The following is a 71,128-nucleotide window of genomic DNA, read 5'->3' as shown; positions in this document are numbered from 1 at the left end:
ATATGATTTTTCCCTCACACATACTTTTTCCCTCATCCGCCTGAGTATTACATTTTTTTTTTTTTTTTTGGTTCCGATCTTATTTTCAATTTTGAACTATTTCTTTCTGAATTATTGTGAACTTTCAATAATATTCGAACTGTCAGACTGATAAAATCATTACACCTACACATAAAAGGTCAAATTACACTGATTTCTTTATACAAAAATGCTTTTATTAATATTCTTGTTCTGTTATAATAATATTTCGCGAAGAAAAGAAAAATTTCAGTGTAATTTTGCAAGAAAGGCAGGGAGAATCTCTGATCGAGTTTGGATGAAATAAACTACCCCAAGGTATTGGACACGTGTGAGGATTTTTCAAAATGTTACTTATGACGAATGGAAGTCAGCCATGAATGTAAATAGTTAACACGTCGATGACTGTCATTACTTTGTACTGTGAATTCGTCGCATGATAACTCAATAAGATCACAACAGTATAAGACAGGTATAAGACAAGGCATTGAATTTTGAAGTATCGTACTCAACAATCGGCTGGGCACTTGTAATATCAGTTACCTACAGAAAATACTGGTTATTGCATCAAGACACCAACCCACAGAAATATGCGACGTGTAGATTGTATATCCATTTTGATTATTCAAAGGATTTTATTCAACTCAAGAATGACTCAACTTAGTTATCATACGTAAATCGGTGTCGGAGAAATGGATTATACTCAAATTTCTGCGTTAAAGTGGAAACCGTGATAAAGCATTATAGACATAAGGTTATAAGTTGAATGGGTTTTTCCAAACGCACAACCATAGCAGATTTCCCTAAACGCTATCGGAATCAGATGTGGATGGCATAAGTAAATTGTATGTAGTATATGTTTCAGTTTACTCTAAGGGCAAGGTATATAGTACCTGATCGATTATGACAATGACAGATATAATCATATTGACCGCAACATATATCTACCACAATAGTTAATGCGGAACATCAACGGCACGAGTAAAGCATATAATTACTCTGTACGGTTCAGCAGGTCAACAAAGCTAGGAAAACGAAGGCTAGTCGAGATTAAATGGAGTGGGGTTGACCGTGTCAACCTTCCGAGTTTACCCCTTTAAGGTTAAACGGTGTTCGCCAAGTATTTTTTTTTTTTTTTTTTGTATTTTTTTTACAAAAACCGTGATATGCGAATGATTTGAAAAGAATCGGATAAAGAAAATATCTTAGTTCCTACGTGATAGCGCGAAAATTTGTATGAATCACCTCACACCTGTATATTCCTTGTATTCCAAGACCTGCATCAGTACCTCGTATTACACAAACGTATGGGAATCGCCCACCCATCTCGGTAGTTTTATTTACAATTAGACGCGATTCGAGACTTTGCTTCGTATGTGCATAGAAATTTAAGTGAGATTACAAAAGCTACCTATCAACTTGGCTGTATAAGTGAAATGAAAGCAAATGATTATAGAAGTTGATCGACGGGGCATGAAAAGTCAGAATAATTCGTGTTGAACTGATACGACAGATTTTCCTTAGTGTCCTGGAAGTGGATTGAGGCGTGAAAACGGAGCGAGGACGTTTGCCGTCTTTTCATGCATTTGGCCCAATAATTGTTATTGTATACATTGTAATCTACGTACTTATCACAAGTATTGCTATACGATAAGGATGAAACTTGAAATAATATATCCGTAAATAAGGTATGTTTTGCGAATGAATCAGTTCTGCAAAGCTGAAACGTATCAGAATAACGCGATACTGTAAATATTTGGTGAAACGGATTTCAAGGACGCATTCGCCCATGCGGCCATCCAAGAACGATCAGTGCTATCATCAAGTAGACAGCTTATACAGAGCGGCTAGGAGGGGTCCGCCTCACCAATATCTACGTGTTTGGTACATACATATATGACATGTATATTATATACATATACCTGGTATACATATAATACATATGTATAGCATAATACAGGGTGTTTCGAGGTAAACGCCTGCGTGGTGCTATGCCGCTTCACTTAATATCGATAATACCTGCTCAATGACAATGCTGCTCAATGTTGATAGTACCCTGTCAGAGCAGATCGCTATAGGTATAAACAATCGGTGATAAAAGTTGGAAGAGTGTCAGTTTGTCTTGCACGATAGGTAGAATTACTGCAGACCTTTCCTGCCGATGCAACAAACCACTTTCGCACTGCTAGTTAAACGGAAACAAGAAACACTATAGGCGTTTTTCTTTTTGCGCTATCGTCCGCCCAGAATCACCCTGTATGTATTTATATTGTACAGTTACAACTATTACCGCTATGCAAGTATAATTATTGTTAATACGAGAAAAAAAAGGAAAAAAAAAAAATTGAATTATCTATTATACAGACAATACGAGGTTAAGAATTTTTACCAATATCGACAGATACCTAAGTAGCGAGTGTTTACCTAGGTATTAAATGAGAGACCCTCAAGTCAGAGTCCGGCGGGGTGAGCTATACAAATATTAATTTTCACTAATTATTGATCATAGAGTTGTAGCGAAATATGACTGCCACCAATGGATTTTAACTCGATTGTCACGGATGAATGTATTATAATGTAGGTATGTAGATACGTTAATTGTACCTCACACACGTACGTACAAGGAGTAATCCCAATAGGTCCTGGCGATGCACACTTACGTCTAAATGAATAGTAATTTTTTTGAACTTGAAAAAATCGATAATGCCTATATGAACGTCGAAGGATTGACGGATAAGGTCATTTATTGGTTACCGAATCCAAGTGCAACTAATGCAGCCGACTTTATTCGAAACCTACGTTATAACAGCTCCCTATTGCTCAAAGGTCACTTTTTTCAGTAACCGGCGAATACAGCTGTATACGTAATAGCTTATCGGAATTTCATGAGACTACAAGTCTTTTTCTCCGAGCTGATTCTGCCAAACTTGGTTATTCCATGAGGACAGAAATTAAAAATATATTTTTCCCCAGGCTAGAAGCACAAGAGAGTATTTTTCAAGACGCATAGAAAATTCAGATCAGCGACTTTTTAAACAAGCGAAACTCACGATCTTAGAAATACATCTTGAGACCGAATTTGCATCGTTCTTGAAACATTGCATTGAATTTTTTTTTATACTTAATTTTCTTCACACGCATTCGTTCCCGAGAGAAGAATTCTTCAACGGCCTGTTTTATAGATACTAATTCCAAGTTGTGTAAAAAATTTTGTTCGTAATGTTCATTAGATATGTTGTAGACGATAAATTACGTAATTGCAAAGAAATTCCAATTGTATGCGGAATAGTGGCATGTTACATACACCTGTAGGTATGTACGTACCTATAACAGAAGACGTGCCAGTTAGTTTGGCCTGATGAAAAACTTGGTTCAAGTTACGTGACTGGTAAAGTCGGAGGTGTACATAGTTTTCAAATTATAACAAGTTGTAGTTCGACCATTCTGCTTTGACTTATGTCGTTGGTTCGAAAAATTTGTATAACCGGACAAAATCTATGCCGAAGCTGAGCGGTTATCGAGCGACTTCCCACCCTCGGCTTTCTGGTTCCGAAGACTTGGGCTTGGTCATGGGCATACCAGTATAGGTATAGGGAACACGCGTGTATTTTACACAAGCGCACATTGTAGATTATGTTTGTGCAAATCTATACATATACTAAATTAGTAGTGCCTCTTTGAACAGTTTTGGCCCTACTGAATTAGCACTGTAAGAAGCTGCTCGTCCCGCGTACAGATCCGTTGGGTCCCCAGAGTGAAGGAACATGAGAAAATATTATCCAGAAAATGTTTCCAGGTTGTTTTATGTCTCGTTATAGTACGATGTCTAAAAGACGTGGCACGCCGTCTTTATATCATAAAATGTTTCTCAACCCTTAGCGGCCACACGGGGTAACTGGTTGGCCCAGGCTCGGAACAAGTGAAATTAGAGGTCTAAAACCTTTGGAATTGATACATGTAACGACATCTGCCGGTAGTGGACAAGTGCGATATAAATAATCAGAATTGTTGACTCTTCGACAAACTTGAAACAATCGGTTAGAAGTCTTAAAACACCCACATGTCTTGTACAACTAGGTTTTTCAACGTGGAGTAATCAGTTAACCCACGTGGCCGCTAAGGGTTAAACATCGTAAAACGGGACGTACGATCATCCGGAGACGACGTCTCGAATTTTTCACATGTTTTTTTGCTATCTGCAGGGTTGGCTCAGTTTGTCGTGAGGTACGTACGAATGAAATGATACGTATCTATAATATATGCAATTGACTGTTGATTTGTTTCTACCATATTATTAATTATAATGACTATTGTTGTTATTACTACGCAGCTATTGCTATACTAATACTACTAAGAATATGAAATACCAACTTATCTTCAAGACTTTTGACGCCTCACACTAAATCTTGCAATACTATACATACATATGGTCTGAGAAGTTGAGCTGAAAGAACGAATGTGAGTGAAAATAAGATAAATTGAATGCGCTGAGAGTGTAGGGCTAATACACCTGATACATTTATGAACTGAAATGTGGAAGAAGCTAAAAAGTATCGAGCGTGTTGGGTAAATACTTTTAAAGCATCCGAAGGATGCTGTCAAGTCTTCCATTATCTATATAACTCTATCATATTACCAAATTATATTATCAAAAGTAACTATGTATGATATACATATAATATGAATATAGTGAATTAAGCATAACATGGTTATGAGTATATTAAATAGATATGTATAATTGAAATTGTTTGAGGGATGCGAACAATTATATATTAAAACAAATCATTTCATGTAATTGATTACATCATTATACTAAATTTGTATTTAGTGAATTTGAAGACGTGCACTTTTGTTCAACGATTCGCAATCTTTGAACATGTGTGATTATACGCATGTACAATACAAGCCTTATTAAGTCTTCTAGATTGGAAATAATTGTCACTTGATTATCAATATTTCGTTCTCTAAAATAATTCACCTTTTTATCAAGTTAATCTTCCGTTCGTGTTCACATTCAATAATCGCTTCGTTATCGCGTCTGCCTCATATATTGCAACAATATGCCTCTGTAATAACTCATTCGCGTTTCTCTTCTCAATTACAAATGAGTCTCATCCACTGATATGTGACTACACGTCTCATCTTACTAGGCGTTTTCTTCGAAACTCGCTGCTCAGTGCCTATAGATCGGCAAACGAATTGAGTTACATTCACGGTCCATAGTACCTTTTCTAAAAGGATCTCAGATGAGAATATCTTTTCAGAAATAGCAATACAGATACCTGAAATGTAGCTTCGGCTGCTGACGAGTTTTACAGAAAACTACAATTCAGACATTTGTCCATACATATAGTTCACAAAATAAAATAGGTATGTGTAAGCGCACATAATTGCTCTATTCTACCGCACGTGCTTGAAACCCCGTGTTTTCCAACGTCTGAAACGGTATGGAAGTCACAGTATCCTGTCCGGGAGAATAAACAGGGAAAAAACTCGCCACGGGGTAACTCTGGCAACAGGTAAGAAAAACTCTGGCGACATAGGTAGAAAAAAACTCTCGTAGCAATAAAATAAATCTCAAAAGTACTGCCCCTAGCGAAGAACTCAATTGAGTACGATGTTTCCATGACGGGTAGTTTAAGAATCGAAGCAGCCCTTTTGATTGTCCTAGCCTCGCTTTCATCGGCGTCAGTGGAAAATGAAAGGAACACTCATTTTTGGGTCAATTTTTTGTTTTTTTTCGATCTGAGATCTTCGCCCCCTGGACCCCTTTGAATGATTTTTCCAACTTTCCTCTCTATCGAATCCTCCATGTTATACTATTCGTATCCGAGTAAGCCGCCTGGCGTAACCTAACAATAAGTAATTTGTAATTTCAAACATGCCTTTTTACTCGTTTTCAATGCATGTACGGTAGAAAATATCTTATGCACCACGGGAAGGAAGCATTTCTCCCGTAGATGCATAATATAATATTTGTATTAACGGGGAATGTGTGTACCTTTTCAAATAATATTTGTATATTTCATTTTTTTGCGGTCAAATCTGAAATCAGCTGTCGTTTTTAAATTAGCTTCATTCAATTATACCGCATTTCTAGAAATTATTCGGATCCGCAGTAACCGGCGACCACGATAGTTTGAATAGTGCGTTGCAACTTGCATTTCGAGAAAACATTCACCGGGTAAATGTGGCCGGAACACGTGTATTATAAATGGGGAAATCCACCCTCTTCGGAGCACGGGTTAGAGGTGAGATAAATATCTGGAAAAAATTAGGGAATTGTTTTTGAATTATTTGCAGTAGATTTGAGGGGCGGCCTGGGATAAATTCGTCAACACGCTAAGGAAGAACCACGCCAGTGCACACTATAGAAAATTGAGCGACTTACTCATATAACGCCAAGGTTTATTGACAAACATGTCGACTCCAAAGGTTCGAGTAAACGAATAAATGCCTTTCATATTTCTATTCAACTATATCATTTTGACTCTCGGGTCCCAGAGACGCGATCCAATTGGAAGTCGTTGGAATTTTAGGGAAAAAAGAAAAATAAATCCATTTTTTGTGCTCTCCAAACATTTTTCAATGTTTTTTTGTAATTTAAATATTCTGTTAAAACCTGAACAATTTAAAAGCCTGCAATCAGGTCGCATGTAAAAAGAGGTTAGAAGAAAACATGACAGACAATTAAGGCCGCGGGGTCTGCTGCTGCAGATTCCTGTGTGTGATTTTACAATGGATTTTGAAGTGTTAGGAATGAGAGTTAAAAACGAAGAACGAGCATTTCTTATTTGCCGGTGTATTTAATAACACCGACTGGCTTGCTTACGTACTTATCTAATCAACAGTTAAATTTATCGCTATTGCCATATTAAAATCATATTTTCACCGAATATGTTGTAGAATGAATTCGGCGGCTGAGAGCAACATCCTATCTTAGAATTTGGTACAATAAAACCTAATCTCAAAGTTTGGTTGATCAACAAAATCCCATCTCAGAATTTTGTTCAACAGCATTGTATGATTCGTATGTCCGAAGTGATCTCAAAGGACATACGACGTTTTTAAATGAAATTTTGAGATGGGGTTTTTTTACTCTCGACGGACGAATTATGCTAACTCCTCGTAGATATAGATTTTTTTTACAGATAATTAATCCGGCGATGGAGTGTGGTAGAAAATCTTATAAAATAATATTGGATTTTGAATGTAGAAACCAAATTTCATTTTCTTCATAACTTTCGGAGTGTACGATATTCAACCCCCGCCGAGTCACATATCACATGCGTCAGTATTCGTTGTAAGTCAGAACACTATGCGATTCCTTGAAGCTACATAGCAATGTCGGTAAGGATGTAACGAGTACACCTGGATTGACTAACAATCTAATAAAGACGTCCTGACTTAAAGACCTTGATACAACGTGTGCGGTTTACAAATAGCGCAATATGGCAGCAAAATATTTGTGCAGATTATTGTGGGGTTAAACGAGCCTTATAGTTACAAAATATGAAGTTCTCTATTGTTTATCTGTGAGAACGACTTGGAGAACGCGTCAAACAAAATGAAGGATTTCAAATTGATGATTCATTTGGTTCAAGCAGCATTGTTATTCTGCCACAAAAGTGAAGTAAACTGTCATTGTGACAAGTGTAATAATTTCGTTTTCTAATCATTAAAATGTTTGTGGTGCCCATCTTGTTTTTGGTTATATGAAGTGTAATGTACTATGCAAAATAATTATAATATGTTAGTATAAGCTTACGATGAAAAATAAATTCTGGGATTTCCAACTTGTGATGCTGGTATTTGAATAATTTACACCTCAAGAATATTTTGTAGTGGCCGAGAGCTTGATCCGAAGGGTCTATACTTCAGTATTGTTCGGGCTGAGGTTTTTTTAGGCTCTATAACTGTCCCAGTTGAGATACGAATGTGTCAAGATCACGGATAGGGCGATACCATTCACGCATATTTCATACCGTTAATATGCATTCTTTCATGGGTACGTTATGGTTACTAATTTATTATAAAAGAAAAACGATTGCGCGTGTTCTTAAGCCACTAAGAATCAGGATGAACAAGAAGTTAAAATTGGAAAACGAAAGAAAGTTGTTGTATTTTAGCTACTGTTGAACACGCGATGTTCCGGTTATTTTTTTCACATTCAAGTCTTAACGGACGTTGAAAAATCCTAGAATGAATTTATTCAGACCTTATATCATCGTGACTTGATGAGCGAAAACTATTGCGCACAGTCTAAAGTTGCTGCACGCACGTCAGGTAAACAGTCTCACGGTCAACGGCTCAAGTCGCCTAATCGCTAGCAACTCAAGCAACTACCCCAAGCACCTAATCGTAGGCAACCTTAACGACTTACTCTTCAGTTTCGCTCAGTTCTCACCTCGCTCTTGTAGAACCTGCTACTCATCGGAAAAGGCTGCAATTAATTATTCGATAGACGCGGAAAATGATTGGAAAATGTTCCAAGGCATGCTGAAAATATAATCAAAAATCGTAGGAATTTTATTGTATTCGCAAGACACGGGGCCTACGACGTTTTGGGTGTATTATACGATCATTTACGAATACAGTGTTGAATTCGAACAATCTTTATTATACAAGATGTAGTAATGTACATGCAGATAATTGTTTTTCGCTTCTGTTTGTAAGTTATACAGGTTTGCATTTATAAAATGTGACTAATTTTATTATTATTAAAAATTAGTACTAATCAGTAACTGTTACATGAGCGTACCATATAATACGTATAGATGTATAACAATGTTATAAGCAATGTATCCAATTCTGAAATAACTGCACTCAATCGAACTTAGAGAAAAAGATCACCTAACAGCTAAATGGCCCCTAGCATGTCAGAGTACATAACAATGAAAAATTGAAATTTCACTACACGTATTTGCACACTAAACTCTGCTTTTGTTCGATGATATGCATATACATGAAAGGAATATTGTAAAATTTGAAATTTCTATGTAAAAACTTTAAACATTTACGTAATATTTCAGCTTAATCAGTCAAGGCAACGGATGCAAAAATTTAAAAAATTTTGGCAAATTGCATACCTTGGAGACCGTTCATTCAGTCAACTTTGTGTGACAATAATGTAAGTTTGCTTTTAGAAGCACACCAAAATAGTAGAAGAGTGAACAGATCCAATAGCCAATCAAGTATAGCTACTGATACCTAAATACAATTATTATTACAGATTATTGGTGCTCCAATAGCCCTCGTTATTTTGCAGCTATAAAAAATTCCAAGCTCTCTCCACTCAGTTGCACAGATTCGTAATTCATATTTTGGACTTTCATTTGGCAGTAGTCGCACAAGTTACGTATTGGTAAGCATGGATTTTTAAATAAACGTGAGTTTTATTTCGGATACACATCACTAGACAAAGTAATAAAGGTATATGTCAACTTGACGTGGCACGACTCACGACGAGGAACGTATATTATTCACTGATTTCTTAATTGAAACTTTCCTCAAGCTTTCAGCAATTGGAATGAGATTAGGAATCTAGGCAAATGACTGGACGTACTCTCGTGATGAAATTTTAAAGAAAGCACATCGCTGTAGCTGAAAGCTTGTCGATAGTTGGTACAAAAGTATTTTTCTTCGCTTATATAAGACTACCAACGACAGATATTTTTATACATAGTATATAATGTATGTGCAGTAAAAATAATGAATATGATTCTCTGAAAATAATATTATGACATTGGAATTACAAATACCGCAATTTTTCTGTCGTCCATTTAGTATTAAATACTTGTGTTGTCTGGTTTCATGTTACTTCCTCTTACCAGATTCCCCTAGCCATACTAAAACTTTAGTCCTGACGGATCATTGCCTCTTACAAGTAGAAAGCAAAATACGTGGCTTGATTTAAATTTTCATATTCTGCAGTTGCAAGTGTGACCACGATCGCCTTTGATTGTTATAGTCTCTTTCAACAATTTACCTCTCAATTTCATATTCCACAGTAATAATATATAGAAGGTCATTTTGGTTGAGGAATTATATTCACTTAACCGACATATCATTTTATAAATAACGATTTCACCGTGATAAAAGAAAATAACATAAAATTTTAAATGAATACATTACGTTATGTGAAGGTTTGAGCCTAATTGCAGTGCTGTATTTATAAAATACAGCAAGTACTCAATTTTTTTTTATGACTGTGGATAGAATGTTTTTCATTGACAAACTCTTTTGGTACTATTTCATATTTATTACTCTTGAATTGCAACATCTTATTACGTAGACCTTAAAAACTAGAAAGTGAACAAATTTTTACATCTGACGGGGAAAGAAAGAAGGTAGCGGAAAACAACACGCTCGTCGAGATGATATCTCGAGATGACTGATGGCTTTATTATAAATACTTGACAATTCGGCTCAATTTCCGAAATGGATTTATCTGGGGCTGCAGGTTGATTAAGTGAAAAGAAAATTTCTTGCCGTCGTTGCGGATCAGAAAATATGCATGCGATTGATATAACTTGTATCGAAAATATTTGTCAATCGCAAACTAATTTTCCTATCAGATCATAGTGTGACGGTATTCTGAGAAGAATAATACCTATCAAGTAAAGATGTGATCACTTATTATTATTTGGAATTTGTACAACTGAGCTTTTCTTGAAGTACTTGAGCTACCAGCCGGCAACATGTAGTCAGTGTCAGAGTTGAAATTGAAAATGACATAGGAACGCTCGTAATTTTGTGATTTCAATTATTTATAAGCTCTAAAATAAAAGAGATGTAGAAAATTGAACTGTTCGTCAAGTATTTGTAAAGTTGGTAACTTGGTCGGATACAATATGATCAGGAGCGTGTGTGGCGGCCCGGTGTTGGATCAAAGGGGCGCGTTAAACTATTTGTTCATAACTTATGATTACTAGTGAGCCACGTAAGCCCCTCAAACAGGCCATCGCCGGTTGTTGCGCACGAAGGTTGGACATACCAGTTTCTATCACGTATCCTGGTCAGCCCAAGTTTTTCCTGGATCTCGTGTGGCTTCATTGCTAAAGGAAGTATTTCCGTTTTCATGATATACCATCAAATTATCAAGGTTCAATAATTGCATGAAAATCGCTCGTCACTTGGCCCCTACGCTTTCAAAATTTGTATCAAGGAATGACGGGTGCAAAATAACTCTACAAAAAATATCAACAACCGAAAATTTCGCTGTTGATAATGCTCTAAATAATTATAATAAGTACTTACCATCAGGAAGATCTTGTTTGTTGGCAAAAATTAGAATAATAGCATCGTGCATCTCTCGATCATTTATTATGCGATGTAGTTCTTGTCGTGCTTCGTCTATTCGATCCCTGTCTGCGCAATCGACCACAAATATAAGTCCTTGCGTTCCTGTATAGTAGTGGCGCCACAGTGGTCTTATTTTATCTTGCCCCCCTACATCCTGAACGTACCAAAAAAAAAATTAATGAACGGTTTGTTTAATGCGAGAAGTACTTATGCGTCAACAAGTATCTAATGACTGTACTTATAAAAATCATGTATATTTAATATTAGGTCACAGAAAAAATGTTTCAGAAACTTGTATCTAATCCCTAAATTGTTTGTTTTAGTCATATGCACTGTACAGCCACTAAAAGTACAACACTTTAAATTAGGTACTACACATAAAAAAGAGTCCAATGTGTGTAACTCATACTTGTGCTTACCCAAACGTTAAATTTAACATTTTTATACGTGACAGTTTCTACATTGAATCCTACGGTGGGTATCGTTGTCACAGATTGACCTAGTTTGAGTTTATAGAGTATAGCTGATGTATGAGGTAAGGATTGTATGAAAATGCTTAGAAACAGACAGATTAATACAATACTCAAGGAAGACAAGATCTTGTGAAAGGTGTTGCATGTATTTTTGGTTCTTTTTAGTTTGGCAACACTATCCCAAGAACTTTGTTTTGGAATATTTAACAATCATTGAAGTGAAAGGATACTGGTTTTCCCAGCAGCATCCAGCCCCAGCATTAGAATGCGCATCTCTTTGTTGCCGAAGATCTTCGACAGGAGCTTGCCCATCTTGGCGGCTCACTCGCTATATGTTCTGCACCTAAATATGAAAGATATTGAAAATTTGCGGAAAATTATGAAAGTAATAACAATACGAAGTTAAAATATTACGGTATTCCATAATTAGCTGTTATTAACAAGTCAAGCTGGATTGTAAAATTCAGAGTAGCCTTGGCTGTGCTTCAAAAACACTTGTTATTTCTTAAGTGATTTAAACTTTACAGTTGGTTACATGGAAATTTACCATGGAAAAAAATAAGAACCAATGTCGGAAATCTGTTAACTAAGCTAGGATATCAAAAGCAATTAATTTTGTACTACAAATAATCTTCTTCAACAAAATTTTTTAATTCTACTCAATCAAGAACACGTTATCAATGCTTGAAACATGTTTCTACTTGGAAACCTGACTACTGCTAGCAGGAAACATCTGAATTATCCCCTACATCGACCCTAATTGCATTAATTAAATAGGTAATTCTAATCGTTGGAATGACAGTGTTTTAAAAATGAGACACACTATACGACACTCTTAAACATTCTACTTGACTCATTGCGTCGTTGCCACGAATTTTTTATGGTGAATTCATGTATTTCAACCTAACATCAAGTAACGTACATCTGTTACAAACGGCATACCAGAAATTGAACAAATCAGGCATTCTCTACTGTCCATCGTTCTTCACAATTAGCCAATGAGATTGTATATAGCACTTATAATGGGACGTCGACAGACTAACAGACTTTGAAAGCATATAGAACTTACTGTGTAACGAAATCGGTCAACATTTACAATGATTATTGTTGAACTTGTGTCAAAATTGGGAAGCTCGTCGATTAACCGAACGATTGACATATCATCAGAATATTTAACTGCTTTGTAACAATGTTTGTGCAAAATCACATAAGCATAAAGTAATTTTTAGCAAACCAGCGAAATTGGTTACGGCTGATAAGGGCGAGGCAAGGCTAGGTGATGTCCCCCCTCTGCCCACCCCCGAAGTATGCTGACAGATCTTGAATCGTCAGAATATAAGTGGGGATAGCGGGAATGGGTGTCACTTCCTGGAAACTTGAAGTTAACACTTTTCTTATGGACGAGTTTGGAGTTGGAAGGAAAATGAAGAATTTAAATACATTCGATGATATGCCAAGGGCGGGTGTTGGGCGTGCGTCAAGCTTGATTACTAGATTTAATAACAGGCGTGTATTCTCGGTTTAGAAGGCTAATAAAAACGAAATAATATCAGAGTTCAGAGATAATAGAAAGGTTAGGTATCTTCGATAACGAATGTTTCATCGCGGCTGTGATATCTACTGTCTAACTTTCGGCACGTGAAATTCGAAGGAATTCATTCACGTGGCAATTGATGGACAGATCGTAAGCTGGACGTGAGCTCTGTGAGAGGAGAATCGGTAAATCGGTGGTAGAACTAAAAGGCGAGTGAAGTTTCAGACCGGAGTATGGCGACTCGGAGCTAAGAGTAACAACTCACATATTACACGATATCTTAACCACCGTGCGCTCGAGTGCTCGGAAAATTCGTGTCGCATACAAAAACGCGCCTATCAGCGATGATATAACCACTTACCAAGAAACATCTACACAATAGCCGAAATTTATCGTCAACAAACGGGCACATCGCAACACAACACCATTTTCTCTAACGTCCGGCTGGCGCTGGCGGTTGCCTGTCTCTTGTCAGGACTGTCTATTTGCTGTCCGAATTCCATGCCGCAATTCAGGCCCCAGGGCCGTACGAATCTTGCACGCATCGCATCCTGTAACCAAAACTATGTTTGTATTGGGATTGTCACTTGCAATCGTGACGCGTCATATGGTGGAAAAAATTCAAACTAATGCAACTAGGCTGACAGCTGACCGGTGACCGTGTTTTTTGGCATGTGAATGGTAAAACAGGTATATTATTGATTACCTTTCATTAATTTATCTGACATGAGTAATTTGAAACCTCAATAATCACGATTTGACTCCATTAGAATTAAAGACTTAGGTTATGTGGTGAGAAAATGGCGCCGACAACCAGGCTCTGACGTCATGAGGACATTTTCGAATACATTTTGCACGCAGACTAGATATAAGGAAAACGATCGGCATAGGCGTTTTGGCCTTCTTTGCGGCCAGAAAAGAGGAGAATGAACATTTTCTTACAATGTCCACTAGGGTGGCGCTGGTGACGTTAATATTGGGTTGATGACGTCTGTTCGTCATTGTATTACAGCATTCCCCCGCTTTCTCAGAGCTTGTTATTATATATAATATAGATATATTAGAAATGGACCGGTCGGTCCGTGTACCGAGCTGTCAAAAATACTTATCTGTAGTTTAGTATCCTTGCCGAGCTGTAGCCCTGATTAGAAAGAGAAAGCAACAGCGGGCGCCCGACCGCTCACTCTAAGCGGTAACTTGGCGGGGGAAATACCTAGCTTGTATTCCCCGCTTGCCTTATTGCTTTCCCCGCCTGGCAGCTACTCCCCACTCTTTCAACCGTACAACAGAGAGGTCGGACTCCCGCTGGTGCTTCATCTTTTTAATTAGAGCTTCAGCTCGGTGCACGGACGCTGCAGTCTATCTCTATAAGTCTATGCTCTGTCCCCGGCATTCTCCCACTTTCGGATGCTTAAATTTCAAAAAACCTGACATTAGCAACTTTCGCGTCGCTAGTGTAGAAGGATCTTTCTGCAAAGTTTCGGCCGTTTCTTCCACATTAGGATCGTTCTTCATATATCCTAGCGCCCTGAGGTATCGTCATACACAGTAGGTATGTATGTAGGTACACAAAATGCTAACGTGCAACGCATACGTCAAACTCATAGTGTTACGTTGCTGTCGTTACGGATCATCGCTATAGCGTCAATATAATATGAATGAGTAATGACAGATTATTGTCTCATAAGAAAAGCGATTGGTATTGGAAATGAATGTTAATTTCAGGTTTCGTAAGTTTTAAGCAATCTAAACATTTAGGTAATCGTAATGTTATAAAAAAATCACTCGTTGCAATATAGGACAGGTTCCCGGATTTCAGAAATCCTTCATACGAACTAAGGTCTTTGTTTAAAATATATCTCTCACTGAAACTCCAATTATGTACTCAAAGCTGATTGGCTTCTTCGAAAGTCGAGATAGCGAAGTTCGAGCGCAATCATTCGAGAATTTATTGTTCGATCAATTTCGAAATCCTTTAATTCGATCAAGATTAAAAATCTTTTGTCAAGATATTACATTGTGACGTATATCGGTAATTTATCTCAATCCTGCAGAAAAAAAGGTCCAAGTCGGACTCTATAACGTAATATATGCTTATAACGAATCCCAAGAACAAGTCCATGGAACGAATCCTACTTCTTGTATATCACGTCTGTAGAGTGACGTTAGTGCTGGGACAATTTGATTTTTTACCACAGTGAAAATTGGAAAAGCTTAACTGATCATGGGTTATATAGTCAGAATCTTGCATACGTCGTGCGCGGAGGGAATCTGGTGTACGGAACCTGCTCTTGGTGATAAATTAACTGACACATTTATCCCCAACACTAGTGCTGCAATGAGATCTCTGTACTAACGATCGTGATCTAGTACATTTACATTCAAGTGAAACTACGTTTCCCGACCAAGATATCATTGAATGAAATCGGCCCTTGATAAGCTCGACCTGCCTATGGGGGCGTTATTCACAATCAGTGTCAAATTTCATGGGCGTGATACATGTACCCATTTCACACTTCTCTGTGGCTCATCGTCAGATTTATTAAACTCTTGTTACGCCTTCAATCCACGTTGTGTTGGCCGACTCTTGAGCCATGACGAGGTTGCTGGTGTTGGGGTTCATCTTGTTAGCAATTAATAATACAATACAATTCTCAGGTGAGTGTTGAGAATCAATTCGAACTCTGATTTTACTGATTTTGTCATCGCGCCTGAAAGCAATTTATTGAATCATCACATTCGAAAATCTCTCCTTACTACCTCGATCCATGACTTTAATTCAAACTTGTGATATAGTTGACAAATACTCGCAGTGTCCCGAGGATCGAGTGAAGAATCGTTCGATGACTTTACTACTAAGAAAACATTTATTTTGCGACTACGATAATTACGTCCGTCCATCCCTTCACCAAGATAATGCTACGAAGGTGTACTTGGAACTCATCCCAAAGTTCATCGAATTCGTAAGATATTCTAGAGTTTAAGATTACACATCATCTTTAGAAGAGAACGGGGCTAAGTGAACTCCTCTTTTATTCTTTGGAAATAAGCATGGGACTCCGTAAACCCTTTGAAAAAAAATGAAAAATTGATAATTGATAGTGTAAATAGGGTATATTGAGGATTGTAATCTAACTTATAACATTATCTCAAATTAACGTCAATAATTTTTCAACTCAATAAGTTTATAACTTAATGCTCGATTAATTACACTCGCACAAGAATCATGTGCTCAATATTCGGCATTGGAAAATTGAATCTGAAATTCAGTTGATTCTGAGTACAATTCACTAGAATAAATACATGACGCATCGTCTGCGTTGGACTGATTAACACGTGGCGTTGGTTTTGATGATTTTCGCGGTCGTTTTGCAATCATAGTTTTGCTTTTACAGTTTTCACTTTTCACCGCTTGTGGTGTTACAAGAAAAGTATTGGTTTAACTGAAAAATGACCTTTTTAATTTCAACGAATCTTCAAGTTTTCGGGCTTTTGATATCCGGGAAACAGGTTTTCATAGAAAAGTTGGTCTTTTTGTCAGTCTGGGCGTCTAGCTCAACAAGCTTTCGCAATGATTTTCGAAGCGGTTAGGTCGAAAAAATTTGTAATCTGTCGGACCTCAGATTCGAATGATGTGCGTGAAAAATTAAATAGGATTGTAAACTGGTGAGAAGTACTTGTTTCTACAAGTTGTTTTTACTAATCTTAAAACGGTTCGTTTTACTCAGCATTGATTGACTTTTTTTCATTGAATATAACCGAATTCAAGCTACGGTGTGTATTCGAAAAATTAACAAATATATAAAATGACCTCGAAATTATATTTTGTCTTGATTTTTTTTTCAGTATGGCTATTTAGCTCCGTTCTCTTCTGCACATATAATGTTTGATAAATAATCATTCTAATTATTGCAATGATATTTTCTCACATCATTCAAAATACTTTGAACTATGCGGGACCGTTATAACTAGAGGAATTAAGGAATTCATTGATCATGCATGCAGGTATTGGATTCGCGGGAAAATTTTCTGGTTTCTTTCGAAATTCAGCACTCCGGCTAATTTTGTCTGTCAAATACTGCACAGAAGCTGTTGACGCCTCCACAGACGTATCCTACACTACATGGATGCATGATTTGTATGGTTTAATTAATTAATTAATTTTAATATCCCGATCTGCGAAGTGTACAGGTAATTCATCAAAAGGCAGGTATGGCGAGACCATGAGAGTATAAAGCAAGAGCTCACTAAATCAGTTTGATCGGATATCAGCACAGATGAAATGACGGGATGTGAATTGAGGGTAACAAACCCGTTGCATAAATACGGACATTGTTAAACTTATAAGGAACATTAGTTTGGTATCGCTCTCCGATGTCGTTTCAACTCATGTATGCTGTAGAACATTGAAAACTGAAAGACACCTGTTGGCTTACGAGGTTTCATGCAAATCCATTAATTAAAGCGCATCAAGAAATCGCCCCGTTGGGTGCCCATTTTTGGGGGTCACGTCCAACATCTTCAAACCCTTTTCCTACCATTAAAAAAAGTACGTGTTTTTTATTATACAACGTTCTACAACATACATAAATTGCTGCAATTCGAAGGGGGTACCAAATTGGTGTTCCTTGTCAGCGATAAGGATCTTTTATACGTCTTGTGATGAATGACACTGTACGTTAAACCTGATGTACAGTTTCACACTGACGCAATCTAAATAGCTGTCATAATTTTGACTGTTGTAGGACGATCATGCAAATACCCTCGTACTCCACGCTTGGATGGCATTGGTACGTTGTCAAAGAAGTTCTTTATGATAGGCACATTTATACGTATTCTGAAACAGGGTGTTCATTCTTATAAAAACCAGCGCGTAAATTACTTACATACTTGGAAGTAGTATACCAATAACCACTAGTTAAAATGTAAATTAATGTTAAATTAAATTAAGAATAGTAAATTAAATAACTTATTTCAGATCGTTCTGAGTGTCAAACTAAATGAAAATATTAAATAGCTCGAGACATGACTTTTGAAACGTTGAAAGTTGGAGTCATGTCACTTTTACAGACAACGGCAAATTAAAAATTTGGATCTAACTTTCAGATTTGGACGGACGAGCATCTCAGTTGGAATATATCAAAATTTGGCAATCTCAACTCACTTCAGGTGTCCAGTGACGAACTTTGGATACCTCATTTATATGTTTACAACTCGTAAGACACTGTTAAAAATTAGGTTTCGATTAATTGAATTCGTGCTTTTCAACTTGTGTTATAATTTAGGATTCCAAAATAGATCGGTTAATGAAGATTTAAATGTTTCTGTTACTCGCAGCGGGAACTTAGACCGTGAACAGTATGGGATACCAAAAACTGATTGTATACTACATAGCAGTGGACGTGTAGCTTGTGTCCCGGCACTGAAATACACGTCACACTGCATAGCAAATTATCAGCACTGGCCCTTTGACAGTCATAACTGTACCCTTTATCTTGGCTCCTGGTCTCACACAGGGGAAGAGATAGATTATAGCTTTATCCATCGCGGGGTAACGTAGCACAATTTCAATTCCATTCATTTCTCGTTTACCACTAGGTAACAATTAGACAAATCATCAACAGATAGTATGAGCCTGGAATGAAACCTGCCACCTCAATTCCGTGATATTGAGTCACCAAGTTTGCAACTACATACCTGTTACATTTATATGTTTAAGATAGCGAAGTGTCCGTTATCTAAACAACAACGGGCTCTCCATAAATTCACTTAATTTCTAGGTGATTCAAATGCCCGATTTTACCCCTAATCCACAATGGAAACTATTGTCAATAAGCGCTCAGAAAAAAGTTGAAAGGTTTGAGGCAATGAATTACACATTCCCCAGATTGGTTTTTAATGTCGTTGTTGAACGGCATTCAACTTTCATGCAGACTACCATCCTTGCTCCTGCAATTGGTGAGCGATTATGCATGCGTGCAGTACACACTTATTAGCAAGTTTCGATGCAAGTTCATAAGACCTTAAAATCTCACGCGTGTCGAACGTTATTTTCTATAACAGTACGCGTGAAGTAAACTTTTTTTTAGATCGCGATTCCCGTGCGTAAAATGCTTCTTTCTGGCATACCGTGCATAAAGTAAGGTCATTTCGATACAACGTTTCGAAGTAGATATTCACGTTTCACACGGTATGCCCAGAAGGTAGCACTTTACGCACGGAAATGAGGATAAAAAAATCTCACATTACGCAATTGGTTGGAAAAATGTATTTATGCAACGCAAGCGTGGCTTGCTGATCTTTTACGCCTGTCTTCCGTACTTATAGTAGTCTCTTTCGCGACGGTACAAAAAGAGGATCTTTACGTCCTCGTACTTGAAAGTCTACGTTTTTGTACTCCGAACAGTACAAAAAAAAAAAAAAATTGTAAACTATACTTTTGTTTCATAAACTTACGCTCGGCGTATCTACTATTCTAGTACTAATCGTCTTGACCATGATGGTACTGTGGCTAAATCCAATGACCAGTGAACGAATGGTACTGGCTGCCCTCAATTTGATCTGTCATTTACTCTGCATCATCGATGTTAACTGGCAGGTTCCTTTCAACGGTGACACTTTACCCTCGATATGTAAGACATACTATGTGCAATTACTTCCAGATAATTGTTCGTACCAACCAATGGTCGGGGAATTAGGTGACATGTATTAACAGTATGATAACGATAATTTTCAGTGGCCTTCCATCAAAATTCCTTGGTCATTGCCAGCGTGGTGCTTTTCTTAACCGCACTGCTCCGACAACTGAAACAAATATCGATACCCGCGCCGGTTTGGCTTACATCGATAACTTCCTTTATATTGGAAAGAAAGGCTGGCCAGTTCATTCTGCTCGCAACTTTGGACCCAAAAAACTCTACGACACTGGGAACTACAGACGACAATGTTGGGTTGATCCAATCGAGTGCTACATCGTCTCGAATTAATCCAGAGAGTTTCAACGCGTGGCATCATTTCGCCACTTTACTGAACCGATTGTCTTTCATTGCCGTGCTTTTAACATACGTTATCATGATATCAGTACTCCTTCCTAAGTAAAACAACGAGGGTGTGCCTGACTTATCATCTCTGAGAAAATATTGTGCACAAGAGCATCCTGTCGTCAATATTATCATTCATTATAAATTCATGTACTATGTACCAGTTGGGACTGGTTCGCGTCAGATAGAAAGCTGGAATGTCTGGCAGTTTCACGTTATGGCATAGCATGTATTCGCATCTCGAATCACGTCTTGCGACTGTCAGTATACTTATATGTTGGTGACATAATATTTTGACGATACATTTAATAAAACTACATCTATCCGCGCTACTGTGTCTTATACCTATAATATACCCATGTGAGATTACTAGGTCAAGTGTAAGCTCAAATTGCAGAGTATAAATGTCTATGAGTTGCAGGACAACGATATACATCGTATTCCAACTTTTGTCGTACATGACAGGGCAATTACGCATTTAATACCATTGACCATCACAAAACCCACCGTGTGGCTGCACAATGTAAAATTATTAAATTGTATAGTGTACTTTATTTTGGCACATTCTGAAGTGTTTTTGCGAGGTACGGAATTTGCTTACATTATTCAATGAAGCTATTATTATGGCGTTGTTGTACGAGCACAAATGTATGAGGGCTCTGATTGATTTCTGAAGTGATACTCGAACAAGTTCTTCTAAGGTTTACGGCCTTCAGTTTCAGATCTGAAATTGTATGAAAACGTTTGTTTTTGAATTACTACACATCGATGGATCAACCGTGTAAGTTCGAGGACGTGACCCCTCCTTATGATAATTGATTAAAAATATGGAAACATACACTTTCACTTCCAAAATTATATTGGACACTTTCAACTACATAGTTTTATCTGATTATTCATTGAAATCGTCGCAGAAGGCAGGGAAATAATCAGCCTACCAATCACCTATTATATATGTGGAACATAACTTCGAAAGTTGACAATCATGTAGCACTAAAGATAAGTCAGTGGCATTAAATATAACCCCGATGCTTGTTGGGCGCCGTGCACTATAGCCGTTCATACGCTATAAAATATTCAAGTTGCCGAGTCGTTTGTGACGTCGCCAGTCAGTCGCCGCTGCTTGGCCCGACAAAAGGTCCGATAACCTCGTAATGTATTTTGTACGTAACACTCGTCGGTCGAGTAAGTCAAGTATTTTAATTCAATCGTTTACAAAACTTGTTATTCAAGTAAATGACCAAATGTAATCAGTACCTTCTAATTGTTACAACCAACAAATTAATTTAAAACCAGACTGTAATTGAACTGGAATAAGAACACTGAACGGTATTAGATAGCTTGGCCGTAATTAAAATCTATAGGTAAGTAATGTACCATTGATACGTCTGAAGTTTTGGAATTCATTAGTTTTTGTCGTATAAGTGTTGGGCAGTCATATAAATATGGCCAAACCACAAGCACTGTCTGTCACTATCACTGCTACTCCATAACGCAAATGATTGGTGCTAGGTATAACATTCGTTGTGCGTGAGAGACATAGAATTACGACTACAATTATTCATGTAATTCGCGCATTAAATGCACAGCCATACGTGACGAACCAATCATAGTAAAATTGGTCAGTTTTACTTGTTTTACGATAGGCTACAGAGTTGAAGAAATACTATGAAGTATCATGCAGTAAGTAACGCGTATATTTGTCAAAATTGGAGGTTTCTGTTTATACTGACCTATGCGATGACATGCGACGTTCCAGGGCTCTGGATACCAAGAATTGATTTAGCATTATATTTTATTCTTGGAATACGTAACCAATTTTACACTTATTGTTAGGACCAACGTGTAATTTTCGAACAGAGTGTTTTCTTTCTCTTGTATGTATATTAATATCTTCATATCATTTCTATTTATCCTACAGTGTTTTTTTATTTTCCAGCATATTCGATCGAAGGACAAATTAACGAGCCTTATTGTTTCATTTACGTAAAAAGTTCTTCGTGTTAGCATTCCTTGCTTCGGATGCATTAACGCTTGGAGCTCAATACATGTGTACTGATCGGTTGGTTTAGAGGTCATCTGGAAAATAACCCTAAAGATAAATAATGATGTTTTGGACATTACTGGGAATCTTGTGCGCATCCACGTCGGTGGTAATTTCAAACCCATATCGTGTTAATCCCGGGCCATTGGTGACCGCTACTCGAGGTGAGCCATGGCCTCAACCTTATCAAACCATAAAACACGACGGATTCCTCATTCTTCGGCCATCGGTATTCCAGATCCTGGTGAGTTGGTAACTTAAGAAATACCCTACATCATCGAAAAAATTATATTATATTGGGTCGTTTTCCTTGAGGAGACACAGCACAATCTCAGGGCAGAGAGATCCGATATGCTTTTTTTCCGCAATCGCATCGATTCATCAGATACCTCGGAGTTTTAACTACACATGCACCAACCTACTTTATAGCTAGTGTACACGCTCCGCGTCATAATTAAACTTCAACTTACAGTACTAAATGTCATCGTATGTTTTGGCAGAGATTCAGTGTAATTGTACCGGATTTCGAAGCTCCTTCTAATCGTAAGCCGTAACAATTAATTTTATTCACTTGCTCACTGGTCTCTTGTAGATAACTGGAGAGACTTGTGATATTCTCGAAGACGCGATTCAACGTTACACAGCCATCGTAACTTTGGAAGCTAGTGTGGCTTCCAGGGAACTCCGATCGGCACCACGGGCACACGCAAGGCAGTACTCTTCTTTTGCCGGAAACCTTGCCTCCTTGAACGTCCGTCTAATAAACCCGTGCGAGGATATGCCTCATCTGAACATGAACGAATCCTGTAAGACGATTTTTCTTCTGACGGCGTATAATTTCAGCCTGACTTCTGACAATGCGGTGAAAACTTTTTGATCATAAGGTATACTTGCAATGGTGCTTTCTACAAAGGTGAAACAGACCAACACGCTACTACACAAAATGGTACCATTGGTTATGTGTGTGATCAACGACACCAGTCATATTCTTTTTGTTGAGTTATGTCATTAGATGAAAAGCACCCGAACTTCTGCTTGTGCTGACAACCGTGATAATTTATACATAGATATACGAATGTACTTCAATTTGCATATTCTTGAGAATTCGCGAACCGAATTAGGTTCATCTAGCAATAATCGGATCAATTATAATTTATTCTATTTTTCTATGCATAGATATTTTCAATATAAATATCTTATATTATGTATTTTTCTGGCCCGATTATGATCGTGTATCGGACTGAATTTGAATGTGGTGATGCTATTCATGAACGAACGAAAATATTTCCATCAACCACAAGACGGGATGATTAGGCGTGTAAATATTTTTCAATGCCCTGCATGTTTCCGAATTAAATTTCGAGGAATTGTACTGTGATAACTCTGTTATTAGACCCCTCGATATCTTGTTTTGCTTTTGCAGCGTATCTAACAACACTATCACAGTATTGCCAAGAACTAAAAAAAAAAAGATTGGCAAAGAACTTCTTTAATTTGGAAATTCTGAACACTCAACGATAGACGTTACATAGTCGATAGATAGATTCAGAAAAAAAAACAACACATTTCGTGTAAAAATAATTTTTCGACGATATTGAGGAGCAATACGAGTTTCTATTCACTAAAAATGATGTTGCTTTTTTTACAATTGAAGATTATTGGCAAAAGGGACGACCCTATACTGATAGGTTGGCAAAATCGACACGAAGTGATTTTTTGAAACGTGTTTCGACTTCACTTTTGTATTAATCATGGTTCATGTACTTTCATATCACGTCTACCTCTTCTCCGTCTACCGGTGTAGGTAATCGTTTTATTTCATCTGTCAATTTCTGTCTCAACACACGGTAAAAATATGACCCAACAAATTATTTTGCCTCAAACAGATGTCTTGGATGTACGCAATACAACAGAAGCAGGAAGCCTCATGGCCAAGAGTATATGGGGCATTCTTCGAGGTCTTGAAACGTTTACCCACCTCCTATCACGTTCCGGGGACGGGCCGAATGTAAGAATAACAAAAAACAATAATAGAACGCTATAATACGTAACGTATTATGTATACCTATGTGCATTTTTTTTAGTATTAGAGTTATTTTTTCTTAACATTCTTATAATTTAATCCGTAACATGACTTTCGAAAAAAAAAATTCCGTTCTTGTTTGAAGGCGAACGAGACTGATGGTTAATATCTTGTAGAGGTTTTCAACGAATAATTAACTTACAGCTTGCATTGAAGTGTCAGACCATCATTGACAAGCCACTATTACAACATCGTGGTCTCCTTCTGGATACTTCACGTCACTATCTTCCAATATCCGACATACTGCGAACCCTGGATGCAATGTCATACAACAAGATGAACGTATTTCATTGGCATATTACTGATGACCAAAGTTTCCCGTATCAGAGTACCCGATTTCCAGAGCTCTCCGCCAAGGGTGCCTTCCATCCCACGCTAACATATACGCGGGAAAACGTACAGAAGATTATTGAATATGCGAGGTACCGGGGTATCCGTGTCATACCCGAATTCGACACCCCAGGTCATACCAGGTCTTGGGGAGAATCTCACCCTGACCTACTCACACCATGCTACAACGGTTGGTGTTGCTTTACTCTTGTTATATTATTCGATAAGTATCTTAATGCAGTTTCCATTTTTACATTTTTCCTTTCAAATGAAGTAAAATCTCCGTGTTCAAAAATGTTTCTGTCAAATCAAACTTTCCAATTATTGTTCACAAGTAGTAAACAACCCTACGGCAGTATCAATTTCCTGGCGATTCAAAATTTTACAAAGAAATGTTTATCTCTATAGCGCATACTGCCATGCGTATCATTTACATCGATTCCTTAAATAATACATGTAAGGTAAATGCGGGGTTTCAATGTTCAGATAGCACAGGAGCTCCGGATGGCACCTTGGGTCCACTTGACCCAACGGAGTCTAAACTCTATCCATTCATTCGTGAATTATTTGCCGAGATCGGCGTCACCTTTCCCGAACGGTACATTCACCTTGGTGGCGATGAAGTGCCGTTTGATTGCTGGGCCAGTAATCCACGCATTCGTCAGTACATGCACGAGCATCACATGAACGATAGCTATGAACAACTAGAGGCAGAGTACATTCAGAATCTTCTGAATATCACTCGGGATCTCAATACGACCTCTATTGTTTGGCAGGAGGTATGTTACAGAGTGACAAATATATTTATGTTCGAGTATCCACTGATATTTAACTATAGGATTTTTCGAACAAGGCGACCACGCCGACCAGAGTAAACTCAACTCTATAGGGATTCTGAGTGTATTGCAATAATATTAGACAAGAATGTTGTATTGTCAAAAAACAATTGACCTCAGATTTATAGGTACACTAAAAGTGTGAAAAACTATTCACTATAGAAATAATTGTTCGATACAAATGACACTTTAGGGTAATGCAGTATACGAAACGGTTTGAATATTAATCTGCAATTTGTACTATTGAGATGTTTTTGGCGTTTTAACCCTAGAACGGTACACTGGTTGTGGCATACCCAGCTCGTCAATTCCATCGTCCCCTTGGCCACCAAGCTCTACCGACTATGATTTATCTATAAATAATTGTAGTAAAATTCGACTTTATGCTACTTCCCCACATTCCGAATCGTTCAACGTACAATTCTGTGTTGGATTCATGAAGAAATCTTGAGTGCAGACGAAACCACAGTTGCTCCAAGTTCGCGGGGTGGCAAACACTGTTTGCAACCAGGTGCACTGTTACCACACAGTGATCAGTTGCGGAAGTGTACCATTCTTGGGTTAAATACGTTGTCGCCAGTGATACAATTACTGTAATCACTCTAATTTTAAATAATTATATAATTTGAATACGGAAGATGTCACCTTTGACGTACTACAGCAGACCCTTTGTGAATGTTTAAGGTTTTCGATAACGGTGTTCATCTCTCACCGGAAACGGTGGTCCATGTATGGACGGGAAATCAAAAGAGCAAACTAGCGGCTGTAACGAAGGCAGGATTTCATGTGTTGCTATCAGCATGCTGGTACCTTGACCATCTTCAGAATGGTGGGGATTGGCGCAAATTTTACGCTTGTGATCCTCTTGCATTTCCAAGTACCGTTCAACAGCGAGAGTTGGTGTTGGGAGGCGAAGCCTGCATGTGGGGAGAAGTTGTCGACAGGTACTCACAATAAATATAACGCAAAGAATTAGTATTAGTGCCCCGTCCATCGAATAACGATACGGATACGGATACGGATCTTGATCAGATTCCGAACGTGAAACACGATTGATTGTACATAATTTTTATTCTAGTACGAACGTCCATCCAAGAATATGGCCAAGAGCAAGTGCTGCGGCCGAGAGACTGTGGAGCCACGAACGAAACCCTTCTGTGACTTATGCTGCTCAACGCCTCGAAGAGCACGCGTGTCGTATGAATAGACGCGGCATACCCGCGCAGCCGCCGAATGGCCCTGGATTCTGTATCCAATGATGCATGAATTCGTTTTCCTTCCAAGTATGTTTTATTTACACGGATAATTGCAACAGGAAATAAAATTCCATAAGCATACTGATTGAAAAACTGCTGATTGTATCTTCAAACAGCATTGTTAATTTGGAAAATGCATCGATTTCCGGAAAAACATTTCAGTTGACTTGAAATCAATCGAAATGTTGAAAATACACAAACAGAATTTAAATATTATTAGCGACGTTTCGTTGACAGTTTCTGGAATATTAAGTAACGATTCACGAGAAATACTCTGTTTGAAAAATAATAAAAATACCTTATTTCACGGAGAGAAATTTTATCTCAATCGAATTATTAGAGGATGACTGTAAAAGGAATATCATTGCCGTATAATGTTCAAGTATTGTTGCGATTACAAGAAAATGTCGTACAAGTAACTGTTTGGTGCGATCGGAGTGTTCGATACTACATTTTTTGATGTACAGTATAGGACCTCGATATCCGAACCTCAGTTAATCGACCCCTCAATTACCCAATCCGTGACTTGATTTGACCGAACTCTTTAGCAGTATATGCTCTAAGGACCGTTTTTAACAGCCTTCAACGCTATCTGAGTCCTAATAGTCGCTGTCTTTATCGGCATGCTCCGCTCTTTTAAAATAACGTCGATATAGTGCATCAAGCAGTTGATTCCAGCATCATCCAGAATTGTCAAAATTTTCACTGAATATCCAAAGGGGTTTGCCTTAATTTTTTCAATAAGATATTTTCAATTTCAGAATCGATTTGTATGATCCTTTCTAGGCTAATTAGACCCTCAGAGACGCAGGAAAAGCACCAAGAAGAGCGTAGGACCAACAGCGGAGAAAATATGAGGAAACGACTAGCAGCAGCGAAATTTTAAAAAGGAAATCTGTCATTTTTTGGTTATAGGTAATTCTTGATACGTTGCTCTAAGCGTGTTTGAACCGCGCGCAGTCGATTTCTCGTCCAAAATTACGTCGATATAGCGGATCAAAGAATTAACTCCAGCATTACCCAAAATCGTCAAACTGCAGGTAGCGTACCTACTCCGCAGAGACCACGAAGCGCTTGTCCTGGAAGTCAAGTTTCATCAGGTAGTGGACCTTAAGCGCAGAAACTACGGAGTGCTTTTCCCGAAATTTGAATTTCACCATGTTTCGGACCTGGAGTTCAGGAACCACGGAGCGCTTGTCTTAGAAGTCGAGTTCCTGCAGGTAGTGGACCTTGAGTTGAGAACCGACCGAGCGCTTGTCCTGGAAGTCGAGTTTCACCAGGTGCCGGACCTGGAGCGCAGTAACTACGGAGCGCTTGTCCTGGAAGTCGAGGTTCACCAGGTAGCGGACCTGGAGTGCAGGAACCAGGAGGTAGAGAACCCAGTACTCGGAGCGCGATTCTCATACGTCCTCTCTACTGCGCGGTTGTTTCCAGACTGAGGAATTCGGCCAGCTGATTTCCGTCGTCGACGATTACTATAGATCGATGATGTCAAGAGAAGAAAAAAATTTTGGGTCACGTCACTTTCTGAACATCCGAACATCCAAACTTTGGTTTCAAACTTTAATACTATCTGTGATGCATGATGATATGATATGATGTATAATGATTTCAGTTTTTACATTTCACAATCAGACAAGAAATACGCACTTTATCTTTTCTGCCGATTGCAGACTCAAGCGGCTAGGCCCTTCGATGGTCAGCCGCTGACTAAAGGGTATATTCTTCAGTTAACGGGTCAGCTAATAACGCTGCCGTTCTGCGACAGTTGGATGATAACAATTTTTTCTGGTACCTTTCAAATGTCTGTTAAAATACACTCCAAGTTTTAAGAAGCTCCGTTCTATCTCTCCCTATTAAAAAAAAATATCACCGACAATCACCTTTTTAGGTCTTTAAATCAGGACACTGCGTTAAATACTGTCTCATATACGGAGCATCCATTTCATCTCGATCAAAATTAGCGCACCCGTGACGCATTACACTTACTCTGAATTTTTTTCCATACGAACACTTTTTGAAAAACAATTCTCCTTCTTTACCCAACGTATATAATTCACTTGCGACTAGCTGAAACAGCCTCTCGATTCTATGCCTACGAAAATTAAAGATCGAGAGAGCAAATCAAAAGTCGTTGGAATAATTATGAATATTAATGTTATCGAATACATTGAGCGCGTGACGAATAGAATCCGATTTCGGAATGAATAATTCGTCTATTTTCACATTATAGCCGTATTATTGTAGATAATCTAGTTTGTTGGAAAATATAAAACTTATAGTATGCATCACGTATTAATCGTAAATGGATCATACATATTAATGAGTAAATGTATATTATAAACATATATATTAAACATATATATTAATATTGTACATGGATCGCATATATGTACATATATACTATTTTGGTCTCTGCATCATTATTACATCTGATCTATTATTATTTATGATCTATGTATACGTTCTTCTCTCGGGTACCTATACTTTAACTAAATCACTGTTTTGCTAGGAATTTTGGAAGAAATTTAATCTCATTATTAATTTCTTATATCGCCGACAAGTCGGTAAGTACACACAGGCTACGTTAATGGCTTGGGCTTACCGGGCTGGGCTTACCATTGCGAAGACTGTGTTACTCGGAAGGTGAATGTAGCCGGCATTATGTCGAAATCGGTAACTCTGATGTTCTGCAATAAGTTCTCAACTCTACCGTCGGATCATCTCAGGGGACGCGAGTACACGATGATTTTCGGTTGTCACACCAAAGCCCATTAGGGACAACTGTCTTTACATTCTTCAGTCAACGCTTCAGTCAACCATGTGTATAAATATGTATTAACGTATTGTGCTTGGACCACTAGTATAGTGAAATATACCATATAACCTCTACAAGCTGTGTAAACTGTTGAAAATGCCAAAAATCCGCGTTGATAAAAAGTCTCGCGTCCACCAAGAGGTTTCCAAACAAGGTTTGTATTCGATACAGCTATCGGTATTCGACACAGCTATAGGTTTATGCGGATCTCGTCGTGTGGCTCTTTCCACTCTTACCGTACGGTTATTTCCATCAAGGAATATACCAAATTTTTTCTATTTACTGTAATAATTGCGAACAGGAGCACAGTTTCTCTAGCATACAACCATTCGTGATGGACGAAATATAAGGGAACTGCACTTGGTGCGTACCAAGTGTAAAAAGTAGAAAACTCTTTCAAACATCGTAAACAATAACTGCTTGAATTCGAAAGAGGATAGTAATGTTTTCCTCTATTTTCAGGCATTGTGTTTAACAAGGACTTTGGTCAGCACATTTTGAAAAATCCATTGATCATACAAGGAATGTTGGAGAAATCTGCTCTGCGACCGACCGATGTGGTCCTTGAAATAGGTCCAGGTACCGGAAACATGACTGTCAAGGTGTTAGAAAAAGTTAAAAAAGTTATCGCGTGCGAAGTAGATCCCAGGATGGTCGCTGAATTACAGAAACGTGTCCAAGGTACTCCGTTTCAAGCCAAGCTTAAGATTATGGTTGGGGATGCCCTCAAGACGGATCTGCCATTCTTTGACATATGCGTTGCAAATGTGCCTTATCAAATATCCTCACCATTAGTGTTCAAATTGCTTTTGCACCGACCTTTCTTCAGGTAAACCAAAATCATACTCAAAGTATCTTGTTACTTGAAAATACGTTGGCATGCGTAAATAGAATTTTGGCAGAGACAACTAATACTGCCTGCCATGATTTCGATAGTCAGTATTCTGTATTGTGATATTTTTAATTTTTCAGATGCGCAGTTCTCATGTTTCAACGAGAATTCGCGCAAAGGCTAGTGGCAAAGCCAGGAGATAAATTGTACTGTAGACTGAGTATCAATACACAGTTATTGGCAAGGGTCGATATGCTGATGAAAGTCGGCAAAAATAATTTCAGACCCCCACCAAAAGTTGAATCTAGTGTAGTTCGAATCGAACCAAGAAATCCTCCTCCTCCAATAAATTATAAAGAATGGGATGGTCTGACTAGAATAGCATTTGTCAGGAAAAATAAGACATTGGCTGCTGCGTTCAAACAGACCGCAGTTACGACTCTCTTAGAAAAAAATTACAGACTTCACTGCAGTTTAAAAAATACTGTGAGTTGACACACATTACCTGTAAAACTCAATAGAGCTGTCAATGTAAAATTTTTGCAGAGCGTACCGGATGATTTTGATTTGAAAACCAAGATCAATGATATTTTGACCGAAGCAGGAGCCACAGAGAAACGAGCAAGGTCCATGGACATCGACGACTTCATGAGGTAATTCGTATTTATTTATGTTTTTATTTCTATTCATAACATCCTTTTTTGAATAATGCTTGTACCTATAAGTAACGTGGCGCTACTTGAAATAAACATTATAGTACAATGTCAGTAAACTAAAAATTAACTATCATATTTCGGGTGAAATTATATATAAAAAAAGAAAAACAATATCTTGCAATTTATTGCCATATTTATATGGACCTAATCCCGTATCCATGAAAGACATAACCCTCTTTATAAATGTCCAATTCAGAAATGTACTGTTTATCTGAATACCACCACTTTCTCAATTAATATTTCAAAAGCATTGAACTGACCATTCAAGTCAACAACGTTGAGTGGTAGATCGCACCTTACGTCAAATTGATTGCAATTTGAGTTTCGATGTGTGATGTTCACACATTTTTATTGATATTTGTTGGAATTGAGACTAAACAGGTAAAACGTATAATAGCTCAACTATATTTCCAATATTGAATATTGATTTGAAGTCAAATTTACAGAGCTCACGAATTTTCGGAATAGGCAAAATTTGTAAAGACATGCATATTATTTCCATGTAAATATGGCATTTTCAGTGCATTTTATTGTTCCTGCAAATATCAAACTGAATCGTTCAGTACCAATTGCATAGAATCCGTTTGCATGGTATAAATAGGTAACAAAAGATGTCAACTCTTTAATTTTCGGGGACAATAAATATGTATGATCACAATTTTATTTGTTTCAGCCTTCTGCATGCGTTCAACACGGAAGGCATTCATTTTTCCTAACCGAATCTGTGCAGATCAATGCAAGTAAGGCGGTTGTATTGTGTGTAGACTTAAAAAAAAACCTATGTACAATATGAAAGTAAATATAAAATTAAACAAAATTTTGAAGGCTTTTGATTTTATCCTTCAAGAGAATGCGTTTCTGTTTGTATAATTCTGTCTCGTCGCTGCACGTCATCGATTAATAAAGCAGGGAGCTTATCACTTTTGTATCACTTAGAAAAATAGAAGTATTGAATATTGCCATTACTTATACTCAATATTACTAACGTACGTTTACGAAATTACGACAGTTTAAACGCATGGTTTAGTACTGAACTTTAAGGCCACGGATCACTAACAGGCCAAAACTGACAATGAATTCGGGAAGGTTCGAAAAAACAGGAATAAAATTAATTAGAACAGTTGCTCCGACGTACTAAAAGTGTGCTCAAACATATTTCAAATAGGACTTTGAAATAGTGTGAGAAATTTTTTTGACGTATCGAAAATTTAACGTACATTTTTTTATGATTCACGGTATTCTTTCATTCAATTCTGAGCAAAAAAATGATTCAATTCGAAAACGTGTTATCGTTGTATTTTTTTTTTTTTTTTTCGTCCGTATTTACTGCATAAAAAAGAAGAGGGTGGGGGTGGGGGGGGCTTAAAAAAAAATAGAACATAGGTGTAAGAAACGTTCAATTACTCTCGTGAATTGTGTATTCTATGATCACCCTTCAATCAATTATTTCCATAACGTATATCTATGAATTATGCAGGTCCTATTTTTGCTAGCGCACGCTAGCGTTGGGAATTATTATCAACAAGATATTTCATCTAGACATGATTTGTGAGAGTTAAATCTTGCTGCGCACGAACAGAGAACTGAACGTTAATGAACAAATTTGTTAATACATGTTTTATTCCGAGTCAGAACTGGAGGATGATCTAATACGGCGTTTCTTTTTCTTGGACCTTGATTTCGATTCGCTCTTAGATCGTTTATGAGACTTTCTGGATTCCTTGTATTTTTTGTGGGATCTACGTCTCTCCTTAGAACTCGAACGTTTTTTAGAACTGGCATATCTAGATGAAAGAAGTGTGTCACTTCTAATGGATGAAGTTACAGATGCCGTTGAAACACTTGGTGTGCAATTGTCATCGGCCTGGAATGAATCTGTGACAGTAGCAGCAACAGTCTTGCTGTCGGATTTGCGACTTCCCTTTTCTTTTCGTCTATCCTTGTGTTTTGATTTTTTCTTACCAACATATGCTTTACTCGATCGTGCGCTGCAATAGCTACTTGAGCGACCATTCAACACATTCCTCTCGGAATCTGTCGTGCTGTAGTCGACTTTAAAATTAGCTTCTGTTAGTTTTTTACTTGACATCCCATTGTCTTCAAAAGAATTATATTCGTCACTCTCACGCTTCTTTACTTCTCGCTCGGAATCTGAATCCTTGATCGAACGATATTTCTTCGATCCACATTTCTTGTTTCTACAAGATCTATGTTTGGGAATACTGGTGCTTCGTTGAGAGGTATCGCTTTCTGCACAATTTTCACTGCACCATTCTTCCTTTTTAACTAAGTCTTTACGAACTGTTATCATATTGGATATTGCCGATTTCATTAATTTGGATTTACCTTTTGTTTCCTGACGTTTTTTGTGCCGGTCTGGACTAGAATCATTCCAACTTGAAGAATATTCTCTCTTGTCACTTTCTGGTGATATTGACACGGGTTTGAACATTCCATCTATGATCCGGCCTTCAGATTCGCTGCTACTTGAAATCAATGCTTTAACACGACGCTTTATTCGAACAAACATATTCGTACCCCGCTTGTACTTTTGACCATGCACAGGACTTGTGGCAATGATTGACTTCTTTGTTTTGTTCTTTGATCCGTTACCGCTGTAGGGAGTATAATCCCGATTAGAATCGATATCATCACTCTCCGACGTCGTTGTGTCAGAAAATCGTTTTAAGGATGCCAGAGTATTTTGGGTTGAGCTTCTTTTCCTATCCGTAGAAGTCGTAGCCTCGTTAACTTCGCTTAAGGTTGATACACTCGGCGAATCAAAAGGAGACCGATCTATACAATCTTCAAATGGTGGACATTGTTTTGTCACAATTTGACAGTTATGTCTAGTATGCTCGCTAAAAAATTGTATCAATGATCAGCGAGGCAGATATTCAGCATGTATTAAGAAAACGGAAATTTCATATAAAATTCTAAGCAATAGGCGTAAGAGACACAAGACTCACCCATAGTCTAAATTGGGAGCATCAGGCACATTCACTGTGTCAGCATCCGATGATAATAGATCGATAACTTCTGGTGTTCTTTCATGCCGAGGCTTCACATACCCCACAACTTCACATTCATTATCTGATATTCCTGATGAGCTTGACGAAATTGTCAATACAATATTAGAAGTTTGTGCAGTTTCTCGGAGTGCTTCGGCTACTGTACTTGGACCTTGAGAGAGAGGAAATGCAAGATTAGAGTAACGTATTACATGAAATCACAAAATATATGCAAGCATGGGCAAGGAAAAAATGTATTATTATTGAGTTTCCCAAAGACTGTGTTAGTCAAGGGTAGATACTTATGTATGTACTTAGTATTAGACTACATACCAGGCATCTCGACTGTATGCGGACCTATTCCGAGCATCTCAATATTCATCCGACTTGCATCGATAGTTTCTTCAACAACTTGAACATCTGAATCAGTAGATATGCTGCTGCTACTAGAACTGGGTGATGATACGACAGGGACATATTCATTGGACAAACCTGCGACACATATGACATATGAAGATGTCCAAAATCAATTCAGGTATTTCCACAACTATTCTCCGACGAAAATTGTATACAATTTGACGTCATCGGTTATTCTGTTCGCCAAGTTAAATTCTGATACGGAAGTCCAAATGACCATTATTATTCAAAATAATTTTACACCTTGATATTCACCAAAAGACGTGAAAGACTATAATCCAGTGACCAAAGAGATGTTTTCCATAGCTACAGATATGTAGCGGATTTTAAAGTCCAACAAAAAGCTACATCAATTGGGTAAGAATGCGAGAGTAAAATTGTTCAGTTGAAAATCTTTTCAGTTATGTGACTATAGAATGTATAAATTTTGTTGGAAGAAGAGATGGAATTTGAATGGTACGAACCGGTGACATTAATTGGCGGACAATTTTGCAACATGCAACCTTAATCAAATATACTAACCACGATTTGAAACATAGGTAACGTATTGATCATAACCAATCAAGTCAAAACTGGTCTGCGCGTAGTTAAGTAGCTCATGGACAAAGTGCTCGGTGTGCATGGCAAAGTAGGGACGAACTGTGTCTCGAAAGTCGGAACTTCTCAAGTCATGCCGTGTGATAGATTCCATGATAACACGCATCACGTAACTTATTTGTGGAGCATTGTTGTTAAGCAATACTTGCAGTTCGCGATTCAGCCAAGGAATCAATCGATTCAATTGGTTTGGGTTTCGCCTGTAAAATAGATCAATACAACACATGTCTTAGTATCCTGGTAAACATTGAAATTTAATAAAATTCTAAAACTAAGTATTTTGGACTTTGTATCTTAATAATTAAAATAATCTTCAGATTTGAAGTCATGGAAATAAATGATAGGAAAAAGTAGAAATTCAAAATTGAAACTGTAATAATTCATTTTAAATAATACAAGTAAAATGCGAAACATAAGCAGTGTAACTTACCGATAGTATTCAGCACTGCATTCCCTGAAGTTTCCAAATATGTCTGGTAGAGATGTCGCCCAATGTCCAAAACGATACACATTGCGCCGATAGTCAATAGGATTAGTACGTCGCAGTCTTCGTTCCTCTCTAGTAACTAGTGACGTAACAGCAGGTAGTTGTTCATTCCTCATAACTTGTTCGGGATTTAAGATATTTCGGTATCTATGATTAGGTGTCATTGTTGTACTAAAACAGAAGGTTGTCAATAAAAACGATTTCTAGCATTCAAATAAATACGTTCTTGAACGACATGTAAATATTTTTCTAGCGGGAACCAGGCCTTATTGTTTTGACAGCATATCATATCCATATCAAATATATTGTAGGAACATGAAGTTTTTTCTGTGCAGAACGCTTGATTGTGATTTCAAAATTATTAGCTGCCATTGCCAGTAACTGACAACCAAGAATGAAGAATCTCTGTTTAGCTAACTTACCGGTAACTAAATCCATGTGTTTCCCTCGGCAGGTTTATACTGCTGACCAGATCAAAATGAACATCCACTGTTGCAGCCATTTGTGACGCAGACAGTGAGACAAACTGACGGGGAACATGATATTGATCATAGTCGCCCTCGGATCTAACATTATGTATGATGGATTTGAAAGTTTGTTTACACAGAGGGCATTCTGTTTTTATTTTCGACCACTCTAACAAGCAGCTGAAACAAAACTGATGCAAACAGCTGTCGGTGAAAGATTTGTTGACGAGCTTGCCCAAGCAAATGCTGCAATTAGGTGGAGGAGACGTGGTGCCGTCACTTCGCTCGCTTGGTTCATTGTCTGGGCTACTTGGAGATATTTCTTCCGTCTTTAGCGGACCCTTTGGAATAGCAGCGGCGGCCGCACGTATGCTTTCTATTTCTTCATCCATTTTGCGTCAATTCTTTTCGTGGTCCATTGGTCCTTGCATTACGTTTTCCTGTATTATGCACACAATTAAAGATATTATGACCCAAGTGTGGATAGGTCCTGCAATAAATTATTTGATTTGAAAAATACGCAGTACTGGATGATGGAAATGCAAATATCTACAGATATTGTTTACGATTACTCTCTCTTTATACTGTAATGTACAAAGGGTATTGTATACAGCACAGTTGATACTATACGCGTAACTGCCTACTTATATCAATACAGGCAGAATCTTTTGGATTCCGAGGCAGAGAATATAAATATTCAAAGCCGTAATTAAATCTAGGAAAATTTCAACTCCCAATCAAGCTGCCCTTGAGTAGTAGCTTTGACTGAGGAAAAGTTAACTGATTAAAACTGTGGAATAGCCGAAAGGTAACGCATCACATGACATCCGCTCACCGTTAAAATGTTGCCTACCACCGAAGGAAATGCGACAAGTTACGTTGACAATTAAAACTACAATCAGTAGCAGAGATATGAAAGTGCTCAACGCAGGCACCGACTGCCATCATCGGCTAATTTGATCATAAAGCTCGCAGCTGTACCAAGGGCGTTAACTGGTTATTACTAACCGGCCAACCATCCGTGCTCCAGCTGCATTGCCAGTCGTGGTCACATGATTCGTGTGGAATTGAACTCGTATTTTGTTTCAGACCGAAACAAGATAGCCGAAAGATTAAGGCATTTATGCATTTCACTGTATTCATATTTACTTACATGCATGCCGATAAAGCAATATGTCAACCGTTTCATTAAAAACAATGCAAACAATGGACTTTTAAGAATTCCCATGATTTAAGGAGTTCCTTAAATCTAGTGGATTCTTCATACTTCAGTCCTCACATTATGATAGTCAACCGATTTGAAGTTCGATGGAAACGCAGTATTAACATTCGATCGTGAGCACCGTGAGTACAGTCAGCCCCACAGTCTTACATACAGGTCTGGAAACTCCATTGGAGAGGGTATGTCGCTTATTGAAGCAATTTTTGTGTTCACTAGTCGCCACTAGGTTCGTTGCGATCTTATCAACAGCGTTGGCGGGGCCGGGGGTCCAGACAAGACCGTGGTATTCGCATATATGTATATGAGTATTCGCTCACTCACACTCACTCATCGTATTTATTGAGATTATTGTTATCCTGGTAACTAGACCGCAGCGACAACTGGTGGTGCCGCTAGAATCGAAATTTGCACTCGTTAAGCGACACGAATAATCGTGGCTCCCAGCATAGGAGTTTCCAGACCTGTATATAAAACCGTGGTCAGCCCCCTGACACTCACTGCTGCTCGTATACTAAAAAATTGTACGCGTTTTTTCCCTATTTTTTAGTTCCTCTACGTGGCGCTAGTAGATTTCTGACACGCTCACTGCCCTCGCTGACCGCTGAGCAAGAGACAACTACTAGCGCCACTAGTGATGGAAATTGGCGGCAGAATCGAGGGACATTTTGCGAACCACTTTTAACAGCGTGTGTCAGGGGGCTGAGCACGGTCTTACACCCGTATTCATAGTCTCTCCTTATCTCAAGGATAAAGGACGCCTCGATGAAGGCTTCCTTGAATCTCAGAGGCGTCCTCGTTTCATAGTCACAACTTGGCTGTCCCTTCCAGAAGGAAGACATATTTAAGTATATGTGATTGCTTATGGTGGTAAAACTGCTGATCGAAGCGCCACTCGGCTATATTTAAATCTAACTTGAACCGCTTAGCTCTCATTGTCAAGTTGCGTCGGTTGATGAGAGTGTATAACCTCAAAGTAGTTAACCTGTAGACTGGCGTAGATCCGCGTCATACGAGTCATAAGTGCATAGACGCCAAGCGCAAGCGCAAGCGTCGACTACATGAAACGAAACAGCAAATCGCAGTGCCGAAGGTTTCCTCAAGGATGCTCGAGACCTACCTTGAAAGAAGGAGGCCGATAAGGCTCCTTGTTCTGTTGAGGAAGGTCTGTGAAACGTGAAATGATGTACAAGGAATTCTTGTTCCTCAAGGAAGGATTATGAATACGGGTGTGTAGACAGGTCTGGGCACTCCAAGCCCCTTCCCGTATAACGCAGCGTGATCGTCTTGAAGCCTGTGTTTCTCAATTTGTGCACCAAAGATCGGAGCGCTGCAATCTCCGAGGCCGCTGTATGCGTACTAAAGTAGGCCTCTCCCTCACTAGCGGTAGCGGCGAAAATTTACAACATCGGCTTCATTTTCGAGCACGGTTTTACAGCCGGAGTGCCCAGACCTGTCTATAAAACCGTGGTCATGTGTCTCCTTGGCTCACGTCACGCATATACAACACGTAAAAACTGTGCTTTACTTACACCCGTATTCATAGTCCTTCCTTGAGGAACAAGGATTCCTTGTTCCTCATGTCACGTTTCATAGACCCTCCTCGATAGAATAAGGAGCCTTATTGGCCTCTTTCTTTCAAGGCAGGTGGCTTATTACGGTTCTCGAATCGAGTGAAAATGACGAAAGTGAGTGGCTCACCCTATTACGGTGAATCTCTGGAGGTGAAAAAACGAGATTGTCCGCGTGAATAAACTCAACACGAAATTCGGTATCGAGAATCGTTTTGCGTATGCTCGTGAGCGTAATTTGCTTGGATTTGCGTGACAGTTCCATCAATTTCATCAAAGAACGAAGATTACTCCATATTTGTTGGTTAAAGAGTAAAAGTTATTGATACGTGGGAATTTGTACAATGAATAATTTAGTGATCGTGATTATGCAAAATCAGGAAAATCAAATGCTCAAAATACGACGAACACTACGCGATGCCTCAGACCCATTCAATATAACTTATATATATTTATGTTATTTATTATATATTTTATATATTGTACTTCTGTCACGTTCATTTTCTTCAACAATTCTTTCTGACGTTCACAACAACTTTTATAGGTTATCTGACAAAATGGCGTCAACTTTCGTGAAAATGTGAGATCCCTATACCGGACGTGCCTAGTTACTTAACATTTTCACTCGAGAGATCCGTAATAGAGTGACCAAACTCACGTGAGATGAAAATGTGAGAAGTGAGTAAACTCGCTCGAGAACCGTAATAAGCCCCCTGGTCTCGAGCTTCCTTGAGGAAACCTTCGGCACTGCGATGGGCTGTTTCGTTTCATGTAGCCAACGTTTGCGCTTGCGCTTGGCGTCTATGCACTTATGACTCGTATGACGCGGATCTACGCCAGTCTACAGGTTAACTACTTTGAGGTTATACACTCTCATCAACCGACGCAACTTGACAATGAGAGCTGAGCGGTTCAAGTTAGATTTAAATATAGCCGAGTGGCGCTTCGATCAGCAGTTTTACCACCATAAGCAATCACATATACTTAAATATGTCTTCCTTCTGGAAGGGACAGCCAAGTTGTGACTATGAAACGAGGACGCCTCTGAGATTCAAGGAAGCCTTCATCGAGGCGTCCTTTATCCTTGAGATAAGGAGGGACTATGAATACGGGTGTTAGGCTGTATTCCGAAACCATGACGTCACGCAGTCAACTGCGAATTGCGTTCCGTTTTTACTCCGAGTTGCCACACGTCCCAGACCGTAGTAGTCACAGTCAACAACGTCACAAACTTCATGACGTCACTGACTGGCGGCAGTAAGCCACGGTCTTACAACAGGTTTGGTAACTTCAGCACTTTTGAGTGGTAGGGGGTGTCACCGTTAGTGAGGCACACGGTCTTGTTTCTTATCTATCCGCTAGGGGCGCTAGTGGCCCGGGGTATGATAGATATAGATATATACCGATAAGATAACCTGCTCATCGAAGGTTTTGACAGTTCATAACTCAGTGTAAAGTGTGTAAACGGTGGATCATCACCACAAGATCTTAAACTGTCTCAAAAGTTGTGAGCCCTCGCTTGATGTTTATGGATTTTATTGACTTAAACATTTGAGGATTTCGTTAAAATAAAACAATTATCACGCCCGCCATGGAATGCTAGTAAACATCTCAATCATTTTTTATTCGCATCTTTTTTCATTTTTGAGTGTTATTCAGGATTGTTGATTCCGAAAAAATTGGCTCACCCCGAGGGGGCAGCGCTGCAGACGGCGAAGACGAGAACCACGGTTTTGCCTCATTATCTGAGTCATTCCCCACCCTACTAGTTACCAGACCTGTATGTAAGACCGTGCAGTAAGCTGTCGCGCGATTTCGGAACGCGGTTGCCAGTACTTGCAGTACTGCGAGTATATTTCGGAATACACCCTAAAGGGGGTCTCCGAGTGCCCATTTCCATTAGCGTGACACCCCCTAGGCCAAGGTATCATGGCGGCACTTATAGGTTGGAAAAGTTATCGAAAATGACATTTATGTCATGAATTAGTAGTAAATACTGTTTGAATTATATTTGTTTCTACAGAGTCCCACTCGTAAATGTAAGTTGATTTAGATAATACTTATTGTTTATTCCGTAGTGAGTTTATTATCAAAGAACACGTTGTTATGCGATACGTTTGACAGTTCCCATAAGTTTATTATAATTATTCACAGTATTCACAATCTATAATAATTATTGTTTTTAAATAAGTTAACGAAATATTTACAGGAAATGAGACAATGATGCCGATAAAGGATAATCAAGATGTGGCTTGTTTTCTTGTCACTAAACACTCGTGGAAGGGAAAGTAAGCAGTTTCGTATTTTTTCCTTTTTTTTTTTTTTTTTTGTTCGCTGGTCAATACACTTTCATCAGATGTTTTTCTTATCCCCTGCAATGGCTCGTACTATGCTTCTGCCTTCCTGTATTTGTTTTTTACCGGTGGATGATTTCTGTATTAGTAAAACTTGCACATACATTTTCACTCTAAAGATAAACACTTGTGTTTACTTACACAAATGAATATGCTTATCAGTAAGTGTATCCGTAACTGGATATCTGACTGTGGTCCATTACAAAGGACTCTGAAAATGACATCGTGTGAAGGTGAATAAAAACATCTTTAGGGCTTTATAACCACTTGAGAAGAACATTGCAGTCACTATCGACGAAAACAAAATGTGTCATATATAAAGTTCCTCTTAATGTTTTAGGTACAAACGTGTTTTCTCTATCGGATCCATGGGTATTACAACATATAATCCCGGCAATCTCGAGGTTACTAATAAGTGGGCATATTCAGATTTTATCAGCCTACAGCCGACAAATAAAAGTCAGACTGGCCTGTATGAGTTTAGTATCACGATGCGCAAGGAACGAAAAGTAGATACTATGAGATTCAGCTCTGAGTACAGGTTACAACTTTTGACTGAGGCTTTGAAATTCAGAAATCAATTTGCAGAAAAACCAAAGGAGATTTTGGTGGGTTTCCCATTACGATTATGTAATTAAAGTTACTTTCTACTAATGCTGCAGTTTTATGCTTTAAAATACAATGCGACAGGTACGATAGAAGTATACAGGGTGTCCCAGTGTAAATCACGCATTATAATATCTGAACAAAAGATGCAATATCCAAGCAGAAGGCTATGGATTTTTTATTTTCCATAGCGATAATTTGCGAAGCGCGATCACTGGGCACTTTTACCACCTATCTTCGAATTTGTCTTAATGTAGGGTAAATTTTTTGTATTGGTAAAAAAATCGTTAGCCATTTAAGAAAATCTAGTTTGGGTCAGTATCTCGGAAGCAGTGATACGACAGAACTGATATCAGCAGATTGTGTCCCCCTAGTAACCACACAATTACTGTTTCAAACAGTTTCCAATAGCAATATTATAATGTGTGATTTACATTTGGACGCCCTGTATATCGCGTTATCAACTATATGGTCATTTAATACTGCAGGCTACATGGATCAAAGCTCCATATTTACTAAAACACAATTTTAGGCATGAGTGAATGGTGCGAGAGAATTTCGTCAATACTCTAGTTGATTATTGTTCATAAATTCAAATTTGCTGTCAAAAATGCTGTTATCTTACCATTAATGAAGCTGAAGTTGGCAGCCAAAAGTGTTAACATTTTTGCAAACAGTGAAAAGCATTTCAGCTTTATACTCGTAATTGTATAAAAGTATCGGGTGTTCCTCGTATTTTAAAAAAATTTCATTTTCGGAGTTCACTACCTTATTCGAATCAAGATTAGAACGTTTGGCTGCTAATTCTGGCTACTAGCTTCAGCCCTGTTCACCATTAATCATTTTGCCTTACACAAGTTCTCCAGTGTTTTGATTATTTCAACAATTGTGGGTTCAAGATTATACATTTTTTTTCTCAGAGATACCAAGCTTATAAGCATCATTGGTCGGATACGAGATTGCCCGTGGTCCTTGAGGTGACACCATTTAGTCTTGATCAGTTGGATCCTGCCACAAACATGTTATTGGCTAGCTATTGTTACAAGGATTTTGAAGGCCTTGCTACAATGAAAGACTACCCAGGTGGCTTTGTGATAGTATGTGGGGGCTTTGGACGTCTGCACCTATTTGCCTCGCATCAAATTGAAGAGATAAAGAAAAAAATGCTGGAATCGGCACTAAATAACTTGGGAATCAATATAAAAGTATTGAAAGAACAAATAATCCTCGACGATTTTCTCACTCAAAGACTGGGAAAGTTCAGTGGCGATGAGCACATAACCAGTGTATCAGAGTTCACTGTTCACAAGCTGTCATCCAGGCACCCGGATCCTCAACGAAGAACATTATGCCTTTCAGATACTTGCCTTGTTGAAAGAGACCCTCAGACGTATAGCATTTGCACCCTCAGACCATTGTCTGATATTTTTACTCTGGTTCGAGATAATTCAAATCCGCAATTGTTCACGATACAGTACCTGAATGGTCAAATGCGGAGTTACACAACCACTGACAGGGATTCTTTACTCGCTTCTTTACTAGATGGTGTTAGGGCATCTGGGAACAGAGATGTTCATGTTAAAATGTATCCTATATCTCGTGGCAAGAGACTCGGTCCATTGAACCTGCCTGTCGATGAAGAAGTCGAGACTTCTCATGTAAAATTTTTGCAACAACCACCCGGGAATAAATCATTCTCCGAGATGTTGGAAAGATTCAATGCAAACGCTCCATACAACGGGCTACACTATTCCACCTCCCAAGATGTGAGTAATCTTCAATAAGTGTTACTTGTTTTTGTATTTACAAAGTGGAGACATGGTCTTTCACCTCAAATTTCCTGTAATAATGTCAGTAACTGACGAATGACAAATTGTTGTGTTACCCGTCGAGCATGCTTTGTAATTGTGTCGTTCACTCGATTGGTTCGATAACTTGCTCTTTGAGGAGATACCTTGTTTAGAACCAACCTGTGATATTTCTTGTTCAGGATAATAAACCGCTTGATTGGACTGTAACTACGTTACAACTTCAAGTCCACAGGGTTACAAATGACTATTTACAGGGCCTATTTACCGAGAACAAAGACAAGGTAATTCTCGGCGCCCTGAATGCTTTAGTGAGCAAGGAACTGGAAACTAATAGCGAAGTCGAGGCGCAGTTTCATGCCCTAAGAAGGCTAGTTGCAAGCAAAGTTGGTTTCACAGCGTTCACAACGTTGCCAGGCTTTAGAGAAGCCATTGGGAATAAGGTTGTCAAAGCATTGAAGCGACAAGATTGTGGAGTGACGCAAGCAGCAATGGATTGTATTTGTGCTCTCATGCAGCCCATGCACGAAGACTGTGACTTAAGACAAGAACAATTGAACAAAAGCAGTCTACTCAGTAGTACCAAGTTCCTTGACAGTCTTCTAGATATGTGGATCAGCCACGTTGTGAGTATTTGACAAAAGAATTACGACGTACATGTTTTCTGTTGTCATTCGGAACATTTTGAGTCACTCATCAAACCCTAAGTCATTTTCGCATTCCCAAATCAACCACAATTAGTTTCACAGTCTTAATTTATGAAGTCCAGTGTAGGGTGGTAATAAACTATATTTCTTCAAAATGAAATTAATTGATTGGATGAAAAACACTGGGGATAAAATTCTCATTTTATGTGATTTTCCATTATTTATAAATATTTTAGAATCATGGCACAGGAGCTCTTGTGGTTTCTGCCATGTTGGATTTCCTAACATTCGCGCTCTGTGTACCATACAGCGAAACAACAGATGGCAAACACTTTGATAATTTACTGGAAATGGTCGCTGCTAGGGGTAGATCGTTGTTTCGACTGTTTCAACATCCTTCGTTAGCAGTTGTCAAAGGAGCAGGGCTTGTGATGCGGGCTATAATTGAGGAAGGAGCACCAGAAATTGCAGCAAAAATGCAAGAATTGGCACTAGCCGAGGGTGCTTTGCCGAGACATCTGTTGAATAGCTTATTCACTCTGGGCAGTGATGGCAGACTTTTGACACATCGACAATTGTGCCGACATTTGGTGGGCTTGTGGGTCACCGGACACCCTACTGCGATGGGGTTACTAAAGAGAATAATGGTACATGCTTGACAATAGTTATCTGCTTGCGTACTGCCGTCACTGACACTGTTTAAATTTCTGAGTGACTTATTTTGAATTTGTAATTACAGCCAGTTGGTTTGCTGAATTATCTGGATTCAGAGGAGAAAGTGCCGGATTCGTTTCTGGAAGAAGAACGATTGAATAATCGTGATAATTTAAAAATTGCGATCGATCATGCCTCGAAAAACAGAAAAAGTCCACAATGGATAGCCATTGAGCGTCAAATGCGAGTACTTGAAAGACATGTGGAAAACGCCCTTCAACACTGGGGAGCTAGAGTGGGTATCGAGCGCCGTGAAAAAATTAAAGAACGACCAATTGTGCTGAGAAAGCGTAGAGAACGGATTAAGTCCGAAGCAAATTGGAAGCTATTTTATTACAAATTTAATCAAGATCATGCGCTGCCGAATTTAATCTGGAACCACAAAACACGAGAGGAGTTGAGAACCGCTTTGGAAAACGAAATAAGAGCTTTTAGCTCTGACAAGGATTTGTCGGGTGGCACTTTGATAGCCTGGAATCACAGAGAATTCGAAGTACAGTATCATTCTTTGTCCGACGAAGTGAAAATTGGTGATTATTATCTCCGACTGCTATTAGAGAAGGAAGACAGTCCTGATAGCCCTATAAGGAAGTCGTAAGTCGATGTGATATTCATTGTTCAAAATGTATCTAGTTTCGGTACATTAAAAGAAATATGAGATTAACGCCCTATTTCATTGTAGGTATGAATTTTTCAACGACTTGTATCATAGATTCCTGTTGACTACAAAAATTGAAATGAAGTGCCTTTGCCTGCAAGCAATGACTATCGTGTACGGTCGATATTTTGAAGACATTGGCCCTTTTTCCGACACTAAGTACATAGTTGGTATGCTTGAACGGTGTTCAGATAGGATGGAGCGTGATCGGTTAGTTATGTTTATAAATAAGCTGATACTACATCGGAGAAATGTTAAAGATATTATGGACCAAAATGGCGTTAGGACTCTGGTCGATCTCTTGACATTGGCTCACTTGCACACGTCGCGTGCTGTTGTTCCGACTCAGACGAATGTCATAGAGGCAGGACCAGATCAAGAAAGGGCCATGGAGAAAGAATGGTACTACAATGACGGAGACCAGCGAAAAGGTCCAATTTGCATCACTGAATTGAAGAAATTATATGCAGCTGGTAAAATTAACAACAAAACTAAGGTCTGGGCACAGGGGTTAGATGGTTGGCGAATGGTGATGCAAGTTCCTCAGTTGAAGTGGACTTTAGTTGCCAAAGGCAGTCCAGTAATAAATGAAAGCGAATTGGCAACCCTAGTTTTGAACATTCTCATCAAAATGTGCGAATACTTTCCAAGTCGAGATGCTGATGATGCTATAATTCGGCCACTGCCTCGCGTTAAAAGGCTACTTTCCGATCCTCAGTGTATGCCACATGTAGTTCAGTTACTCTTGACTTTCGATCCAGTCTTAGTAGAGAGAGTATCGACTTTGCTATGCGAAGTGATGAAGGATAATCCAGACGTGTCAAAAATCTATCTAACGGGAATCTTTTTCTTCATATTGATGTATACTGGGTCCAACGTTCTACCGGTTGCAAGATTTTTGCAGCTGACGCACACCAAACAGGCGTTTAGGGGTGATGAAGTAAGTGCAGCTTAAATTGTCTTACCGTTTTTAGATCATCTGTACATTGATGTGTTTGTTTACATTTTGTCAACTCAGAACACAGCATCTGACATAATGCAGAGGAGTATATTGGGCCAGCTTTTGCCAGATGCTATGGTTAGCTACCTTGAGAATCACGGAGCAGAAAAGTTTGCACAGATATTTTTGGGTGACTTTGACACACCAGAAGCCATCTGGAATGCTGAAATGCGCAGGATGTTAATAGAAAAAGTGGCTGCGCATATAGCAGACTTCTCGCCTAGACTACGAAGCCACACACTGGCTCGCTACCAATACATCCCTATACCAGCTATAAGATATCCTCAGCTTGAGAATGAACTGTTCTGTCAAATATTTTACCTCAGGCATCTTTGTGATACAAACAAATTTCCCCAGTGGCCGATACCTGACCCTGTAAGTATATTTTGTTTTACATAGGTGTAACATTTTTTTAAACTGAAAGTTCTTGATAAATAAGGTGTATCTTTCGTTACAATTCAATCAAGCATTATTTATTATCAGGTAAGGTTGCTGAAAGATGTGTTGGATGCATGGAAAAAGGAGGTGGAAAAAAAGCCACCGGTGATGACAGTGGACGATGCCTACAGAGTTTTGGGATTAGCCGGTGGGAAACAGCACAATGAAGCTACTGTGCGAAAGTCTTATTATAAACTTGCACAAATGTATCATCCAGATAAAAATCCTGATGGCAGGGTAAGGAGCCAATGACTTGTTCTTTGAGCGAGCGTGGACTACTACAGATCTGTTGAAAACTTACGAACATACTTGTCTTGACGTTTAATATTTTCTAGGATAAATTCGAAGCTGTTAATCAAGCATACGAATTCCTGTGTAGCCGTAGCTGTTGGACCGCGGATGGTCCAAACCCGGATAACATTGTTCTCATCCTTCGAACGCAGAGTATTCTGTTCCATCGATACGCTGATGAGCTTCAGCCGTACAAATACGCGGGTTACCCACAACTGATTAAGACAATAAAGTTTGAGACCAATGATGATCAATTGTTCTCAAAGTCTGCACCTCTCCTGGCCGCAGCAAGCGAACTTGCCTATCATACCGTTCACTGTTCTGCTTTAAATGCCGAAGAATTGAGGAGAGAAGGTGGCCTGGAAGTTATGTTAGAAGCATATTCAAGATGCGTTTCAGTCTTAAATAACTCAAGTAAACCCAATGACGTCGCTGTTCAAGTTTGTACACATATCACAAGATGCTTTGCTGTTGCCGGGTTGTTCAGAGGGTGTAGAGAAAAGATGGTCGAGTTGCCTCAATTGGTCAGGGATCTCTGCAGGCTCTTATATTTCAAGGTACGGCTGGCGTATTTACGATGACAATCTGCTCGGAATTATGAGCAAAGCTCTTTTCTTCAATGTACTTTCAAATAACTTGCGGACCGGATAACTTGTTTCAGCATTTAACGAAACTCTGCTCTGTGGCAACGGAGTGTGTATCATCCTTAGCAACCGATAGCGTGCTCCAGATGCAGTTGCTGCAGTCGGGAGCACTGTGGCATTTGCTCCTCTTCATGTTCAACTACGATTACACGTTGGAGGAAGGTGGCGTGAAAAGAAGTCAGGATGAAAATCGGCAAGAAGTTTCAAACAACTTGGCTAAGCTTGCGGTGAGGGCATGTGCTAGGCTGGGTGGCTATATGACTGGCGATAATGAAACACCAGTTAATCCCGTTACCGTGGCTGCACTGGAAAGCACCCTCACCCTGTATCTGGCCCGTCAGCTTGGCAAGGAAAAACCTGAAGAAATCCTGAAAATTCTCAATTCAAATTGCTCAAATCCGTATTTGATATGGGACAACGGTACCAGGGCAGAACTAAATGAGTACTTAGAATCAAAGCGGCAAGAAAGACTGAGTGGCAATGGAGACTTTGAACATGATTTCACTGAGTTTAAATATACGGCGCATAGCAATGAACTTATAATTGGGGAAATCTTTGTTAAAATTTATAATGAACAGCCAACGTTCCCAATTGAGGTAAGCGGCTTGTTCAGGAAAGGCCAATGCCTCTGTAACATAATTGATGATTCGGAAAACTTTATCTAGAAAATTTTCAGAATCCGAAGGGCTTTACAATAGACCTCCTCGACTTTCTCTCCAAGTCTGCTGCTTATTTAGCTTCTGTCGGAAGTGTTGCATTGTTAAAGAAGGATCAGGAAAAATTGAGGCATATCGTAATATCCCTTGACGCTCTAAAAAATGTGATAAAAAATAATCCCGGTGTAGAAATGCAGTGCATTGGTCACTTCAAGTTACTTTTTGGACTGTTGAGTTGCAACAGCTTCAAGCCAATCCAAAAGGGAGCTCTGGAAGTTATTAATAATGTCACTAAAAATCAAGAGTGCGTCAACGATATTGCCGCTAATGAGGTAGTGGTGCATTTACTTTTGTGCCTGCACAGTTTGACCGAGTGCCAGCTTCTGACCTTGGAAACATTGTATGCCTTGATGAGTACTACGAAAATAGTAAAAGATGCTTTGACCAAAGGTACCCCGACGTTAGTTTTGGTGTTGCTAAATTTATTTGAAGGTAACTTACAGGCTTTGCGGTGTTGTTTCAGGTGCTGTTGTGTACATTCTTGATTTATTTTGCAACTCCAACAATACCCAAATACGGGAAGCCGCTGCCGATTTACTGGCTAAAATGTCTTCCGACAAGTTAGCTGGGCCAAAAGTAAAGCTCGATTTGTCGAAATTCTTGCCACGGTTGTTCAGCGAGGCAATCCGAGATGCGCCTAAGCAATGTGTACATATGTTCGAATCTAGACATGAAAATCCAGAGTTAATTTGGGATGACGACTCAAAGAACAGAGTTTCCAGAATTGTTTCCGAGATGAAAGAAGAGTAATTATAACTTACTATCCGGTATCTCTATATATTTCAAGATAGAATACGACCAATCTTGATATTTCAGACACTATGCAGCCCAGAGACTGAATCCAAATACAAATCTGAAGTTGCCTGAAATGCAGACTAACATAGATATCGGAAGTAATGAACCTGTGGTAGCTGGAGTTTACCTCAGATTATTTATAGCCAGTCCTACATGGGCCCTCAGAAAACCTAAAGAGTTTTTGAGCGAGCTGATGGATACGACATTGATTCTAATGTCAAAGGAAAAAACTGACGTGAGTGGTTGTCGATTTATTTCCACGATTTCCATTAATTTAGTGTGGAAGTTACATACGCTCCGATGCAAAATTTTGTTTCCATTTTGACGTGTAGTGATTTTTGGGAAACTTGGTTCTCTAAAATGCTCTGTAACTCTACCCATTTTTTTCTTGCTAGACCGATTTGCTAGAGTTAGCTGCGCAAGCTTTGGTGTGCTTGTTGCAAGCTCAGCCAGCGTTGGCTGATCAGGTACCATCTCTAGGCCATATACCAAAGTTATGTCGACAAATGTCTGTTCCCAATAGTCAACCGGCCGTCTACAAAGCTGCCATATTAATATTGCACCAATTAGCCGCTAGTGAGGTAGGAAATGGAAGTTTTTAATCACGTTTTCAAACTAAAACAGTTTGATTCTAACAGAGAGCTCTTACTATCTGCCTTCACGGGCTCAGAAGCTGATACAATGATTTTTTATTTTATTGTCACTACACCGAGATAGCACCTACATGAATTTCAATTTCAGATATGTATAACATCAATATGTCAGACAGAGTGTATAAGTCCTCTAAAGTATGCAATGCAATCGAGGAAAGACATGATAGCCATAGCTTGCGAGGCATTAAACAGATTATTCTCAACGAACGAGGACAGGCTTGTGAAGCAGGTGCTCTATTGCTATTCATAATCGCGATATCATAACATTTTCTAACTTAGTTTTGACTTTTGTCTATCTGTAAGCGATAAATTTTTGCATCATGCTTGCAGGCATTAGAAGCACAGATGGTCCCGTACCTTTTGACACTTTTGGAGGGTAGATTAGACACCATTGATAATCCTGGCACGACAAAGGCTCAAATAGTGAAGGCCTTGAAAGCAATGACACGGAGTCTGTTGCTGGGTGAAAAAATCACAGCGATATTAGACAAATCCTCTGTTTGGGCAGAGTACAAAGACCAGATGCACGATTTGTTTATATCCAACACACCCACTGCGGGTTATTTGACTGGTAACTGAAATCACAATTACATTGGTGTAACGTTATCGTGTCATTTTCATTGTTCGACCTTTCTTATCTTTTTTTCATCAATTTTATTGAAGCTGGTGTACCGGTGTCTGCGGGTTATCTAACTGCAGGACCAAGTGCCACACTTCCCACAGGTCCCCCACCAGTCGACAAAGAAGACAATGTGATTAATAGGAACGATAACATTTGATGAAATTCTGATGGCTAAATATTTGAAACAGTGATAAAAAAAAAGAAAAAAAAAACAGTAGCTGGTATATTGTTGGAAAATTGGAAGGTACCGTTATTAATGCTTATCGGCCACATTTCAATACGACTTAATTCGTAAAATATCATCGTTCGAAGATCAAGACGTCTTTCTATCTATAATAAGTGACAATTTTGATATGCACATACATATTTGCTGTAATGATTGGCGCATATTTAGGGTTGATTTTTTGCTTAACTAATTACTCTTTTCTATTCTTTGATCATTCTATTTGAAATCCGTTCTTTACTATCACAGTTTAGATCTTACATGCTCAGATACGTGTACATAAATACATATACATTACTCGGGATCACCCTATATTAATCAGGAAACACCTGATTACCTGTAGAAAAAAGAAGTTACATGTCGCCGTACTTACCAATATAATTTCAGTGTCCACAAACGTAAGACATGCAGAGTCAGACCTTTTACACATGGAATGACGGGTAAATTGCTGTTGTAGTTGGCGAGTGAAGAGTTCCTACACGTATTGCATGCGTATTTCCTTTATCGCGTCAGTCGCACTAGTGAAAAACAAAGTCCGTGTACACATTTTGTTTTGCCGAAATGAAACGAGACTTTAGTTGACCATAATAAAAAAAAAATATTCGAAATAATACATTCCGATTGAATAAAATGTTTGGTAGAATTGCAGAAACAAAGAGAGAGAAAAATAAACTTGTTGTATGCATTACTCTTGTTATAAATAGAACGACTTTTTTTCATTGCTGTAATTCTGATATACATGATAAGACGTTATTGTATAATTTACTTATGCCGTCTACGCTTATCAATTTATGAATTAATATTGGGATGGAAATTTGTTAGATTTTATAATTTGTAATATTCGTTGTGTCCTTGGTTAGGAAACAATTCTCTGATTACTTGAATCGCAAATTTTTCAATCATCAATTCTATGAGAGCGCGTGGATGCTTATATGAGTATAAATGAAAAAAGATACACTCACATGTCGTACGATGTTTTCATTCGCTTTACAATAGTGGCCTATCTAGAATTAGTCCAGGCATTACTGTACTGTTTGTAATATTATTATAAATAAGTGATTAACTGATTAATATGATAATTATCAACGCCTTATGCAATGTATTATTTTCTCCGAGTCTATATCTCAGTTTTTTCTTTCTTTTTTTATTTTTGCTTTATAGATTTAATGCAAAAAAATGAATGTATATACAGGTATATATGTATATATATATATTATATATTAAATCACGGAAAATTTTTGTCCTTGTATAGTAATAAAAAAAAAAAAAAAAAAAAAAGAAAAAAAACAATATTCAAAATATACAATTTTGCACATGTTTGAAAGTGACGCTACAATTGTTTTATTGTGCAACAGCGATAATATGTTGCATCATTTTTCTGAGTTCGACAGCAGCCTTGGGTAATGTTTTGCGCCGTGTAGAGGGGCAAACCTGGTTGGTAATTTTATAATCAATGGTGTTTATCGGTGAACGAAAAGATTGCCGATTTCTTACTTTGTCCTATTGTGCCGGACACTACAGATCGCTTACAGATCTGCTGTATCGCGTTGAACTGATGGATCCATGAGAGAGGGAGGTATCCGACTTATTTTTTTTATAGAATTTAGTACTGTTATTTGCTTCAATTATTTATTTGAGCTCGCTTTTCTCTGTATTCATGTGATTTCCGGGGCCGAAAGAAAATGAGGTATGTAAGTGCGAGGCTGGGATCGGGGTTTAGAGCCGCATACGCACGTGCGTGCATCCTACCCGCAACCTCAGCCATCTATAACGAACGTATGTAGAGCGATGATATGTATGAATATATCATCTCAGTCTCGAGTTTATGACTACGTGTATGTAACGTATACCCATGTATACTTACACACGCGTGTGGTACGCGTCATCGAAGATGGGACCAGTAAAAGCAGTTTAACATTGAAATCGTTTAATTTACATACGGCTGATTTATCGCTGGGATTACGAAGAGACGGTGTTACCCGAGGAGCGTAGGACGTCCCAGAAGCCGCGGACATCCGCCGTTCGCGTTCTGGATCTCTCTTCAAGATTATTACGCGCGCACATACTAGCAGCCTGCCTGGCTCTATCTTCGTTTGCGCGTATAACGTATGGGTACAAACATATAATACGTGTACGTACACTTCGTGTATTATCCGTTCCTCTATCAGGGATGCATGTGCCGTACATGCTGCAGCGTCGTGAATCTTGTACCGCAGCTTACCGCACGTCAATACACTACTTCGGGTCACCTCGTTTTCTCCAAGTTTTCTCCTTTGGCTGCCATGCACCAGCCTGTCAACGGTTGTCACTAAACACGTAAGGCGTATACCTACATACGGCCTTTGCGGTTTTCCACGTGAAATCAGACAAGATTTTATAGTCGAATTTTTGCGTCGCTTCGTTCTTTTTTTTTTTTTTTTTACTTCAACCTGCCCCATAGAAAGAAGCGTTCTTGATTTTTCAAAAAATTTATGCTCAAAATCTGTTCTTCAGTTACGAAATATCTAAAAGTTTCTTGTTTTCTCAGATCTCAAGTGGATATTACTGTGAAACGAGAGGAAATGTTTAAAAATTCAATAACACGTTTCATTTGCCCTGAATCGTAAATTCATAACAAGTGGAAAGAAATTATATCTGATTAAAGTCACCAAGAAATTTAGTCTTCGACACGATGATGAAAAATATCACCATGGACCGATCCATCCTTACGTTACGTATCACCTTTTTAAATTTCAATTTAATTAAATAAAATTTGAATTATTAACCTTTTTAAAAATGAAAATTCAATAGAAATGTAACGAGTGATCGGCCCGTAATGATAATTGGTTTAAAAATTTACGAAAAAAATCAACACTTTCCAGTATATGTATTGTTCGCATGAGAATAAAACTTGACCATCTTAAACTTTAAATAATTTGGTGATTTCAAGGAGATGTAAATGCGTCAAATTGTTTCGGCATTCTGTGATAGATGTAAGATGGAAAAAATGTGTGCCGAATTTTCTCAATATCTTATTTCGTTCTCGAGTTACATTTGTTTGAAGTTAAGATTACGAGGAAATCAGGAATGCTTCTTCCGATAGGCCGATCGGAAAAAAAGAGAATGATATAAATGAAAAATTCGACTTTAAAACCTCTTCCGATTTCACGTGGAAAACCACATAGGTATATAACTTAGTTTCTTAAAGTCTGCAGTCTGGTTTTCACGAGGCGCCAATATCGGTTGCCGATTTGTACTTTGTAAGTCGTTCATTAACGTCGGCAGATATATAACTGATATATCCCTTCGTGCGATATTTATTCGGACGTGTGGTGGAATAAATTTGCGAAATATATACACGCTGAATATTCGTTCTATCGCGAATAAGCGATGATTGCAATAACTCTCTTACCCCTACCCGAGACTCATCGGCTAGTTTACATATGTCGTTGGGGAAAAGAGTTCGGGACTGGTTTTACAAAAGTCTGAGATACCGCTGGGTAGATTTTTTAGCTCTCTCATTGCTGCCGTATTCTTTTATTTCCTTCATTCGTTTCGTGATGACGATACGATTTCTGCTCAGGTATTATTGTACACCCCCAGCCTGTACAATTAACACATATCGCGTCTCAGGATGCAGTTCTATTATAGTTCAAGATCTTCCGGGCAAACTAAGTTGTTTACCTGTCCAAATCGGGCATTCGTTTAACGTAAATATGTACATATACTGCACAGGTATAACAAACCTCGTTTCGAGAGGCTCTCGCGTCGCTCTGACGACGTTCTCACATTATACCTACATTATACATATACACATACATGCATAATGCGTATACATAGGTATAGGTATGCTCACACGTTACAATATTTGGCTAAGGTGCGGACTGCAAAGAGTACTGCAAGGATGAGGTGTAGACGGCCGAAGGGAGAAAAAATGTCGATTTACCATTTACAAATACCAGCGCACACTTTGTACTTGAGTATTTTTCAAGCAGCGTCGGTTAGTTTGAGTTTCCAAGCAAACGTAGGAGGTATACCCGCCGCCGACCTTTGCAGGAGTCGAAAGAGGCGCTTCATTGAGAACGTCGAGTAAAGCTCGACTTTCCTTCTGCGGCGCGGCGCGGCGCAACGAAGCGGTTTTAGTTAGCCGTTCGTATAAGCGACGATTTTTCATTTCAAAATTATATCCAGTAGCAAAATATGTATACATACCAACACGTCACTTGTGTGAACAAATTATGTATGGCATAGTTATCGCTGGCGCCTTGGTGCCAGAAGGTACTTAACAAATTAACAAGTACCTTACCCAGGTTATAATAATCGGTAAACATATAACGCGCGGTACGGTGCAAGTCCACTAAATACAGAGTTATACGGGCGTAGAATAAAAGGAAGAAAAATGGACTCGGTGAGGGAAAGACGTATGGTAGGTAGAAGGTGCGCGGCACATACCGACGGATAAATTGCCTTGTCACAAACCCCGAGAAACTTTTTCACCGCTGAAATTGATTGATGCGATCTACGCCCAAGGGTATTTAATTATATACTTTGCGGTATTGTACAGAGTGCAGTTGCGAATATTGATATGCAATATCAGGAGCGAGAAGGTGTATTCTGCACGCAGTTTTATCTCATACTTCCGAGTGTTGCTTTAAGCGATCATCCTAGTGTAACGGGTTGAAAAATAACTCATTTTCCCGATTTTTCTATTGATAGTTAAAATGCGCTGATCTGTCCGATTTTTTATGTGAATAACAGAAAATAAATTTCTGGACGCCCGTTTTTATGTTTTTAACATTTCTTTCAACAGTTTTCGCGAAACGTGGTTTCTCAAAACGGTGGACACTCTCAAAGGAAGAGTTTTCAAGCTATTCGTGTCTAATTTTGACACGACATTCTTTGCGCTATTCTTTATCTTGTTACCGAAGCTTTTTTTTCTTCGTAATCTTGATATTTTTTTTAGCGAAAAACTGTTGAAAAAGCAGGCTAAATTCGATCATTTTTTTTCAAGCCCTCGCCTTTTTATCATTTATAATAATAAATGGAAAAAAAAAACTAGCAAGATAATGGCTGTCATACAGATTAATAATCTTTTTACAAATTTTGTTTCAGATAATATTCGCGGCCAACACCGTGTCCACCGTGGGGACTCTTTTTTTTATGTCATTTTCAACCTTATAAAATAAGTGTAAAAAAAAAAAAAACGTTTGAAAATTTATTTCCTGTTCTTCGTGAATGCCTTTATTAGACATAAAAAAAAAAAATAATCAGATCAATCAGCGTATTCTGACCATCGAGAAAAAATCGCGAAAATCAACCATTTTTCGAACCGTTACACTAGGATGTTCCCTTAAGCTTGAAGGATGTAACCTAAGCAGGCAAGTGTAGCTTGCGGCTAAGAACCCCATAGAATGTCTAAACAGTCAAGCTGGCAGTGTTTATTGCCTTGATCTCAAGAGCCTTGCAATCTTCTCCCGTAGAACCGTACTCGTTGTCCCCCGTGCATCGAGGGACCCACGGCGGCACCTCTCTTCCCGTATTCGTTTACGACTTGGTCAAGTGATTCCTCGAAGCTAACGACCCGCTTGCGTACGCTCGGACCTGCACATTACACGCAAGTGCGTATCTTTTACGTCGCGGAGGTCTTGGCTAATGGGAGAGACTCGGTGAGTCTGCATAGACTCCTGAAATTGAATTCGAAAAATCCAATTAAGTGACGTGCGACGCCTTCGTCGAGCTCTCGAGGCTCGGCAGTGCGTAAAGTGCGATTTCACGACTCCACTGTCGAGACATGAATTTGCATTTACATGTACAATTACGATATAATGCATAAATTCACGTGACAGTTGTCCGCCAGCCGTACGGAAAAGCAAACAATTACCTATACACCCCGTAAATGTAAATTACATTTCGTAATTTGTGCCCTTCTCATAAATTCGAAGTCATTTTTATCCGCGTTTCGTAACATTATACGGTTATTACACGACAAGTGCTCGCGTTAAACGCACACCGTTTCTGGCTAAAGAATTCTCGATTATTGCACCCCGCGTCTCACCTCGCGTTATAAAGTGGTATACGACAACTTGCCGCTTGACTTATGCGAACATGACTACTGACAAGGAGTAGCAAGTCGTAAGAGCTGACAGTATATAAAGAACGAGAGGGAATAGGTGTATAGGTAGGGGACGGGGAGAGAAGGAAAAGCAGAGGCTGCATATCCTGCATCTTCCATCTTCCATCTTTCATCTTCCATCTCTACCCGCAGTCCGGATGGTGTATTCGAGGGAGCAACACCTTGGCCGTGTACGATCATACTTTGGCCCCAGCGGTGCAGTCCTTCAGCAGCACGCGTTCCCCGCAGCATCGGCAAGTCCGCAGGGTCCACGTGCTGTTCCCGCGTAAAAGCTCGCCGTGTCCCGACGAGTTTAGAGTGCTTGACAAACAACCGCGATCCTATATTCCATTTGTTTGGCCGTAGACGTTTTGAAAAAAAAACAAGGTAACGACAAATTTGAAGAATTAAACTTGGAAAAAAAAAAACGCACGAATGCCTTATTCTTCTCAATCGAATCACCTTTAAAGACGCCACTTTGGTACACACCTGCGGTGTTTAGGTATACGTATGTGTTTGCCCACGTTACATACTCTCACCACAACTACAGTTACGCACGAAGCACTTTGACGTCTAAGGCTTATCAAGCCCTCAAAGAATAAGTTATTTTTATACTTGAATTCCGAGGTGACGGATGAACCTTATGAAAACAATTAACGGGAAGAATCATGGGATTGTAATTTTTTTCGTGCAATCCCTCATTAAAATAATGGTATCTGTGTTTAATTGTATTTGAAAATATCGATAAAAAATATTGCCTACCAGCGTTTAGTGGTCTTATTGTTAATCGGTATCCCGTGACTGTTTATTTAATAAATGTGCCTACCGTTCTATCACCAGTGCAGCAGAGTGCGTGATCGGTATGTCTACATATAATTTGTAGATCCAACGTGTACGCACGTACGAATATCATCAGCGGTATCTGATTGCAAGAAAATCGTTAGCGACCTACTTCGTACCGGCGGTAAGTCTTACGCGTTTTCTCATTTTAAATTATCAATTTTACTCTCGACTCTATTCTTACATCGCTGCAGTTGCTATTTATCGACGTCGCAATTTGCGCACGGAGTATAGGTACGTCCTTTCGAAGGTGTCGTATCGTCAACGATCGACGCGATCGAGGCCTCATCGATATTCGTCATTCCGACCCGACCTGTCCGCTCTTACGAGCGATCGATTTGTATTACCGGTCCGGTTACGAGTCTTTTGCTTGCGCAGAGTGTGCGCGTTGCGAATGAAACGCGGAGGCTTGCACGATTTATTAGCGATCGTGTTCCATCGAGCGTTTTAATTGCACGCGCCGGATTGTCCGATGCTTCGCGGTGAAATTAAACGAATCGATCAATTACAATTATTCAACATTTTCGGTGGGCAAGCAAACTGAAAGAGAATGAATTCTGATTGTGAGAGTCATCGCTGCCTGAAGACGAATCTCTTCTTCAACGGAACGTAGTATTTTTTGCTATGCAACGGTTCGCACAATTTCCGGAAATATCTTTATGGAACAAAGCGTTGTTCAGAATCAGTCAAATTTCCGTTAATTTTATCTAAAACGAGTCAAGATGCAGGAGATCTATACCGAAAAGTTTCTAATTCGTCTTGCATCGTAATATAACGTTACTGCGTTAAAACAACAAAATACGAGTCCAGAACGAGTCGAAGGGAGGGAGGGGTGCGAGAGCCCGAGACATTGAAATCAGTGCAGAACTTTGATCGCGTAGAGAAATAGGTCGTGAAAAAATTTCGCAAGAAAAACGGAGAACCGAGCCGCACGCGCGGTGCGTGGGCGCAGTTGCTCCGGTGGTTTGCCGTAACTAGGCGATAAAACGGCCGATCAGCCCCGGTTAACGAGAGCGAGCCGAGACTTTCCAACCCCCTCCCTGGACCTCTTCTCAATCGACTTTACGTACCGTCCGTATAATTGGCACACCCCGTGTCAGCCGATGAACCTATTGCGATTTACGCTTCAGATATCTGCGCTCTTATGTGCGGCTAATTTGAGAGACTGACTCGAATCCAGGCGCAACCCGGCGAATCCCTGAAGGTACCGCAGAGCAATTCCGAGCACACTGTAAGTGCCGATCCGAAGTTCAAATATTCGCGGCCTTATTAGGCCACTAAGATGTTAAATTAGAGGAGATCGGTGACGCGGCGCCGAGTAGCGTTAATAGCCGATACGTTCGCGGTATTCGCGCGGCCAGCGAAAGGGGTAAGATTTTCGGGGACCACGGGATCTCTTCCTCTTTCTCTCCGGGGACGTTGAAGAGGTCAGACGCGTGCCAATTTATAACAACTGGAGAAGGAGGAAGGGAGGAGAACGTGGACTGGATACGGACGGCCCATCCCGATCGAGTTGAACATCGGGAGATTCCACAAATTAATTCTCCGCCAAATCACCATCCGAGAGTCCCCGGAGTCTAAAAGAAAGAGCCAGCGATCGACGAGGCATCTAAAAAGATAAGTTGCTCAGACAATTGTAATTTCGCCCTGTAGGGATCGTACGGTTAGTGAACCGATATTCTAATATTTGATTGTCGTAAAGAAAGAAAAGCTGACGTAGGACTGGTGAAGCTAGATTCCCAGAATTAAATATATTTGGTTATTTGTATAATCTCGCAAATAATATATTTTTGTTAATTCTATAATCTCACAAATGGCGCCCAACTTATGGCACGAAACCGACGCTAATATATAATAAACAAAAGATTAATTTGTTATAAATCGTGATAAGGCGTATGGAAGAAAAGCGTACGGAAACCTACGTGACAAAATCAGGTAGAATAGCTAAGCAGAAATTTAAGCGTTACAATTTTTCAAATAGGTGTGCAGAAGAAATCAAAACAAACATGCCGATACTGCGTGATGACGAGGTCATAGCGACCGATCGACGAGAGTTAGAAATGGAGCAGCAGAATTTGGAGAGACAGCGACGCGAGCTTGAACAGCTACGGGCTGAGGTCGAAGCACAACAGGCAGCTCTGGATCGCGGACGGCAGCAGCAACAACAACAGGCGGCTTATGTTAATCCGCAAGTCGAAATAAATCAAGGCCAGTACAATAGGTTTGAGGAGATAGCAGCGATTGTAGGTAACGTACAAAATTTCCATGTGGAAATTAAAATGCCCAAATTCGATAACGAAATAGAGCGAAATCCCGCAGAGTTTCTCGAGGAGATGGACAAATTCTTTAAGATAAAAAATATAAAAAATGAAAATAGAATGAATATTATAGAGCACGCGCTGGAGGGTAAAGCGGCGTTATGGTTTGAGTTGAGAGTAGCTTTTCGCGATTACGAGCACTTCAAGGATGATTTTCTAAGTGAGTTTTATTCAGTTCCTATTCGAGTTTTATTTAAAAATCGTTGGCTAGAACGGAGGTGCAACGCGAACGAAGAGTCGTTACAAACTTACTATTATCGTCAGCTCAGAGACTCGAGATATTTCAGTCCGCGCCTGACCTCATACGAAATAAATTATAATGTAATACAACAGTACCCGGTCTGGATAAGAGAGGCGTTGGCTACGGTTGATTTTAATAATGACGCGTTGATAGGCCAGACGCTCGGAAGTTTGGACGGAATACGTAGGGAACGAGCAAAATTTCGGGATGATCGACCGGGAAATCAGAATGTAGCTATGAGACCTCCGGTTCGAGTTCGACAAGTGAATATGGAGCAACGGGAACGAAATAATGGTTACCGATATGAAAATAGACGATTTTCGGACAGTAGACGGTTTTATGATCAGCCACGAGGCAGGTATAGATACGGGCAATTTAGCAACAGTCATGCCCAAGCTCAAGGCTCTCAGCTGAGTGAACGGTGGCCAGACACGCGTTTTCCACCGCCGATAAATACGCGGGCACAGACAAGTCAGAATGTTAGTTCAAACAGTCAAACGGAAAGAGCTACCGGTCATTTAAACTCTCATGCGACGCGCTGAATAAGGGTCCGGCAACGCGTCGTTACGATTTTGATTTCATTGACGAACTTTCAGAGGGAGTGAATGGAAAAATGGACCGCAGGAGTAACGAGAATTCGAGTCCGTTGGTAATGAGATGTCCTCATCTTAAAGTAAAGATCTTGGGGGAGGATCGGACTATTCTCCTTGACTCGGGTAGTCAGGTTACAGCAATATCTGAGGTTTGCTACAAAGAAATATCGGCTAAACAAAAGTTAAACGTCTTGCCGGTCTCGAATTTATTCGTCACGACGGCTATCGGGAAAAAATCCACGACTATAAAGCAACAGGTTTGGTTGGATATAGAGATTGAGGGTAGAAAATTGAGCTTTCCTTTTTTGATAATTCCGTTATTAACGTCTACAGTTATATTGGGCAACGATTGGATGGATCGAAATAGCGTGGTATTGGATTATAAAAATAGCGAGATCGAGGTTGCGGGTAAAGTTCTTTCTACGTCGACGGTGATATTCGAGCGAAGCGCTTCCGAGACTCTTCGCTGTTCACAAAAAAATAATAATGAAACTCTTGTGTTGGTGATAGACCTCAGGGGTTTTCCCGTAGAAGAGGAGTCGGTTGAAAATGATTGCGAAGGGTTGAATAAAATAAATTCAGTGAATGATCTTGAGTCTAAGGGGGAAGGGGTACCCCCAAACGAGGGGGAATGGCCTGAGAGTCGATTCACTTGTGAAGAAATCTCGAAAACGACAGGGCGACTTCATAATCACGAGGGAAAAATGAGCGAGATAGCGGCGAGAGTGATTCAATCAGACGAGGACTGTTTCGTGATTAGCGAAATCGATGAAAAACCAGAATTTGGGAATAGTGAGGAGTTCGCGGACGCTCTTGGCGCGGTCGCGTGTAAACTAATATCACTTGAGGTGGCGCAGAAAGAAATTGTGGTAAATACCCTCGCGAGATTCAGATTGTTGTTCTCGGATAAACCAGGGTGTGCTCGAGGATACGAACATCAGTTACGCCTGATCACCGCGCGGGCCGGTTTTCGACACACCTATCCGGTCCCATTTCGCCTAAGAGAGCCCACCAAGCAAGCAATAGACCAAATGGTAGAAAACGGAGTTGTAGAGCGTGCCGTGAGTCAGTATTGTAACCCCTTAAGGATTGTTATGAAAGGAGACGGTTCCGTGAGAGTGTGCCTAGACGCCCGATTCTTGAACAAACTTATCGAGGACGATCATCAATCTCCACCGCTGATAAACGAATTGTTGCAAAAGTTTCATGATGCTAGGTGGTTCTCAAAGTTGGATTTGACGCAGGGCTATTGGCAAGTGCAATTGCATAGGGATTCTCGACAATATACAGCATTTCTATTCGATTCGAATCTGTATCAATTTTGTCGTATACCGTTCGGGCTTAAAACCGCCGGTAGTGGCTTTATGAGAGCGCTGGGGTATGCGCTAAGAGGAGAATTTGATGAATATATATCGTGTTATATCGATGATATATTGATAGGTACGAAGACGTTCGACGAGCACCTGGCGGTACTCGAGAGAGTTTTCCGACGATTATCCGAGTTCAATTTTACCATTAAGATATCAAAATGCAATTTCTTCCTCAAAGAAGTGCCTTTTTTAGGATTTATTATTTCCGCTGCCGGAATTACGCCGGAGCCTAGGAAGCTAGACGTGATCCAGAACTTTGAGGAACCGCGAAACAAGAAACAGCTACAACGATTCCTGGGAGTTTGCAACTACTACCGACAATTTAACGTGAATCATAGCGCGGGTGTAGATAAATTACGAGACCTTTTGACAAAAGATAAAGACTGGGCATGGAATTCCGAACATACGGAGTCATTCAAACAGTTGAAACATGATTTTGCGAATTGCATTGCTCTTAAACACGTCATTCCCGGCGCACAGTATAGATTACAGACAGATGCTAGTGACCGAGGAATTAGTGGAATATTATACCAGCAGGATAAACAGGGTTATCACAATGTGATCGGAGTAGTCAGTCGATGCCTAACAAAGTACGAGGGCAACTATACAACAACCGAAAAGGAGTTGTTAGCGATCGTATATGCTATAGGAAAATTCCGAGTGTACCTACTGGGCATTAGCTTTGTAATTGTGACGGATCACCAATGTTTAACGTTTTTGGATAAAGCCGTATTTCAAAATTCGAGATTAACGAGATGGACATTGCTCTTGCAGCAATATGATTTCGCAGTTGAGCATTGTCGTGGAATTGATAATACAGTAGCCGATTTTTTCAGCCGAAATCCGAGAGGGAAATTCGAAGAGGAGGTGTCGGAAAGGTTAATTATTTCTGCCTTGCATCGATGTTTTCTTCCGGTAGAAAAGGGCGTTGAGGATCCTACATCTTGGACCATAGCTCTCTTGAACTGCGATAGTAACGTTCATCAAAGTTTCAGGGAACTAGGGAGGTTGCAAAATGAGGATCTGAATATAAAAAAAGCGATTGATGGATGGCGGAATAATCCTGACGGACAGTCCCAATATCTTTTACATAATAATATCCTTTTTCACCAGGAAAAAATCGGTGATTGGAAAATCGTAATCCCGGAGATTCTACGACATTCATTGGTTGAAGCGATACATATAAAACTTGGTCATCCGGGAGTCTATAAGACCCAGAGTCATTTAAAGAAATTTTATTATTGGAGGGGATTAGCTGCTCAAGTGAAGAAATTTGTAATGAGTTGTGATCTATGTCAGAGGGTGAAGTATCTATCGAGATCAATGGAGGGAGAATACGGTTGTGTCACGTCAGAAAAGCCTAATGATTTAGTAACGGTGGATTTTTATGGACCTCTCCCGAGGGCTCGAGGGGGTATGCAGTATATTTTCGTGATCCTAGATGCATTTTCGAAGCTCGTTACCCTATATCCAATGAGAAACGCGACCGTGAGAACGACGCTAAAGAAAATTTTCACCCAGTTCATACCGAAGTTCGGCAAACCTGAAAGAATTCTCTCTGACCATGGTACGCAATTTACCTCCCACCTATGGAAGGCAGAGTTAGAAGCGAATCACATTAAAGTATTATATAGCTCGATTCGACATCCACAGTCCAATCCCACGGAGAGGGTTATGCGCGAATTGGGGAGGTTGTTTCGAACGTTATGCGCCGTTAGACATACGAAATGGGTCGAATATATACCAGACATAGAAAGAATTTTGAACGTGACGGTACATCAGAGCACTAATTTCTCCCCGTTAGAACTCCATTTTGGGAAGCCCATCCAGGAGGAGATCCATAGCATTATCAGTTACCCCCCAACGCATGCCCTGTCTCACGAGTATATGATAACGTTAGCGCGCGCGAATCTTAAAAAAGGTTTTGAGAAGCGTAAGAGAGGTCAAAAGCATGCTTCGAATGTTGAGTTATCCGTTGGCGATAAGGTGTTGTTGCGAGTGAGGCATCTCTCGAACGCCTTCGATAAAGTTATCAAAAAATTTTTCCATCTCTTCGAGGGGCCGTACGAAATTCTCCGAATGGCCGGGAAAAATGCATTCGTTCTGGGTGATCCTAAGAGAGATCTTGCTGAGGTCGGTACATACAATCGCTTTAATTTACGAAAATACTATGAGCCGGTCGTTGGTGCTGCTGCGTCCGACGAGGAGGCACGAACAAATTTTGAATGAGCGAAATGCGAAGTTGTCTGTCGAAATTCTTCTGTGATATAATTCGATAGTTAGTTAATATAATTGTTATATCATTAGGTATGTATGTGAAAGGACTCTATTAGAATTAGGTAGTTAGGTAAGATGACTTTATCATGATAATGTAAGGATGAATGAGGCGTATGTACAACGCCATGGACGAGAGTTGTATGACTCAGAAAAGATTGTCTGTATATATGTTTAGGTAGTTATTTAAGATGATTGTAAATAGTTAAGTAGTTTAAGATGACGTTGTTATTGTAACATAAGATTGAAGGTGGGGTGTAATACACCAGGTGCAGGATTAGCACGGCTTAGGAAAGATGAGTAACGAAGGTCAGAAGGTATTGGGCGAAGGTTTATTTTCTCGAATGTAATAAATAATTCTGCGCCGGTCGAAAAGTTCGCCCGGCACAAAAAGGGGGAAAATGTAAGTGCCGATCCGAAGTTCAAATATTCGCGGCCTTATTAGGCCACTAAGATGTTAAATTAGAGGAGATCGGTGACGCGGCGCCGAGTAGCGTTAATAGCCGATACGTTCGCGGTATTCGCGCGGCCAGCGAAAGGGGTAAGATTTTCGGGGACCACGGGATCTCTTCCTCTTTCTCTCCGGGGACGTTGAAGAGGTCAGACGCGTGCCAATTTATAACAACTGGAGAAGGAGGAAGGGAGGAGAACGTGGACTGGATACGGACGGCCCATCCCGATCGAGTTGAACATCGGGAGATTCCACAAATTAATTCTCCGCCAAATCACCATCCGAGAGTCCCCGGAGTCTAAAAGAAAGAGCCAGCGATCGACGAGGCATCTAAAAAGATAAGTTGCTCAGACAATTGTAATTTCGCCCTGTAGGGATCGTACGGTTAGTGAACCGATATTCTAATATTTGATTGTCGTAAAGAAAGAAAAGCTGACGTAGGACTGGTGAAGCTAGATTCCCAGAATTAAATATATTTGGTTATTTGTATAATCTCGCAAATAATATATTTTTGTTAATTCTATAATCTCACAACACCTATGGCGTAAGGTAGGTGTACCGGTTATTGAACTTTTTTGGCTCTGTCTGTTTGATCCTTGGTTCTAAAATTGCCAAAAATCAAATTTCCAGTCCTCGACCCTCGATCGATTAGTTTCTTGGTTATCAAGAAATTCACAATTTCTGTTGTAAATTTATAATTTTGGAAAATAATAGAGTCTAAACGTGTCAATAACCGGTAGACTTACCTTGTGAGATTTTTAATCGCGACGTTCGTATAACGAGATCTGTAATTGGCGTATAATATTGATATACCTTACACATTCTCTCACAAGTGCGCCAGGAGTTGATTCTTTGAAGTTTTCTTCCAAAAATTTTCATCCTTACTCTGGGGGCCTCCCGGAGTGTGTCGGAGCTCTTATTGTTAAATCAATCCCTCTCGTGTCTTTCGACACGGTCGAGTTTCGGAGGCAGGAATACGGGGGTAACCGGCACACGTGCGAGGCATGTCCCCCTGTTGAATTGAAAACGCGAAAGGACGATTCTCCGCTGCTGGTATGCAAATCAACCGAGGGCCGGGCATGTAAGTAGTCAGTAACGAAGGATCGAGGGTTTTGCATATTATCGCGTTTATCGGTGCTGAACGGAGGTGCGTGCGCGTTTAAAAGTCCGAATCGGTTCCGATAGGGGAAAATGACACCCTCAAACGCTGTCCTTTCATCGATAGAACCACACTTTTTTCTACCCACACTCACGTCTCACTCGATCCGTGTAGTTCTTGTCTTTTCTTTTTTCGCCGTTTGTCCCGAAGAAGATGTCTTCGAATTCCAGCGTGTTAATCCTGCGACGGTGAAGCTTTTATTGCTGGCAATATTCTAGATCTACTAGAGTTGTAACCGGGTCGAAAATTTTTCAGGAACACGGATCAGATTTCTTCGGTCCAACTTGAGAGCAGGGATCCAAAATTATTTTTAAAAAAACCTTTGGATTTTTATTGACAAAACATTCTTCCATCATGAATTTCTCTCACTTGTCGAGCAAATCACATCGGATAGAATGAGAGAGACCGGCTCTGTGGTGTGTTTAACTATTTAGATATAATGGGTATTCCCAAATTCAAAGGTCGGCTTATTTTGAAAGTACCGGTTCTGCATAAATGACATTATTCATTCAGCTATGCACAAGCATTATTTGCATGATTTCAAAATAATTGTTAGTCGTCGTAAATAAAAATTTTCGCGATTAAAAAACCATAACTTTACACGGAATGATTAAAACTAACGAGCCTCAGACGATTCCCTCCACCAATCGTATTCTTTGACTTTGCGAATCAATTTATCCGATACGAATCGCGTCGTTTCCTGCAGTAACATAATATTTATTTCTGCATCACGCTGTTGTTCTGATTACAGGTATGTAACGATATTATTACACTGATATAGTACAGGTATATAAGATAAAAAATATTAGGGCTTGATGGGGAAAAACAACGAATTCAGCTGTAACCTGCAGGGTTCCAGTTTGAGTTTCAAAGGTCTGTATGCACGTACATATCAGCGAACGATGAAAGGAGCGAAAGGATCTATGTCTCCCCCGATTCGTAGGCACAGAGTGATTTAACCGTGTTTTATCTGCGTCTCTTGAACCTTTCGGAATATGGATTGAGATAAGGACGCTGGGGGTAGGAGGACAAGCGGGAGGCACGGATCCTCGAAAAGACCGTGAAAACGAATGGCACGTATGTAGCGTGCGAATAGGATCGTTGCCAAATGTCCTGTTGCCGGTCTTGTTGCCCCTTCGAGAGACGGCAGAAAGAAAAGTGGCGAGGATTTGGCGAGGCTCGCTTGCTCGGGAGGATCGCGCGTTAATCTTTTATATCCAGAAAGTGTAGTGAGAAATAAATCGCGTTTGATAATGGGTTCCAGCCGGCTCTGGAAGATATGTCGGCCGTCGCGTCGTTTCGTGCCCACGCCAGGCGAGAAAACGAGCCGAGAAGGTCGAACTCGAACCCATCCGCGTTCTTTAATATAGACATGGCGCTATCAATGATTTAGGATTTTCGAGCCACCTTCGGGCGTATCTTTGCCCGATAGCCTCGGACATGTTCCACGGTTTTAACCGGGGACTCTTTCGCTCCGAAAGCGAACCCGTGCCATGCGTCTAGAATCCATGAACTCTAATTCACACGACTCGACGGCTGGAGCGTCGTTAACGTTCCTTACAAGGATAACAACACTAAAATCCCTGGCCGGAAATCGCGACAAAGATATAAATGAAAAAAAGTCACAAACTCATTTTATTTCGGACTTGCAGACTTGTTAGTACGTACCTACTCGAATTTTTTCTTCTTCAATGCAGAATCCGAACGATTGTTTACAAAATCTATCAAGAATTTGGAACGTGGAACTGCATTGATAGATTATAGTCGAAATCTGCGGTCATAATCGGCAAGTCTGCGGGGAAGGTATCCGTCCAAAGGATCTCCCAAATCGATTGATTGAGAAATTAATTTTGTCCGTATGTTACGAATGAATTACGAAGCGAATCACAATACGTTTGTCTTCGGTTTCAACGGTTCTCCGCAGGACGTATAATATTCGTTGAATTTGACTTTGTAGCTTACGATGGATTCTGACAAAGAATTCTCAAATAGATGGAACGCAACAGTGACGGTGCACCGCGGTGGTCAGAAGCCCAACGTGCCAAGTATATTCATACCTATACATTCTATATATTACGAAATATAAGGGTCTATAAACGAAGTGACTAGTGAAAAAAAAGCACACACAAGATGCACGTCCTTGACGATTAGTTGTCGCGATGCTGCTGCATCGTCCGTCAGTGGGTGAATGATAAAACCGCACGCTGTCGGCGGCCTGCGATCAGCTGCGTTCAGGGATAATATGTATGTTCACATATACCTGTGCATACGTGTACGTGTACGATCGTGCCTCGACGTTGGGCGGATGAAAATTAAGAATTATACCTGGGTATAATATAGATAGGGATGTACGTTGTTTGTGTATTCCTGTATACCGTACATATTTTAGGCGATAGGATATTGAGCGGAGAGAAGATACGCGCTACATCGTTCGTATCTTAATTTCACAACCAGCTGTATAATTACATACCAAAGCGGAAATCTCAATTCTACCGCAAACAGGTGCCTATTAATTACCACGCGCTCAAGATTCAATTAAAAATTCGACGTGTGGCAATTATCGTTACGTCTTGACTAACAAACTCTCCTCGCGGCTCTTGTATGGCGCACAAGCCGAATACCTTTCAGGTGTATATAGGTATGTGCTATCGGAGAAACCATTGTATGATGATGCATACATCGCGGGGAAGTAACGATAAGACTCGGTGAAATTGTCTAGCAGAATCGAAAAGTCAATCACAGAACACGGCATGATCGCGTGATCGGTATTGCACTCGATACGTACAAATAGAAAAGGAAAAAAACACATTTCTTTCAGTGACACACGTTACAAATCCACCCGAGTTTCCAATCGTGTGGTAATTTTTCAATTTCACTACCCATCGGTCTTTCTTTTACCAGGCTACAAATTATGTGTCTCAAGTTGCGACTTCAAAATTGGCTATGATGCCGTTTATACTTGCGTCGCGTCAGGTGGATGCCGAACGATCATGTTTTATTATTTTCATGGCAGTTAAATTGGCCTCACCGTCACAGATGTGATGCCGGAATATACGAGGTACAGGTAATTGGTACAAATTGATAATCTTCTCGATACGAATCTTAGATCTTGAATCTTCAACGGTAAAGAGGCCACACCTTTGACAATAAATCGCAGCGAATTATCGCAATTGCCTGAGGAAGATATATGTATACGCGGATACCTGTACGCAATCTCTTTCGCATAATATTAGCAGCCACCGTTTTACGATTCGACGTGATCAAGGATAATCCTGCAGACTGATGAAAAAAAGAACGCTGTTATGAAAAACGAAAACCTCACGACTACGAGCATTACCTATATTTAACCAATTTTAACAATTTTTCAAGTTATTTTATTCACAACTTCCTCTCGATATGTTGCAGCGGGAAACGAAGCATCAGTACATGAGATCCGGGTACCTGTACACATATACGTACGAGTATTCAAAATTTTGAACGCGCAGAGTTATGGTTTTGTTCAGGAGAAGGTATTGAATTTGGCGACTCTAGCGATGCAAGACTCTGTTACGTGTTACGTCGAATGACCAGTGACGTGTCGGAAAGTTTTCTGTACTTTATTTAGAGTCTTGTTCGTTATAGATTAAACTTTTGCGCGCTGCGTGTTTAGCGTCAAGCGTCCGTTCAGGCTTCGCTGGAGATTCACCGAAAAATAGGAAAGCCAAAATGCAGTTTCTTTTCACCTGTTATGTTTTAACTGGATGAAATTGCATGCGCGTCGGCTACAAGTGTTAGATTTACGATTGCCTCCGAATTTCAAGGGTTCTCTTTCGCCGCTGCAACACGAACAATGAGAAAAAAAAATTTAGATGGAAACGAAATGATTTGACAACTTTCTCGGTACTTTGCTAAATAACGTATACCCGATATAGATTCGAAATTCGCTCACCACGATTCGTACGTTTTTCCTTTATTTATCATTTCCGAGGGGTTCTCATTAAACCGGGAACTTCTTGCTGTTACGGGAAGAAATCAACGGTTCTCGACTGTCTTTCGCTTGCCTGTCCGTATTAGTTGGAGCACCCGGACCATGCATCTCGTGTAGACTTACTCGCTATACCCACGTCAGTACGGATCACATCATTAGGCGTTGAAAATATTTTTAAACTCAGGATCGTGTTACAATTAATTCACGCCCGATTTCACCGGCTGTGTCGCCCTTTCGTATTATGCGTGTACAGATGCATGGATTAACAAACTTATCAACGTGTGTTGGTTCGTCGTGGGCCGAAGATTAAGAAACGCCCGTTAGCCCTGCTGGATTCTTTAAGACTGACGCGGTGGTGATTGATTTAATATTTACATAGAACACGCGGTTTGAGAAACTTTAATTACAATCCGTACACGCGACCGCGCGTTGACTTTACAAGCTGAAAAAAAAAAAACGGTCACGAAAGGCATTTTACGGTCCTCATAGTGAAACAGATGAAGATTTCCTTTCTTACTTTCTTCTAATAATTACTGCTATAATATAATTCGTAACACGTAGGTAAACAGGTATGTAATAGCTTCGAACAAAGTAATTTCAAT

The 71,128-nt window shown here is 39.5% G+C and overlaps 6 protein-coding genes across 15 annotated transcripts; 4 read left to right on the top strand and 2 right to left on the bottom strand.

Moving 5' to 3' along the window:
• Window positions 1-816: 816 nt before the first annotated feature.
• On the bottom strand, window positions 817-13,835 carry LOC124185247 (ADP-ribosylation factor 6). Of its 4 annotated transcripts, XR_006871357.1 has the most exons (6): window positions 13,691-13,835; window positions 12,026-12,138; window positions 11,742-11,845; window positions 11,278-11,476; window positions 10,383-11,075; window positions 817-828 (listed from the first exon to the last, which is right to left on the bottom strand). XR_006871357.1 is itself a non-coding variant. In XM_046575816.1 (5 exons), exons 2-5 carry the CDS (start codon window positions 12,105-12,107, stop codon window positions 10,933-10,935), a joined length of 528 nt encoding a protein of 175 aa, XP_046431772.1. In that variant the 5' UTR covers window positions 12,108-12,138; window positions 13,691-13,835; the 3' UTR covers window positions 8,618-10,932. The 4 variants fall into 4 exon arrangements, 3 of the variants coding, with proteins under 3 accessions (XP_046431772.1, XP_046431795.1, XP_046431786.1); XM_046575816.1 differs by lacking the exon at window positions 817-828 and having other exon boundaries at window positions 8,618-11,075; XM_046575839.1 differs by lacking the exons at window positions 817-828; window positions 13,691-13,835 and adding an exon at window positions 13,595-13,616 and having other exon boundaries at window positions 8,618-11,075.
• Window positions 13,836-15,716: 1,881 nt separating this feature from the next.
• Window positions 15,717-21,445, top strand: LOC124185273 (neuronal acetylcholine receptor subunit beta-3-like). The gene is given in 8 exon segments (XM_046575862.1): window positions 15,717-15,987; window positions 16,126-16,292; window positions 18,075-18,119; window positions 18,436-18,567; window positions 18,689-18,880; window positions 19,110-19,287; window positions 19,809-19,961; window positions 20,066-21,445. Coding segments are annotated over 8 exon segments (1,293 nt in total). The 5' UTR covers window positions 15,717-15,923; the 3' UTR covers window positions 20,428-21,445.
• Window positions 21,446-21,464: 19 nt separating this feature from the next.
• LOC124185192 (beta-hexosaminidase subunit alpha-like) lies at window positions 21,465-27,011 on the top strand. Of its 5 annotated transcripts, none has more exons than XM_046575721.1 (8): window positions 21,465-21,554; window positions 22,309-22,657; window positions 23,006-23,219; window positions 24,300-24,421; window positions 24,641-25,016; window positions 25,313-25,605; window positions 26,347-26,606; window positions 26,741-27,011. In XM_046575721.1, exons 2-8 carry the CDS (start codon window positions 22,475-22,477, stop codon window positions 26,919-26,921), a joined length of 1,629 nt encoding a protein of 542 aa, XP_046431677.1. In that variant the 5' UTR covers window positions 21,465-21,554; window positions 22,309-22,474; the 3' UTR covers window positions 26,922-27,011. The 5 variants fall into 5 exon arrangements, with proteins under 5 accessions (XP_046431677.1, XP_046431686.1, XP_046431649.1 ...); XM_046575730.1 differs by having other exon boundaries at window positions 21,466-21,554; window positions 22,442-22,657; XM_046575693.1 differs by having other exon boundaries at window positions 21,468-21,733.
• A 2,586-nt stretch (window positions 27,012-29,597) lies between these two features.
• Window positions 29,598-32,101, top strand: LOC124177785 (probable dimethyladenosine transferase). The gene is made up of 5 exons (XM_046560592.1): window positions 29,598-29,890; window positions 30,199-30,565; window positions 30,709-31,054; window positions 31,115-31,221; window positions 31,958-32,101. Exons 1-5 carry the CDS (start codon window positions 29,833-29,835, stop codon window positions 31,998-32,000), a joined length of 921 nt encoding a protein of 306 aa, XP_046416548.1. The 5' UTR covers window positions 29,598-29,832; the 3' UTR covers window positions 32,001-32,101.
• Window positions 32,102-32,645: 544 nt separating this feature from the next.
• LOC124177778 (E3 ubiquitin-protein ligase Topors-like) lies at window positions 32,646-37,262 on the bottom strand. The gene is made up of 7 exons (XM_046560579.1): window positions 37,099-37,262; window positions 36,219-36,703; window positions 35,740-35,967; window positions 35,235-35,509; window positions 34,629-34,787; window positions 34,254-34,467; window positions 32,646-34,145 (listed from the first exon to the last, which is right to left on the bottom strand). Exons 2-7 carry the CDS (start codon window positions 36,653-36,655, stop codon window positions 32,903-32,905), a joined length of 2,556 nt encoding a protein of 851 aa, XP_046416535.1. The 5' UTR covers window positions 36,656-36,703; window positions 37,099-37,262; the 3' UTR covers window positions 32,646-32,902.
• Window positions 37,263-40,907: 3,645 nt separating this feature from the next.
• LOC124177630 (dnaJ homolog subfamily C member 13) lies at window positions 40,908-52,463 on the top strand. Of its 3 annotated transcripts, none has more exons than XM_046560208.1 (19): window positions 40,908-41,092; window positions 41,263-41,341; window positions 41,748-42,015; window positions 42,934-43,779; window positions 44,079-44,447; window positions 44,705-45,115; window positions 45,208-45,776; window positions 45,865-46,780; window positions 46,859-47,215; window positions 47,324-47,515; window positions 47,614-48,126; window positions 48,231-48,809; window positions 48,890-49,319; window positions 49,393-49,675; window positions 49,746-49,959; window positions 50,120-50,305; window positions 50,466-50,606; window positions 50,708-50,948; window positions 51,041-52,463. In XM_046560208.1, exons 2-19 carry the CDS (start codon window positions 41,274-41,276, stop codon window positions 51,154-51,156), a joined length of 6,699 nt encoding a protein of 2,232 aa, XP_046416164.1. In that variant the 5' UTR covers window positions 40,908-41,092; window positions 41,263-41,273; the 3' UTR covers window positions 51,157-52,463. The 3 variants fall into 3 exon arrangements, with proteins under 3 accessions (XP_046416164.1, XP_046416159.1, XP_046416175.1); XM_046560203.1 differs by having other exon boundaries at window positions 44,004-44,447; XM_046560219.1 differs by lacking the exons at window positions 40,908-41,092; window positions 41,263-41,341 and adding an exon at window positions 41,570-41,640 and having other exon boundaries at window positions 44,004-44,447.
• Window positions 52,464-71,128: the final 18,665 nt, after the last annotated feature.

This window comes from Neodiprion fabricii, chromosome 1 (genome assembly GCF_021155785.1).
Source record: "Neodiprion fabricii isolate iyNeoFabr1 chromosome 1, iyNeoFabr1.1, whole genome shotgun sequence".
NCBI lineage: Eukaryota > Metazoa > Arthropoda > Insecta > Hymenoptera > Diprionidae > Neodiprion > Neodiprion fabricii.
The sequence above is the reverse complement of the archived record's forward strand: the minus strand, read 5'-3'. Positions and strand labels throughout refer to the sequence as shown.

Coding starts and splice junctions, on each gene's coding strand:
- LOC124185192 (XM_046575721.1), top strand. CDS start 22,475: ATGATGTTTTGGACATTACTGGGAATCTTGTGCGCATCCACGTCGGTG. Junction 24,422..24,640: donor GTTCCGGGGACGGGCCGAAT/GTAAGAATAACA, acceptor ATTAACTTACAG/CTTGCATTGAAGTGTCAGAC. Junction 25,606..26,346: donor CCTCTATTGTTTGGCAGGAG/GTATGTTACAGA, acceptor TGAATGTTTAAG/GTTTTCGATAACGGTGTTCA.
- LOC124185247 (XM_046575816.1), bottom strand. CDS start 12,107: ATGGGCAAGCTCCTGTCGAAGATCTTCGGCAACAAAGAGATGCGCATT. Junction 11,477..11,741: donor ATGTTAAATTTAACGTTTGG/GTAAGCACAAGT, acceptor TGGTACGTTCAG/GATGTAGGGGGGCAAGATAA. Junction 11,076..11,277: donor CAAACAAGATCTTCCTGATG/GTAAGTACTTAT, acceptor TACTTCCTTTAG/CAATGAAGCCACACGAGATC.
- LOC124177778 (XM_046560579.1), bottom strand. CDS start 36,655: ATGGATGAAGAAATAGAAAGCATACGTGCGGCCGCCGCTGCTATTCCA. Junction 35,510..35,739: donor TGCAGTGCTGAATACTATCG/GTAAGTTACACT, acceptor TCTATTTTACAG/GCGAAACCCAAACCAATTGA. Junction 34,788..35,234: donor TACCTATGTTTCAAATCGTG/GTTAGTATATTT, acceptor TATGTGTCGCAG/GTTTGTCCAATGAATATGTC.
- LOC124177630 (XM_046560203.1), top strand. CDS start 41,274: ATGATGCCGATAAAGGATAATCAAGATGTGGCTTGTTTTCTTGTCACT. Junction 45,777..45,864: donor GATAGCCCTATAAGGAAGTC/GTAAGTCGATGT, acceptor ATTTCATTGTAG/GTATGAATTTTTCAACGACT. Junction 47,516..47,613: donor ATAAAAATCCTGATGGCAGG/GTAAGGAGCCAA, acceptor AATATTTTCTAG/GATAAATTCGAAGCTGTTAA.
- LOC124177785 (XM_046560592.1), top strand. CDS start 29,833: ATGCCAAAAATCCGCGTTGATAAAAAGTCTCGCGTCCACCAAGAGGTT. Junction 29,891..30,198: donor CCAAGAGGTTTCCAAACAAG/GTTTGTATTCGA, acceptor CTCTATTTTCAG/GCATTGTGTTTAACAAGGAC. Junction 31,222..31,957: donor GACATCGACGACTTCATGAG/GTAATTCGTATT, acceptor TATTTGTTTCAG/CCTTCTGCATGCGTTCAACA.